Source organism: Camelus bactrianus, chromosome 4 (genome assembly GCF_048773025.1).
Source record: "Camelus bactrianus isolate YW-2024 breed Bactrian camel chromosome 4, ASM4877302v1, whole genome shotgun sequence".
NCBI classification, from domain to species: domain Eukaryota; kingdom Metazoa; phylum Chordata; class Mammalia; order Artiodactyla; family Camelidae; genus Camelus; species Camelus bactrianus.
This window is the reverse complement of record NC_133542.1, coordinates 6,830,589-6,902,677: the sequence shown is the minus strand read 5'-3', so window position 1 is coordinate 6,902,677 and position 72,089 is coordinate 6,830,589. Positions and strand designations below refer to the sequence as shown.

General features: G+C 40.4%; 1 long non-coding RNA gene and 2 pseudogenes across 1 annotated transcript in view; 2 read left to right on the top strand and 1 right to left on the bottom strand.

The window, feature by feature from the left end:
- LOC141577360 (uncharacterized) overlaps positions 1 to 14,512 on the bottom strand; it is a 15,425-nt gene extending 913 nt beyond the window's left edge. The window contains exons 1-2 of the long non-coding RNA XR_012506236.1: positions 14,400 to 14,512; positions 10,502 to 10,637 (exon numbers count right to left, since the gene is read on the bottom strand). This is a non-coding gene — a long non-coding RNA (uncharacterized LOC141577360). The remainder of the gene's footprint in view (positions 1 to 10,501; positions 10,638 to 14,399) is intronic.
- A 19,499-nt stretch (positions 14,513 to 34,011) lies between these two features.
- On the top strand, positions 34,012 to 34,985 carry LOC141577426 (junction-mediating and -regulatory protein-like; annotated as a pseudogene).
- Positions 34,055 to 68,526, top strand: LOC141577427 (large ribosomal subunit protein uL16-like; annotated as a pseudogene).
- The last annotated feature ends 3,563 nt before the right edge of the window (positions 68,527 to 72,089 follow it).

Sequence of the window (72,089 nt, the reverse complement as noted above, 5' to 3'; positions counted from 1 at the left end):
AAGATGTTCCCAGTGTTGGGAACACTGCTGGGAAGACTTCAAAAGCTGCTGGTGGTGGTGGTGTGTAAAGGGTACACCTTGGAAAGCATCCATTGTTAGTATCTATCAAAATTTAATGTGCAAACACTCCAGCCAGCAGATTAAGGTCTTCAGAGAAACTTTTTACTCCATATATTTCAGTATTGCTTATGTTTTCACACAAAATATGTATTACCTTAGGAATTTTAAAATACATTTTATAAAAAGAATCCTGAACTTTAGGCTTCTGTAAACATTTTCTTATGCTTTGTAAATTTACTACTCTGGAAAACAAGAACAAAAAAAAAAATGAAATGTACTTTCTGTTTTTTTCCAGAAGTAATTAGCAGCAAAACTTGAAAATGTAGAGACTCTGAATTTGTCTTTGGGAGAGCTCTGCAAGAGCCCCAAGGACAGACTCAGCGGTTGCAGGGTTAGGGTTAGGGCCTGGGAGGGGCCAAGGAGATGGGTGGGATAAGCCTAATTTTAGATGTCACCTTGAAAACAAGACTGTGTCAAGAAGCCCGGAAGTCCCTACCTTCCATTCTCAATGAATCATGATGAAGGAGGAATAATAAAATGGTCGCACTTAGGTTAACAGACTGCTTATTCTGATGCTTGCCCTTAGAATGGTTAATGAACATGACCGACCAGTTGCTACCCACAGTTCCAGGCCCAGTGTTAAAACTACAGCCATTGATCTTACTGTTTCTATTTTATTCCAGTAATAGAAAGTCATAATCATGCTTGGTCACTGAGTCCTTCTCCAGGGAGAAAGTCAAAGGACTGTAATCTTACAAAATAGCCTGAATTACCAAGAAGGCCACACCTTGCATGCTAAAGAGATAAAGTGATCTAAACACTATCCTCTATAGAATTGGTGGCCTGGAGGCATCATGACGCCATTCTGAGTCTTCTGATGAGAACATGATTCTGTCGGTAGTTATGAATGCTTTGTTGTTTAAGCTATGGCTATATAATTACCCTGCCCCATCGCCAAGGTGGGCACACAGTTTTGAAGGGATTAGCCTGCTGTGAGTTTCCTTTGCCTGGATGAGTAATAAAGCTGCCTCCTTTCTTGTAAGCTCCAAGAACCTGTCTCTGTGTTATTTGGCTCAACAGGGATGGGAGCTAATCTTTCAGCAACAATGAGGCTCATGAGATAAACATACAGGCAATCACCAGGACCTCTGGATCCACCATGCACCAATATTAAAAACTGATGTAAAACCACAGAACACCTACTAAAGAACACTCTACCAGAGGTACGGTGGGGCGTGGGGGTTGCATGAAGGGGCGTGGCATGAAACAGTACACGTTTCACAGGCGCACAGGGCCGCCGTGAAAGAAAATAAAAACTCTACCCAGTAGAAATTAAAGTCCTTCTTCATGGGGATATTGAAGAATGTTAAAAATGTATATATGCACACCTTTTCAAAGCAGGTCAAATAAGCTCGGCCTTCGGGGCTGTGGAGGCTTCAGGAATGGAAACCCTGCGTGTCCATATGGCAATGGCTGGGGCAGGTACTGCTAACACAGGATGAGCCTGTACCCCAGGGACCAGAGGTACTGTCAAAATAAACCCACTGCAAGCACAAACATTGATGAGTCAAAAACCATGAAGTTGAGGTTACAAAATAAAGCCAGGGTCCAAACACAGCCCCCTCAATGTCACTACAAACAAAACGTGGGAAACCAACTCAGAACACTTCAACAAATAATATGGATCCCTTGATTCTCCCAAACACAGCACAGGGGGCCTGTGCCCAGACCACTGGCTTCCTTTAGGTCTGCATATCCACATTCCTGTGCTTTGAACATCTCCTATAAGTTAAACTGTAACTCCTTGTATATCCAGGCCATCTTATCTGGATAAAAGCTAAATTCCAGAATATTTAAACAACATTTTGCATTATTTCTAGAACACAGCAGGGAAGGCCACCCACCCAAAGCACAGTGCCTGAGGCAATGGGTGGGGGCAGATGACTGTCCCAGAGCTTCAGGCATTCGGGACTTCCCAGCAATTTTCAGGAGTTCTAGGAATGTGATCTTAGTCATTCACTCATTTATGAGTTTTATACAATTAACTCATGCTGTTGTTGAAGTCCATAAGAGGTGCACCTTTCACAACACAGTGTCACAGAATTACAACCTTTACACCTAAGAGCCCATCTCTGCATCTAGAAGCACATGGTTAAAGAAACTTCCGTGTATTGAGCCCTCTTTGGAGGAAGCTAGTAACATTAGCCTGAATGGCCTTTATTGGCTGAGAGTCCTGACAATTTGCTGGTGTAAGTCCTTTGTTAACAAAGATCAAGTGAGCTGTCCCTTTCTGAAGGCTCAAATTAGTGAGCTTTACTCTGGACAAGTTAAATTTAAAGGGCACCACATGGAACTTTCTAGCAATCAGAGCTGTCTGAGCTGCCTCAGGAGACAGTTCTTCTTCATGGGGGACTGGCACAGAGGCTGATCTGAACAGGGAGGGCATCTGGGCTTGATATCATGTTATTCTGGAGACATGGGCCATGACACCAGGAGTATCTGTGTGATGCTGGTTACACCCGCTACAGCAAAGACTCACGCAGAACTGACACATTCCTGCAATCTGTCTTTATAGAAATCGAAGGAAGTACTTTGGTAACATGTGGAGAACAGAGGCAATCTGTAAACTTTAAGATCAATGTGACCTTCAAAATCTGTTTTATAACCTGATATAACAGAATTTGGAGCACATTAACCTGGATTACAATTTTAGTTCTGTTTAAAAAAAAAAAAAAAAAAAACAAAAGGATTTGTACCATACATCAATTCTGGTTACCTGCAGGGTATAAGCCTGAGGAACAGGGTGAGAAAACTCCCCTTTGATTTATGCAGTTATATATATGAATGTTAACACACATAGATGTCCTATTATGTATAAGTCATACATATCTTATATCTAGTGTGTATGTAGGTGTTCAAAAAGTATTTGTTCTTTTGAAATTTTAAGAAATTTGCTACTCTATAAAATATAAACAATTTACACATTGCAACAGAGAAGGAATTTGCAACAATTTCACAATGTGATTTAATTTACATTTAAATCAAATGATTGATTTCTTCTAATTTATTTACCTCATTTTTCATGTTAAAACACTACAATGACCTCAGTGACTATATCAAAATGTAAACATAATGATGGCAAATATACAAAAGCTCATTTTCCGCCAGTGTTTGTCACTCTATCCATCTCTTCATTAGAAGCACCCAAGTTGTGATCTTCTTGGTAACTCAGGCTATTTTATAAGGTTAAGTCCTGTGACCTTCTCCCTGGAGACCAAGTGTTATTATAGCTTTTGATTACCGAAATAAAGTAGAAAGTGTAAAATCAATAGCTTCAGTTTTAACAATAGGCCTGGAACCGTGAGTAGCAACCAGTTAATCAGGTCAGTTGACCGTTTTAAGTGTGTGTATGAGAAGAAGCAATCTGTTAGCCTAAGTGTGGCCATTTTATTAATTGTACTTCAAAATCCCCACTGTAAGTTTCTCATTCCATTTCTATGGAAATAGGGAGATGGACATCGTGTTCATCTGGCTGCTTCCTGCTGAATGGGGGTGTTTTTTGGGGGGGTCCTTGAAATGGAACAAGCCAGCCTGATCTTGCCATATGGCTGGGGATTCAGAAAGAGCCTTAGCTGTTTGTTTCCTGCACATTAGACATCAGAAAACTGTTAGTCTAAATATATATGTACTATATATATGTGTATATATAAACTTTCATTAACAGAAGTGAAAACAGAAACTGTAAAATTCCCGAAAGAATGCATTTGAGACCTTGAAGTCCATGAAAAGAGGCCAGAAAATCAGGTGTTAACTTGAGATGTAACTTCTCCCACATATGCATCTGAATCCCCTACATTATGTATTTGTTGCTTCACGTCCTCTAGGGCAGTTGTGATGCTCCTGGACTCATCTGGTGTGAAAGCATAACAGGCAGTATGGATCTAGGAACTCAATAATTACAAGAGGAGAAGTTAAGCCCATTAGGTTGTAGCTACAATTTGCCAGCAGACACTGCTTTGAGAATGGCTGTGGCATCCCAATTTTAACATCGCTCAGAAAACTCAAGTTCTCAGCAATACAGAAACATGTCTGAAATCACATCTACAATGTTTACCTAGTTTTATGTTGAATGTCTGAACTATAGTTATTTCATTTTGATTTTCAAATGCATTTCTCTTCTTAGTGGACAAAGCAGATGTCACCATTGATTTTAGCGCTTTTCTGGATATGACGAGATACAAGAATTTGGGCTCATAAGATCTTTTCCTGAAAAAAATCTAGCTATTTGAAGGTCTGTTCAGCCAGTTTTCCCAGAGCACAGAGCGCCCCATTCCTGACCTCCACCCTGAACACCTTTCAGGGTGTGTTGGAGGTCAGCAGCTGCAGTGGTTCATGATTTAATCCAAGCAGAGTTAGAAGGCAAGTGCCAAAGTGACCCAATCCTTGTAGAGGCTGATGGCAAGTGCCCGCATGATCATACATTTGACCATGGCTTGGCACAACCATTTCATCCCACGGAGCTTGGACTGCTTATTCCTATGCCATGCAAGGATTATGTTGATAGGCCACTCAATGTGCTATTACATGACTAGGCCTTATTAACAGTAGCAAAAATTATCCGGACCACCTGTCTTACTAGTCTGTTATGGTCCAGGAGAATATTCCCTCTTGTTGCTTTTTCCTATATCTAGGGTCGCACCATTACAATCATTGGTCTCATGCAGAAACATATATCTGGTCTACTGTTTCAAGCTGCCTTATTGTTTTATCAGAGGCTCAGTCACACTTTTGACACATTTGGTAATGCAAGAAACAACAATATTGTAAAACAGGCAAAATACAAATAATATAGTTAGCAATATTAGTAAGGTCATAAGTAAGAATTTAAAACAAGAACTTTCATTAGGTGCAGCTCAGTGTATCTCCAGGTCAACTGACTTAATCTGTTCTGTACCAATACATATCTTTAGGGAAGATGTTATACAGGCATTGTTCATAAGACTCCTAGACAAATTTCCTAGTGTTATTAGGTTGCTTATCCATACTATAGTTCAATTTTTAAAATTTTTTCCAAACATAAGAGAACCTTTAAGCTTACATGTCCATATCCTGATATTAACCATACAAGTCTTTTCCATAATTGAGGAAAGTTATATTCTTTGGCTGAAATTTTGTTTGTTGCCTTGATTGAGCTTCAGTGATATTATAAGACAATTCATATGTATGGCCAGGCTCAGATCAGGTATTATTAAGTAGCCAGGAGAGGGCTCCAACTTTGTAATGTCAATAGTGGCCTACATAGAACTATAATTTCTTCTTTTATTTTTCCTAGATTAAATTTTCTAAGGACTATCTAGTTAGAGCCTTGGAGTAGGGAAACCAACCAAGATAACACAGAAGCACTAGATATAGGTAATTGACCATAAACCTAACAATTGGATTAGTTCATAATCAAAGGTAAGAGCAATTATCAAAATAATTGGTATATAGGCCTGGTCCAGTGTCTTGGGTCAGCTGTCTACCTCAGATGACATCTTCTTCTCTTTCTGGTCTGCTAGCTTCTCCATTTGAGCATTGACTTAAGGTTAGCACTACTCTATAGGCCACTCCAGTGCAAGGGCTCTTTTGGACTGGAAATTAATCCAAAAGTCAATTTCCTTTAGCTTTTGCTGTGTTAGTTAAGAGTACCTGATAAAGGGTCCTTCCATTCAGGCTGAAGATAGTTCTTTAAATCATGTCTGTTCCAGTGTGTATAATCCCCTGTTTGCAGGTCATGAGGCATTGGATCTTCATCCAAGGATAAATTACTGAGCCTCACAAACCTAGAGTGTTCTTTTAATAATTCAATTAAACTCTGCAGCAATGTAACATAACAGCAAGGAATGGTCTGGGAAGTGAGTATTAGTAAATATAGACCTCAATCAGCAAACTAGAGTTTAATACCCACTAAAATATAATCTTTTTCCCTCTAAAGTTCCCTCATTTTATAAAATATAGCCAAATCAAGATTAATTTGTTTATAAGTTGTCTGATTATTTAATCATGTAAGCTCTTTTAATTTGGCTGTGTTGGAAATTTTAATAAGGACTTTCAGGCTAGAATTTTAATAAGGTTTTCTAAGGCCAGGAAAGCCACATCAAGGTCTTGTCATATATTTTTGCCTTACAGATTTAGGTGAATTCTCTTCTCTTTAAGGTCCTCAAAATGCCTTGAGATTCCTATACCTATTAGGAGGTGATTTTCCTGATTTATCTGATAGAGCCACTGGGGACCTAAGAGTTTCTAGTCTCTGGAGGGATCAGATAGAGTAAAGATAACTGGTCCAAGTCTGCTTACATAGGTATAATTTACCGAATTGCTGAGTCATAATTAGCTTAAGGACAAGGGTTTGTTTATATCTGGGGAACACAGATTAAAAGCCAGTAATATTTTAGACAAAACCAAAAATTATAACCGTACTCAACAGTTTACTTAGTCCCATGTAACTAATCCTTTTTTTTTGTTGTTAACATTTTTATGAAATCAGAGTTTTCATCAGATCTTTAAAATTTCTTACCCAGTTTAGATCAGTGCTATAGTTTGAAATTAATTTATTAGAAACCAGTAAATCTCCTTGAAGAGAAAGCATTTTGCAAAAACATCAGAATAAAACCATAACTATCTATAAATAACAAAATACTTAATAGCATGGTTAAACACCTAGTTACTCTGCAATCAATAAAGAGATCGGGTCACAATGACCAGAACTATGACTAATAACATTTCAGACATACCAGATTTTTAGGGATTCCATATAACTTCTAGATTATCTATATTAATCATGTTTGCTCATACAGTATAACCTAGGAAGATTTATTATTAATTGGGCAATATTTCCCATGTTATTTAACATACCATATGAAACTTACTAGTTTAAAATCTCTCTTTGGGATGTTTCAGGGGCCCTCTGAATCATTCCAGATTTAGTTGGAAATCAAAAGAATTCTGATTAAAATTTGATATTTGGGAAGCTTGTTAAATTTCAAAACACTTGGTCAGATAAAATTATGTCAGTATGAAAATCTCTCTTTGGGATGTTTTGGGGCCCTATGAAGCATCCCAGATTTAGCTGGAGGTCAAAAGAATTCTGCACCAACAATTTATTAATATATCTAAACACATTTATTTTCTCTGTAAGAGGAAGTGAGTGTAAAGTAATTAATGTTTCAATCTTATTTTATATCAAAATGGCATAACATTTAATAAACTCCCATTATTTAACTTAATTTAGCACAACTCTAGAATTTTAAGATAGCAAATATTTATAGAGATTATCTTAAGCATACATGTCTAAAAATATATTTAAAAGTATTTACCCGAAAGTGCTTATCTCATTTGCATTTAATTTACTTAGAATTTTATCACACCAAATTACATTTATTTTTTATTTTTTTTGACAAATCTGCAACAGATATAACAAGATCGTATTTGAGTTTCATTAAACCTAGGTACAGTAAAGATATTATACTTAATATTGATGACTCTAAAGACATCTATACTAAGTAGAACAAACTTAAACTGAACTTAATACCAGGTTTTAACTTAATATTGAATATTTTCCAGTTCATGTAAACCTGAAAGTCAGTTTGTTCAGTTTTTATTTTAGAAACATTTAATTTTTAAGCACATTATGTTACACTGCTGGAATTAAACAGAGCTCTTTTATAAATTTAATTTTGGAAATTTTTTAGCAGTAGAGATATCTCATATCTATAGTGTGTACACAGACTTATGAACAGACAAATCTAGATATCTCATAGCTTCACTTTAAAACTTAGTTATGAGTTGGGTATTTATAAATTTATTGCTTATAAATAACAGTTGGAATAAGCTGAATTTGTTCAAATCAGTAAGGCTTACTATTTATGAAAAAGACTTTAAAGATTCCTATTTGTCCTTGACAGTCTGAAGGACCCATCAGAGTTCTGGGTTCTAAAATGCCAAAAATTTCTTTCACCTTAAATTTTACCTCATTGAGCTAATTAGGCTCAGTCTCAGGTCATTGTCTGCTATATTTACATTTCTGATCTGCAAGACAAAGACAGTTGCTTCCAGTTCCCCAAAGAACTGGTCTGTCACCTAGGTCCAATTGTATCTCCTTAATTTGCTCCAAACAAATTGTTCCATGTTAAAGCAAATGCTTAAGGCACTTAGTAATATCTCTTTTCCTTGAGTTATAAGTTAAACCCCGGGGTTAATCATTCATTCATTCACTTATTCATTTATTCATTCATTCATTCATTCATTCATTCATTCATTCATTTATTTATTTATTTATTTATTTATTTATTTATTTATTTATTTATTTATTTATTTATTTATTTATTTATATTATCCCCTGAATATCAGTTTTTAGTTTTACTTTATATTGGATGGCTCAGGTTAACTATTGGTTTCCTTTAGTTTGTTTAATTAATATTTTCTGAGGGACAGATATGTGCCAAGCCTTATAATACCAAGAGGCGAAGCATTTTTCCATTGAAACATATCTATTCCACAACATAATTAAGCAAAAGAGGTTTATATAAAGCCCATTTAAATATACCAATTTTACAAATTTTATCTTAATTTTATTAACTCTTATAACTTGAATTTTAATATTCATTAGGCTTAATCAATAATTTTAATTTTAGAAGGAGTGCCAGAAGCCTTTTTCTTTAATTTCTTGTCCACTTTATCTAATTTTATATAAAAGTCTCTGGGAACCCCAAGTTTGAGCCAAAGGACTTAGGCCCTTATGAATTTTTAATTTGATTAATTGGTGTGTTGCCCCAATCATTAATCTAATATCTCAGTCTATATATAATTTTTTCCACCCCTATAAGTATATATATTTTACACTGGGGTAAATAAAGCGGACTTGTTTGCACTTTAATGTTGGGGACCAGTAGGTCATCCCCTTGGCCTTTAATTAACTTTACATAGCATAATATCAAAACCTTGTATCTAAATCCAAAAATGTCCATTTTATTTATCCCATTCAAAATAACCATTTAAAAACATTTATTCATTTGGGATAAGTCCCTTATTTTTTTTTTCTTGTTAAGAAAAAATTTTTTGACATTTTTGCATTCCTTTTTTCAGTTACTCAACCTAATTAACATGAATTATTCTAATGTTTTTATTAGCATCCCTAAAACCCATTGAAGGGAAAGGGAAAACACAAATGTAGCTTTATAAACTGTTTTTTTTTTTTAACTAAATTCTTAGGTTAACCATTAGATATATTTTCCCATCTTTAAACTTGATTGATTTTAATAGGTACCAATAAAACAGATGTTTATAATGAGAACTCTCTTAACTTTCACCAAGTTAGAAGTTTTTCTAAATTAAAGGATCCGTCATATGGCCATCAATTAATATATATATTAATATATATTATATATATATTAATATATATATTATATATATATATATAGTGATTTTAAACCAATAAGATGAAGAGGCTTTTCGACATAAGAGGGGGTGTTGCCTAAATAAAATTCAAAATTTTACTCCCCAAAAAGTAAAGGCCTTTGTGGTCCAGGTTGATGCAACAAAGGTTAAGTTGGCAAAATGCCTGAGAATTGGTACAATCAAAGGATTGTTAAGAATCCCAATTTATTTGCTTGGCCGCCATGTTTACATAATACTTGTAACTTTGCATGGCAGAGTCCAAGTTTTCCTTAAAAAAAAAAAGGAAACACATATATATACATACATACACATAAAACACCCAGAGAAAGATGAAACATTTACATTTCAAGGACACAGTAAGAGAAATCCAAGTTCCCTCTAAAGGGGCTTTTATTTTTATAAGGTCAGAATTTAAAAAAAAAAAATGTTTTTATCAGGCCTGGCTAGTTATTTTCAGAGTGAGATTTTTTTTTTAATTCTCAATTAAAGTTGTAAGTTTTGTACGTACATAAACCTGGCTGGGGTATTAGTTGGAGGCTGACAATCTGTCATTTCTTTTTCTTTTGTTTTGAAAGTTTTATTTCCCTTTCTAAGGTCTGATTGTCAGAATAAAATCGCTAGTAGGTTTTCCCGCAGGGCAACTGCACGGCATGAGGTCTTTGCCTCTACCACTCCTGCAAGTTTCTCAGTCACCTGAGAAAGCTGTTGCCAGCAAGGAGGAGGGTCCCATTTTTGGAGTTGAAAGTTTCCTCATAAGATTTTACTTTTATCCTGACAAATTCAACGGAGGTAGCCAAATTGAGGAAAGCATTAGACCAGCCTCTTACCTAACCACTCAGTCCAGACCCCAGTATCTTTCAACCGGACCCCACCCGGGACATCTCCACTGGGTAGGTATTTCCCCCCAGTATCTTTCAACTGGAGGGCCAGGAACCTGGATACACCACCAAATAAAACTCAGGATCATGAACCAATATGGGAGATCTGAGAACCAGGAGAGACTCACCCAAATTCATCTAGACTCCCCGAGGAGACGGGTGGGCACAAAGGGCCACTGCTTTTACCAAGGCTCCAGCTCCTTGTAGAGCTCAGGGGAAGGAGAAGTCTGCTCTGGGTCCCTTTGTGGTCACCAAAACTGTCGACTGAAATAAATGCACAGCCTAAAAGTTAAGAGTTATGTTTTATTTGGCGGGAGGACTCGAGCCGGGATGACAGCCTGTCAGATCGCTCTGAGGGACTGCTCCGAAGAGGTTGGGGAGGAGCTAGGATATATAGGAGCTTTACAAGAAAGACCAGGTAGTAGGAACAATAAAAGATTACTTGTTATCTAAAGAAAGCCAGGCATCTCAAGTTAAAGAATTTAGTGCTTTTCTATGTATGGGAGGAAGCAAACATTTGGGCTCACTGAATTCATTCCTTTGACAAGCACCTAGCTATCCAGGGCCAGTGTCCCATCCTTTGTTATTCTGAGTCCACTCAGAAGGTACCATTGTGAGTGGCTGCAGAGGCTGGGCTGCAGGCCCGTCCCCATTGGGGGTTGGCGGCAGCCACTGATAACCTGGTTTCAGCATTCTTTGTTTACTGATATGGTTGCAGTATTTTCACTCACATTGCAGTAATTTCGTTCACACCCTATTAACCCAGTGATGCCCTTAGTACAGGGCACTGTAGCCCGTTCCCTTCGATACTGTGCTGCAGTTCTTTGAAAACTTGAAAAAGAAGAGCATCGTGTCTGGGGGGTGACCCTTGCACAGGGGTGGCAGGGACAGCATGTGGTTCTCCAAGGGCTAAGCCTTCTCTAAGACACTGCTGTAGGACAGAGGGCTTTTCTGGGCCCACACACTTCTGAGAGTTCTCAGGCGGCGGCGGAAAGGCAGGCTCACCGTCTGTAAAAGGCAGGCCGAGGGGGCAGACGCGGCAGGGGGCATCGTCTTGTTCCCTCAAGGCACAATGCGGCTCGTACTGAGCTCCAGGTGACAAGAACAAATGCGGGCACACTTTCTCCTTGTTCATATTTTCTTTTTAAGTTTTTCCCTACTTGCTCCCATAATTTTAAATCGATTGTTCCCTGGGCAGGAAACAAGGACAGAAATCCCATACGACTTGCAGTAGTTTAACTAGTTGTTCCTCAGGAACAGAACACTGGGCCGCTTTTAAGAGTTGCTGTAATATCCTGAGGTAAAGAAGTTGTTCTTTAGTCACTTGCTGGTCCATCTTAAAAGAGGAAGTGAGAAAAGAGAAAGACAGCTCGCACTGAATACTGGCCACGGTGGCAGCTGCTCCAGGCGGGGGCTGCTGTCCCTTACCGGGAGGCAGTTTTCAGCCCAAAATGCTTTCTCCTCCCTCAGCGTGTTGGTTCTGCTGCTCAAGACTGTCACGTCGGGGTCACCGCTTGTGGGCTTTGTCCGGGAAAGGCCCACCGCAGAAGAATGAATTACTCAACACTTCAGCAAGTCAAGAGAGTAAGAGGGAGCCAGAGATCAACTCCAACTCCCAGGGCCCCTCTGCAGCTCTCGTATTTATTGAGAATAGTCAAACAAAGGATTAAGACAAAGCACGGCACAGGGATGTGCAAGGGGCAGGGCGTGTGCAGGAATGCAGGTCAGCAGTTTTGTGAAAAATAGAAACACTCGTCTTAATCTACATTTTCAGGGAGAAGTTTACAAGGTTCAGGGAGTGTACAACTGATAACGGAAACCAGGCAGGCACAAAGACCCCATAAAGTTCAAGATCTAACTAGAGAAGAGAAGAATGCCCTGCTGTTTTCAGCAAGGGAATGATGCGATGGTTTCCCAAGAAGCAGAAGCAGCCCTATAGATAACAAGCTACACCGAAGATAAGCAAGGTTTGTCTCACTGTTTTCAGCAAGACACAGAGCAGCAGTTTTTTGCATCGCAGCCTTACAACCTATTAACCCCTGAGTGTGCCCCCACATATTATTATAATACTCTGCCACGAGGAGCTGAAAGCCTTTTTGCTAAAATCTGGAACACGACAAGGATGCCCACTCTCGTCACTTCTATTCAATATAGTATTAGCATTCCTAGCCATAGCAATCAGACAACAAAAAGAAATAAATAGGATGCAAATTAGAAGAGAAGAGGTAAAATTGTCATTATATGTAGATGAAATGATACTACATATAGAGAACCCTAAAGACGCCACACAAAAACTACTAGAGCTAATAAAAGTATTCAGCAAGGTAGCAGGGTACATCAACATACAGAAAACAGTGGCATTTCTTTACATGAAACTAATAATACCTTTTAAAATTGCATCCAATAAATAAAATAATTAGGAATAAATCTGACCAAGAAAGCAAAAGATTTATATGTAGAGAACTACAAAACACTGACTAAGGAAATTAGAGAGGACTTAAAGAAATGGAAAGATATCCCAAGTTCTTGGACTGGAAGAATTAATATTGTTAAAATGGCCATACTACCCAAAGCAATCAACAGATTTAATGCAAAACCTCTCAAATCACCCAGGATTTTTTTTTTCACAAAACTACAACAAATAATCCTAAAATTTATATGGAATCCAAAAAGACCCAGAATTACCAAAGGATTACTGGAGAAAAAGAACGAAGCTGGAGGAATAACCCTCCCAGATTTCACACAATACTACAGAGCTACAGTCATCCAAGGTATTGGTACAAAAACAGGCATATGGATCAATGGAACAGAATAGGGAGCTCAGAAATAAACTCACAAATTTTTGGTCAGTTAATCTTTGACAAAGGAGGCAAGAACATACAATGGAGAAAAGACAGTCTCTTCAGCAAATGATGTAGCAAAAACTGGACAGCTGCATGTAAATCAATGAAGTTAGACTTTTTCCTCACATCATACACAAAAATAAATTCAAAATGACTTAAAGACTTAAATATAAGACAAAACACTATAAACCTCTTAGAAGAAAGCATAGACAAAATGTTATTTGACATATACCTCATAAATATTCTCCTAGGGCAGTCTACCCAAGCAATAGAAATAAAAGCAAAAATAAACAAATGGGACCCAAATGAACTTATAAGCTTTTGCACAGCAAAGGAAACCATAAGCAAAACAAAAAGACAACGTATGAAATGAGAAAAAATATTTGCAAAAGATGAAACTGAAAAGGGCTTAATTTCCAGAATATATAAACAGCTCATACAACTGAATAACAAAAAATCAATCCAATCCAAAAGTGGGTAGAACTAAACAAGCAATTCTCTAATGAATTCATGCAAATGCCCAATAGGCATATGAAAAAATGCTCAATAGCATTAATTATCAAAGAAATGCAAATCAAAACTACAATGAGTTCTCACCTCACACCAGTCAGAATGGCCATCATGCAAAAGTCCACAAATGACAAATGCTGGAGTGGCTGTGGAGAAAAGGAACCCTCCTACACTGCCGGTGGGAAAGTGGTTTGGTGCAGCCATTGTGGAAAACAGTATGGAGATTCCTCAAAAGACTAAAAGTAGACTTGTCAAAGGCTTTTGATCTCAGGCAGGCTGACAAGCTCCCAAAGACCTGGGCCTCGCTCATTATTCCGCCCCAGGTCGCCTGCACATTGAAGGGTCGGGGGCAGCCACCACTCATCAGGCAGGACCACCTGCGCCAGGGGACCCTGGCCTGAGGGTCAGTCGGAGGTGCTCCGGGCACGGCCGGCGCCCTCCCACCTCTTGGGGCTGCGACCGCTTTCCCAAACCCGCTTATGAGTGGCGGTGAAGGTGCGGGGTTCAGTGGCTACTAATTTGGGGGGGCACAACGAACCATGGCGGTGGCCCCAGACCGGCCTCGGGGTCCTAACGAGCCACGCGGCCCCAGCCTCACCTCTGCATTCCCACCTGTGCGCCTCCCCCGCCGGCTCCCCAACCTGCGTGCCCCCACCAGCATCCCTTCACCTACCCAGAGGCGCCAGCGAAGGGGACGGCAGGCGGCTGCCCAGATCCAAGGCCGTGTTCCTCCTCGGGGGGCGGGCTTGTCCAGGAGAGCCCGGCTCCCGCACAACTTCCGCGAGCTCTGGGCGGGCAGTGGCGTCCGCGCGGCCTGCGCGCGCCCCCTCCGCCCGCCCGCAGCGCCGGTGCTCGGGCAGCGGCTCCTGCAGCACAGCGCGTGGCAAGCTGGGCTGGGCGAGGCCCATTCCAAAAGCCCCACCCCGCCACAGACCGGGTCCTGGCGCCCAAGCAGAACCACCAAAACCAGCCCTGGGCCAGGCCACACCCCCAACCACACTCCTGCTTTTCAAAACCCCTGTCACTGACCCCCCACCCCAGGCCAGGCCAGTCCCTGACAGGACCCCCAAGATGAAACACCTTCTTATACTGAGGTCCCCGCCGCCACATTCTGCCCCACTATGTCCTAATCTAAGGCCCCTGCACCCCAAGCTGACCCGTCATACCTCACCCCAGGCCCCCCATTCCAAGGTTGTCCCCTCATCCCGGGATTGCAGACTTAACCCTCAGTCAGGTCACTTCCACTCTGAGGGGCCCAACCCTCAGCATGTTTCCCCCACTGCAGGATGTCCCCTCACTCTGAATGCACCCCTGATGCAGGAAAACAGATGTGGGGCGTGAGGAGGGCAATGTCCCTGGTCTCAGTTGAGCCCCTGGAATGTGCCTCGCCAAGTGTGGGTCCTTGGCTACATGCAGAAAAGCATTCAAGAGAAAGCCACAGTTGAGTGAAGGTAGTTTATTCAGAAAGATACATTTAAAGGCAAGAGAAAGGCCAGAGAAAGGTCACGAGGTGTGGGGGTTGGGTGCTCAGATTAAAAGTAGGGACACATTCCATAGACAGAATGTGGGCTGTCTCCAAAGAGAGAGAGAGAGGCGGTCGTGAGATGCCCTGTTGCTGTTTTTTATGGGCTTGGTGGTTTCATATGCTGATAAGTGGAAGGACCGGTCTAAGTAGCCAGGGGACGGGGCTGGGATTCCTGGGAATTTGGCCATTTCCCACTCTTTGACCTTTTGTGGCTGGCCTTTGGACTTCCATGGTGCCTGTGGGCGTGTTATTTACCATGTTAGTTTATTACACTGAGAGTATAATGAAGGTCAAGATCTACTTGAAGTTTAATCCCTCATTATCCTGAGCCTCAAAGCCTACTGGGGGTTGACTCACCATCTTAATGTTAATTGCTGTAGCATTCCTTGAATGGCTGCGCCTGCCCCTTTCCATCCTGTCTGTCCCCTACCCCAAGCTGACCCCCTCACCCTTCACCCCATGTGTGCTGGGGTGGTCCACTCTCCAGTCACCATGGTGACAGCCACCAGTCAGAGATCTGGTGCAGTGTGTGGACAAACAGCCCTGTGTCCAGGCTCTGGGGCTCGGCAGGCAAGGTTGGAGGCAGGTCAAATTCCTGCCCAGGGGCCCTTCCCCCTGTGCCCTGTACCTCCTCTGAGCCAGAGGCTCAGGGTGTCCCTGGCTGTGCGCCAGGGTGGTCCCAGGCTGATGGTGTGGATGGTGAACCAGACCCCAAGGGCAGAGGTGATGGGTACATGGACCTGTCAAGGGGAGGATGCGGCCAAGCCTGGGGATGGACAGCAGGCGGTTGGCTGTGTGCATGGCCTGGGCTCAGCCCAGGTGGGTTCAGGGACTGTGTTCATTCATCTGGGGGCAGAGGGAAGGGGGACGGGAGCTTTGAACATGTCCTTCTTAGGAGCCCAAGGCTCAAGAGCAAAGTTCCTGCATCCTTCACACAGTTGTCGGCGATTTTTTCTTTCATGCTACACAATAAAAGTGAGAGCATTTGAGAGGCTCAATTGAGTTGGTCCCTGATTCCTTCTCACTCTCTTGACTTTCCACAGAGTCCTGAGTAATACATTCCATCTCATTGGGACTACTGCTGGATAGAACCCACACTTTCTAGTATAAAAGGAGCCTGAATTCTGACTGGGGAATATGGTTTTCCAGGATATTAGTCTGCTATCTTGTCAATTGGCCGGCTTTCCAAATAAAGTCGCTATTCCTTGCTCCAACACCTCGTCTCCCCATTTATTGGTCAGTCATATAGTGAGCAGAACATGTTTAGACTCAGTAACAGCACCTCACACCTTCCCAGTACTTTTATTTCCTGTCTCAGAAAAGAGCCAAACAATTACATAGTAAAAGATACTCAACTCTATTATAATCAGAGAAATACAATCAAACGTGAAATGCTGTTTTCCAACCTATCAAACTGGTAAACACTTGCAAAGACTTTCCCAGTGTTGGGAAACCTGCTGGGAAGCCTTCAAAGGCTGCCGGTGGTGGTGGGCTTTAAATGGTATGACACCTTTGGAAAGCATCCATTTGTTATTATCTATCAAATTTTTAATGTGCAAACCCTCCAACCAGCAAACTAAGGTCTACAGAGAAACTTTTACTCCATATATTTCAGTATTGCTTATGTTTTCACACAAAATATGTATTACCTGAGGAATTTAAAAATACATTTTATAAAAAGAATTCTGAAATTTAGGCTTCTGTAAATATTTTCTTGAGCTTTATAACTTTACTACCCTGGAAAAAAATTAAATGTACTTTCTTTTTTTTTTTTTTTCAGAAGTGATTAGCAGCAAAACTTGAAAATGTAGAGACTCTGAGTTTGTCTTTGGGAGAGGCCTGCAAAGGCCCCAAGGACAGACTCAGTGGCTGCAGGGTTAGGGTTAGGGCCTGGGAGGAGCCAAGGAGATGGGTGGGATAAGCTAAATTTTAAATGTCGGGTGGAAAGCAAGAGTGTGGCAAGATGCCCAGAAGTCCCCACTTTCCATTCTCAATGAGTCATGATGAAAGAGGAATAATCAAATGGTCGCACTTAGGTAAAAAGACTGCTTATTCTGATGCTTGCGCTTAGAATGGTTAATGAACATGACCGACCAGTTGCTACCCACAGTTCCAGGCCCAGTGTTAAAACTACAGCCATTGATCTTACTGTTTCTATTTTATTCCAGTAATCTAAAGTCATAATCATGCTTGGTCTCCGAGTCCTTCTCCAGGGAGAAAGTCACGGGACTGTAACCTTACAAAGTAGCCCAAATAACCAAGAACACATCTTAAGTGTTTACAAGATAAAGAGATGTAACCACTAGCTTCTATAGAATTGGTCACCTGAAGGCATTATGATGCCATTCTGTCTTCTGATGAAAAAATGATCCTATTGGTTGTTATAAATGCTTCATTGTTTAAGCTATGGCTAATCACCCTGCTCCATCCCCAAGATGGCTTCTTAGTTTTGAAGGCACTAGCCTGCTGTGGGTCTGCTTTGCCTGGCAAAGTAATAAAGCTTCCTCTTTTCTTCTAAACTCTAAGACCTTGTCTCTGTGTTATTTGGCTTGTCAGGGACAGGGGCCATTCTTTCTGCAACAATAAGGTCATGAGATAAACACAGACAATCACCAGGACCTCTGGATCAACCTGACATCAATATTAAAAACAGATGTAAAATCACAGAGCACGAACTAAGGAGCACTCTACCGGTGGTACAGTGGGGCGTGGGGTTGCGTGAAGCAGCGTGGCAGGACACACTCACGTTGTGCAGGCACGCAGGACCACTGCAAAAGAAAAAATTATGAAGAAAAAAGAACATTCTACCTAGTAGAAATTAAAGTCCTCCTTCTTAATCGGGATACTGAAGAATGTTAAAAATGTATATATGCACACCTTTTCAAAGCAGGTCAAATATGCTTGGGCTGGGGAGAGTTCAGGAATGGAAACCCTGAGTGTACACATGGCAATGGCTGGGGCAGGTACTGCCAACACAGGATGAGCCTGTACCCCGGGCACAGAGCTACTGTCAAAATAAACCCACTGCAAGCACAAACATTGATGAGTCAAAAACCATAAAGTTGAGGTTACAAAACAAAGCCAGGATCCAAACACAGCCCCCTCAATGTCACTACAAACAAAACATGGGAAACCAACTCAGAACACTTCAACAAATAATGTGGATCCCTTGATTCTCCCAAACACAGCACAGGGGGCCTGTGCCCAGATCACTGGCATCTTTTAGGTCTGCATGTCCACATTCCTGTGCTTTGAACATCTCCTTTGTAAATTAAACTGTAACCCCTTGCATATCCAGGCCATCTTATCTGGAACAAGGCCAGGCTGTCTAAATCAAAAAGCTAAATTCCAGAATACTTAAACAACATTTTGCATTATTTCCAGAACACAGCAGGGAAGGCCACCCACACAAAGCACAGTTCCTGATGCAAGGGGTGGGGGCAGGTGACTGTCCCAGAGCTTCAGGCATTCTGAAATTCTGAGCAGTTTTCAGAAGTTCTAGGAATGTGACCTTAGTCATTCACTCATTTATGAGTTTTATTAATTAAATTAACTCATGCTTTTATTAAAGTTCATAAGAAGTGCACCTTTCACAACACAGTGTCACAGAATTACATCCCTTACACCTAAGAGCCCATCTCTGCATCTAGAAGCACATGATTAAAGAAACTTCCGTGTACTGAGCCCTCTGTGGAGGAAGCTAGTAACATTAACCTGAATGGCCTTTATTGGATGAGAATCCTGAAAATTTGCTGGCGTCAGGTCTGTGTAAACAAAGATCAAGTGTGCCATCTCTGTCTGAAGGCTCAAATTAGTGAGATTTTACTCGGGCCAAATTAAATTTAAAGGCCACCACATGGAACTTTCTAGCAATCAGAGCTATCTGAGCCACCTCAGGAGACAGTTCCTCATCCCAAGTGGGCTGGTATAGAGGTTGATCTGAACAGGAGAGCAGCCAGATTTGAAATCATATATTTCTGGAAAGGTGGGCCACAAAGCCAGGTGTATCTGTGTGCTGCTGGTTACACACACTGCAGCAAAGTCCCACACAGAAATTGCCACACTCCTACAACCTGTCTTTATCAATATCAAGGGAGGGGCAATGGTAATATTTGGAGAATGAAGGCAATCTGTAAACTTTAAGATCAATGTGGCCTTTGGGATCTACTTTATAACCTGATATATTACAATGGCCTCTATGCTATGCTTAACTGTAGGCATATATTAAAATGAAAATGACATTGCATAGCCTTTGTCACTGAAACCCTCTCAGATACCTTCTGTACTTACTGTGGTGCTGAGAACAACGTGTGCACCAAGTATTCACTGACTAAGCAGCTAATTCCATTTAACAATATTGATAGAAATGAAACAGGATGACAGCTAATGCTGAGTCTTGCTACATACCAGGCATTCCTTCTATTTTATGTGCATTATCTCATTTCATAGAAAGAACACGGAATTTGGAGCACATTGACCAGGATTATAATTTCAGCTCTACTTAAAAACAACAACAACAACAACAAAACAAACCGAATAGGATTTGCACCAAACTTCAACACTAGTTACATGTAGGAAGTAAGCCCAAGGAACAGTGTGAGAAATCTACACTTAGGTCTATGCAGTTATATACATGAATATTGACACATAGACATTCTATTATGTATAAATCATACATAGCATATACCTAGTGTGTATGCAGGTGTTCAAAAAGTATTTGCTGTTTTGAATTTTTAAGAAATTTGCTACTCTATAAAATATAAACAATTTACACATTGCAACAGAGAGGGAATTTGCAACAATTTCACAATGTGATGTAATTTACATTTAAATTAAATGATTGATTTCTTCTAATTTATTTATCTTATTTTTCATGTTAAAACCCTACAATGACCTCAGTGAGCATATCATAATGTACGCATAATGATGGCGAATATATACAAGCTCACGTTCCGGCAGTTAAACATAAGGAACAACACAAATATTACTAATAGTGACATGCCTATTTATGGGAAACTTGTTTTCCGTTTTTGTAGTTTTCTGTATTGTTCAAATTAACAAGGTCCTTGGCAAACATAAAGAGTTCTGCTCTTTGACCTGCTGACCGTGGGGAGTCCTTTGAGTGTGTTGGGCTAGGACTTTCGGGGCAGCAGTAGTGGGAACGCCTCACAGGGGAGATGAGGATGGGAGACTTGTCTTCAGTATAAAAAAGCAATACACATTCACTGTGAAGCCTTGGAAGAGTTACTTGCCCTCTCTGAGCCTTGAATTTCCAGGCCTCTAAACTTAGTTTGATTTCTTATCCACTTACAAAGCCCCCACCAGTGCAGACTCTAACTCACAGCCTCAGGACATCTCTGGATACATGCAGTGTGTGAAGCACCTGCTTCCAGGGTCTGAGTCTGAGAGCACTTCCCCCTGGACAAACAAATCCTCCACGAGGCACACGACCCTTCCCTGACCAAACCGTGGCTCCTCCAGACTCGACCTCCATCATCTGACCTTCAGAATCATCCTGCTGGGCCCATGTCACCCAGGAAAGTCCCCTGCTGAGTCAGCTTAGCCAGGGCTGGGATATGACCACCCAAAGAAATCTGACCATCTGGCCTGCCTGCAGCAGGAACCCCTTAAGGGCCAGCCAGAGCCCAGACCATGGATGTTTCCTCTCAGTGAGTCTTCATCCATGACCCTACCCTGTTCCTGGTCTGTAACCCCCACTGGCCTAGGCCGAAGTTGGACTTGGGCCTGGTTCCCCCAGCCATGTCACCCCTTGGAGAGTTCCTCCTGAATACAGTGTTCCATCTTTAGCACCTGTCGAATAACTTTCCCTAGGGGCACTGTGGCTGTCCATGGATCAGGGCACTGTCTTCATTGCCCCCACGTTCTGAAATGATGGACACAGAAAAATGGAAACCATCCCATTTGCCACCCAGCCTCCCCTTCCAGGAGGGCCCCCCTCAGACATCTCCACCCAACGTGCTCACTTTCCTAGGGCTGGAGGTTACCTCAGTCTCCAGTCACCAGCCACCCTCTGTGTCACCAGACCAAAGACCTGTGGCTTTTCACTAATCCCATTTCCTCCAATGAAAGAATCATGTAAATACAATAAAATACTAAGAGGAGCAATGAATACAGCCCCCACCTCTCCACTGCCACAGCACCTTTGTTTTAAAGCACTTTAGCTTCTGCTGTCCCATTTGAAACATTCCTAATATCTTAATTAACAAGGTGATATGTATTCTTTGTATTCTATTTTTATTGAAGTATAGCTATTTACAATATTGTGTTAGTTTCAGGTGTACAGCATAATGAATTGGTGTTTTTGCAGATTATACTCCGTTATACATTATTACAAGATATCGGGTTTAATTCCCCATGATGCACAGTAAATCCTGGTTGCTTATCTATTTTATATACAATAATTTGTATATCCCCTTTTAAAATTATAATCATGTTGGGTTTATACTGTATTTAATAATTATTTTAGGTGTAAAAATGTGGAAACTGAAACTCACAAACACATGGACAGGTAAATACTAGACTCTGTGATCACAGAGGAAATAGAAGAGTTAAAACCCTGATGTTGGGAATGCAGCCTCCACCAGCTGCCAGCTCTGTGACTCTGGGTAAATAGGGTCACCTCTCCCAGTGGTCTCCCGACTGCAGGGCGGGAGTGAGGAGCCGCCTCCCTCCTGGGGCACGGCCTGGTGCTGGGCGGGCGCTCTGCGAGCTGGAGCCCACGGGGTTGGGACTAGAGGCTGGCCAGGATGCCCAGGAAAGGGGGGGTGATGCACTGAGGGGCAGGACTGATGGGGCAGAGCAGATGAAGCTGCAGGGGGCGGCCCTATGCCCTCCTTTCCCTCCAGCCCAACCCAGGCAGACCCCCTTTACCCCGATCCACATGAACTGGGCTGGAATCTTTGGCTCAGCCTCTCTGAGGATCCTCATGACTGTCCCACAGGCCTTCACTTGGGGGTGGCCCCTTCTTCCCAGGAGCCTGGAAATGATGGGAGCTCCCTCATAGGGAGGTGTCCTGGGTACCAAAGCTGGGATCCAAACATCAGGTGCCACCTCGGGTCTGTCTGTGCCCAATCCTCAAGTAACACAGGCCAAAGGCCACCTGACCCATGGGGGTCCAAGGCGCTGTCCCTGGGGTCTCCACATGTGGGGGCATGTGTTTGGCCTGTGCTCCTCCACAGGAAGCAGGGACTTGGCCCTTCACTTCTGCAAGGGTCACCCTGCAGACTCAGGCTCCTGGGTGCTACGCAAACACACACACAGCACACACCACATACACACCCTACATAAACACACACACCACATACACCCCACACACAAACATGAACATGCAGACACACATCACACACACATAGGGCACATGCCCGAGTCTCCCCCTTCCCTGGGGCCATGCGGGGAGCCTAGCAGACTGATCAGTGGCAGCCACAAGGCTTCAGTGACTCACAGTAAATTCCATCTCATCATTAAATTTATCATTTATTTTAAGGTGTCAACTGGGAAAAACTTTTAAGAAGAAACTCAGCAGGACAATGACTGCACGGCCTCACAGAAGAGCCTGAGGCGGAGACCCGGACCGGGGAGATGTGGGTGAGCCAGCAGCGGGGCTTCTGCTCAGGTCAGGAAGCAGCCCTCGTCCCTCCCTCCTTCCCCTCCTCCTTTCCTTCTTCCTTTCTAATAACTGTATTTGGAAAGGCTTCTTCTGCTACAGTTTGCCTGTTCCTTTTGGTTCCATTTAATAGCAACAGATTTCTTATACTGGTGTGAACACCGTCAGTATCTTTTGAAGTGCACCGTGCTTTTCCCGCTTAGGAGGGTCGGGCACATTCACACAAAGGAACCAGAGATTATCCAATCTGCAGCAACTTTGTAATCAAGCCCAGCCACTAGGCCCTCACCGAAGGCAGGGGAACATCAGCCCTCCTCAGGGCTCTGCGGGGAAGACAGTTTTGTGGCTCTGGGCTGCCCCTCCAGTGACACAATCACCACCGGATGGGGCAGCCGAGGCCTGAGCTGACAAAACCTGCCTCGGTCTTCAGGAACTTTCTCACTTACCAAACATCAGCCTCTCCCCCTCCTTTCTTGTCCTTCCATGGACCAGAGAGGACCGGTGGCAGGGCTGGGCCATCAAAAGACCACAAAGGGCGCCCATTCTTTCTCCCAGAAATGACCTCCTGGGACCTGCCCAGCTCTTATCCAGCTACTCCCTAGTGTTTCTGGTCCACCTGACCCCAGTAAAGTCCATGTGGACGCCCTCCAGGCCTTGAGAAACCCCCAACCCCCTCCTGTGTCCACCGCTGACCAAAGGGTGCACCTGAGACCGCAGACTGTTTTTTGGGGATTATATGTATATATATATATAAAACCCAGAGATTTCAATCTTTAAAGACTAGAGAGCTTTTCAAAATAGAAAAGAAACCAAAAATAAAATAGCCTTTTGTTCTTGAAGAGTTGCCAGAACTCAAAATGTAAACTCCAGTTTTGCATTTTGCATCATATATTCTGGTTATATGATCCAGACCTTAGAAGACTGTTGGGACAGCTCGCAGAGCCGCCGTCCAGTAGGCAGCCCGTGCCCCGAGCTATCCGCCTCCCCCAGCCTGCCAGCCCGAGGCCTCCCGAGCCCCGCCTGCGGCCCCAGCAGCAGCGCCAGGGAACAACTACATCCACAACCTGCTCGTGGATGGGACCTGTCAGGATGCGGCCATGGTGGGCTCTAAGGACTCGCCCCACATCTGGGCCGCCACCCCAGGAAAACCTTTGCTAGCATCACACCAGCTGAGGTTGGTGTCCTGATTGGCAAAGACTGGTCAAGATTTTTCATGAGTGGGCTAAGGCTTGGGGGCCAGAAATGTTCTGTGATCCGGGACTCACTGCTGCAGGATGGGGAATTTCCCATGGATCTTTGTACCAAGATCACAGGTGGCGCACTCACCTTCAACATCATGGTCACCGTGACTGCCAAGACGCTAGTCCTGCTGATGGGCAAAGAAGGTGCCCACGGTGGTATGATCAACGAGAAATGTTATAAAATGGCTCCCTCCTGTGGTGTTCCCAGTACTGACCTCATCTGTCCCTTCCCCCTACTGCTCCCCACTGATTTTGCACGCTCTCCTTCCCCCCCACATACACCATTTTTATTTTTGGGACCATTACCCCACATCCATTTTTGCTGCCCAAACCACATGGTCAGAGGCCAGGGCTGGATGGACACCTCCCTCTTCTCATACCCTTCCTGTGTGTGGTTGAATAACTTTTTTGTTTTTTTGTGTATTTTTCCTGAATAAAAAAAGATTCTACCAAAAAAAAAAAAAAAAAAAAGACTGCTGATCTGAGACAAAAATATATAATTCTCTTTTAATGTCAGATTCTACATTTTCAGTAGCCTTCCCCCAAGTTGCTTTCCATTCAATTGCCTGCTGACCCTGCCAGCCTTGCCTCCCCACTCTTGTGATTCACTTACCTGTGGCTCTGCTGCACAGGACTGGGAGTTCTCAGACCATCCAGATTTCTCCTCCAGGATGACAGACATCTCTGGCCATTCAACTTCCATATTCCTTGATGTTTGGGTTCAAAGTATATTTGTGATGGTGGCGTTTCCAAGCTCTATATAGGGTCTACCTCCACGCTTAAAGTCATAGCTGGGTCTGCCATGAAAGTCCCCCTAATAAGCCTAAGGTTTCTTCTTAGATTTACACAAAATGTACATTTTTGTTAATATATGACTTTACTTCTTTATTTCTTGCAGTCTCCATGTTACATATTTTTAGATAAAATACTCAATTTCAATTAAAATTAACTCAAATGTATCTCTTTTATAATAGTATCAAGAAATCGGAAACAACCTTGAAATATGGCGGTCATAATCTCATGGGTTTTATTCTCTTTTTTTAAGCAAAATAAATCATTATCTCCTCTCTTCCCAGTGGGGACACGGGGAGGGGAGCATTAATCCTGAATGTTTACTTATGTTTAAAAAATAGCTTTTCAGAGTGGGTGAACAGCCTAAATGCATTTATTTTTTATAAGAGGTAGGAAATTAAACTCCTGAAGGCAGTTTCTTTACCTTGTTAATTTAATTTATGAAAAAAAATGTGGTGAAAATTGCAAATCTTCTTCAGACTTCTCAAAGATATTGGGACAGGTACCTTATCACATAGGTCATCACCAATGGTCTTTCTGATTCTAGAGAAGGAACCCTATTGTGAAATAGTAAGCAATTAGTCAATATTATTAATTTATTCTGAACCTTTGAGAATTAAGACATAAAATGAGAACCATTTCCCTTTCGTGCGATATTTATCCATAATGAGAAGCAACTCATCCATCCATTTACTAGACCCTGGGATGGCGGAGAAATGTGGGTTGACTCTGAGCAGCTGCTGAGCTGATGGAAATGATGCTACAGTTCCCACGTGTCTCACTGTGCTCCCCCTAGACATTTGGTTTTCATGGCTCTCTCTGAAGTTAGAGAAAGTCATAATGGATCATCACCGCATTTAAATTGTGATTGTGATTCCTCCCACCTAGAAATAATGTGGCTTCCCAGGCTCAGGCCAAAGGACTCTCTCTCTCCCCAATACATAGTGGTAGGTTAGTGGGGGAGTGGGACACCATTACCCCATGCATAGAACAATCATTTTAGAAATGTTTTAACTTATAACTTAAACCATGAGATAATAAAGTGTAACTGAAACATTAAAGCCAATGGTTTCAACAACTAGCTATGTAACACTGACTAGTGCAAAACATGGGTCTTACACAGAAAACTGAAAACACAACACCCACCCTAAAAGAATTTATGATCTAGTAGGAGAAAGAGAAAGAGCAGGTATTCAACAAGTAAGTAAGCATGTAAGTAAATACATAAATACTGAAAAAATGAATTCTCTACTAGAAATAGAAGCAAAGAAGAGCTGGCATTTCCAACTTACAGCATAAGAAGGCACTGAAGGCTTGGGGATATGAGCATGAAATAAAGTTGAATTGGATGTTCTTTTGTCCCTTTTGTAGTTTTCCCAAATGTAAATGGATTCCTTCCATAAGGCAGTGGTGTTACAGAACTAACGCTACTCTTAATGTCCCTAATTATCGAATGTGGAACAATGCAGATGGCAGGCTATTTAGGATTTTTCTTCCTTTGTCTTTCACCATGAGAACCAGCTCACTGCTCATTAAAACATCCTGCAGAGGGCAAACAAGGGAGGGGAGGGAGCTGAAATTCCTTTTGGAAGTTTTTGGGAAGCATTGGTGAAAGTTTTGGTGGAATTGTAGAAACAGTCTCTTTATACTGTCTTCTTCTTTCAAAGAAATCTTGTTTCCCATCAGTGAGATTTATGTGGAGACTAGAAAATGCCATGTGTGCTTTGACTTTCTGGATAAAGGAGTCTTCAAGGAAGGACTTCAAGAAAATAAAGTTTTCTCCCATTTCATATCAAATATTAATTTATATTTTTCCTCTTGAAATTGATTTTATAACCTAAAACAAACCAAGATAAAATATTTCTCAACTAACAGAACACATCAGTATTCACAGAAGTAGCAGAATCTGTTTTTATGTTAAAATTGATGGACCTTAAATTTACTAAAGAAATAAACAAGTGAGAGCAACAAAAAAATCTAAAAGTAAAATTAAAACAACAACAACAACAACAACAACAACAAAGAATGACTTTAGAATAGTGACTCTTATCAAGAAAGGATCATGAATTAAAGTGAAATCTGTGGTGAAAATTTCTGAAGCCCCAGATGCTAATCAGCCTCCTCATCCACTGCACCCCCACGGTCGTTGCCTGTAACACGGAGAACAACTTCAGACAGAAGCAGGCTGCACAGGTAAGCAGTATGGGTGCTGCCAGAACTTTATTTAAACCCAATAAGATAGAACTGATTCAATAAAAGAGGACAAGCAAGGGGAGGGACACCTGTACGGACATTAGTGAAGACTAAGTTTTAGCTGTTTAAACAAATAGTCCACAAAAATGAATTCTTCTTTGAGATAAAGACTTCTGTTTTTATTACTTTTAAGGCTTTTTGATGGTTGTGACGTCCCTGGGCTTCCAAGATACATACGAAAAGTGTCTTTTTATACACTAGATTGGAAAATAGAACAACTAATAATGATGATAATAATAGGTATTAAATCTGGGTACTAGGCGCAGCATACGAGGACGTGTTTCACAACAACACGAGAGCTAACGGGCATTGAGCATTGTGATGTACAGTCACCGATGAGCAGTTTTAAATGTTTTAATTCATTTATTCCTCATGACAATATGGTGTGGATTCTTTTGTTACACTTGTTGGATCAATGAGGAATCATGGGTGGATGGTGTAACATTTTAATCTAAATTTCTTGTGTAAGTCAAATACAATTTCCCCCTACCAGGATTTTGATTGTCTGATGTCAATTTATATGCACAGTATTTTTTATCTCCCATTTAAAAAAATAGTGGTAAAATACTCATAACATAAAATTCACTATCTTAACCATTTTATTTGTACAGATTAGCAATGTTAAGAACAAGTACATTGTTGTAGAATCTTCAGAACTCTTTTCAAATCTTGCAAAATTGAAATCCCATACCCAGTAAATAATGCACAGACCCACCATTTTCCTTTCTGTCTCTATGAATCTGTCTACTCCAGATACCTCATACAAGTAAATTCACACAGCAGTTGTCTTCTTGTGACTTCCTTATTTAATGTGTCACAGAATTTTTGAAAACATATGAAACTATGATAATGCAAACATATTATTTTCATTTTATAAGAAACATATCTTCATTTTATAAGAAGGTTTTTAAAATTATTACTATTTCCCCAAAAGTGTCATGACAAGTGATGACTTCTGTGCTTTTTTTAAACTCAAATAATGATTTTAACTCACTGTTATTTTTTAATTTCTAATCATTTACTTAGAGCAAGAAAGGTTTTAAATCAACACATGCTACCTATAACAAAATATATATCAATACTAGACACTTATATTAAAATTTATTATCAATAAGATATTTGATACATTTTGCATTGTCAGTTTCTCAAATGAAAACTTTGAGACACACTTTATTATGCTTTATGAAGTGGATATTATTTTCACAAAGAAGTGTATTCCTAAATATTTCTAAGTATTAATTGTATTTATTTCCTTTCTTTTTTAATATGTGGGATAATTTCCATCAATTACAGACCCACAAACCCAGCTGAAATAAATATTATATATTCCCAAGATAAGCAGTCAGCATTTTGCATTTACAATTTTATTCTTAAACTAAAATTTGAAAGAACCAAAGTCAAATAAGAACCTCATGTTTTTGTAATCTATCAGTTAAGTTTATTATTAAAAATTATTTTTCTTCCTTTACATATAAAATTATGTAGACTGTGGCTCTTCCTTTGTAAAAAAAAAAACAAAAAAAAAAACCCCCAAAAAACTAAGAATGTTACAGTTCAGATTTCAAACTTCAGTTTTTCAACAAAGCTCAAATTTTCTTTTCACCATTTTTCTTTCATGACCTCTGATGGTGGAAATGTAAATTGACATTACAAATATCAACAGAAATAATGCCACAAATTCCATTTACCTTGTTACTGAAGATCATTTCCCTTCTTTTCATATTTATTTACCTTGAGAATGTAATGGTATTAATTATTCAACAATATAGAAAGAGTGTTGGACAATTTCATACTACTTCGAAGCATAAGAATTCCCTCTTATTCACAGTGTATAAATCTCAAAGTGTATGTGTGCACATTACATACAGTAAAATGAACATTTTATTGATATAACAACTTACTCCTGCAACTACTAGCTTTCAAATGGAAATTGAATAAAGTTTGGCTAAGTTGAAACAATTATTTTAATTTACAAAACCATCATTTTTCCTAAATCCTGTACATATGAATAAGGCAGCAAAATTATATATTAAGATCTGAATTATTTGAATTCATTACTTCAACTTAGTTAATAAGACTACTGTCTTGACATGAATTCCTCCCAAAAAGGCCTCCTCACAGGGAATTTATCTGGGAATGTGACCCATAGAGTAGGAATAATGAACAAGGCGGTGAAAACAGGGAAGAAGGAAATGCTGAAGTATGGATATGTTATCACAATGACCATGGCCGACCTGTGCTGGAGTCCCCAGGCTTTCTGGGAGGCCTCATGAAAGCCAGGAAATGAAGAGAAGGCTTTTCCCACAGGCTTCCACCTGCCATGGATTTAGTGGCCCTTGGACTTTGACTATCACATAAGCACTTGTAGGCTGCACATTCCGCATCCTGCATTTCTTGTCAGAAAGCTTCCAGGAAAGGAAAGGAGAGGCTCACGCCTTAGCCAGAGTAAGAGACTCCCCAGTTTCACCTGCAGGAAGCTGGTCAAAGTCTCCAAGAACTGGTAGTAGGACAGGTGCCTGCAGTAGGACACGGGGCCAGGAGGGTGCTAAGTGATGCTCAGAGTGGGTGCTGGTGCACTAGAGCCTTAGGACTCCTCAGACCCACCTTTTCTCTCCCTTAACTCTAATCTGCCCCTGAGTCTCCTTCCAGGTGCTGGCCAGCTGCAATCTCTATAAGAGGGTTTGTGGAATATCCTGGTGGCTACAGCTGCTCCCAAAGCCTTGCTGAGAGTCAGCATCTCTCCTCCCCACCACTAATTCTAAATTTCTCTCATCTTTGACCAGTGTCTCAGCTGATCTAAGGTTGCCTGCCTGGTAGAGTGAGCCAGACCTTCTTCATCTAGGTTTGATTTGCTTTACCTCCATGAGGACATAGTTGCTGTAAATGCCAAGATACCATTATCACTTGTCACAAAACACCAGGTGATGCATCAGTGAAGTTTGTGACTATTCCTTCCTGCCTCCACTATACAGCAGTGACCCAGGTTCTTCACGTTACTAAGGGCAAGTTAATCTTGAAAATATATTAACATATTAATTCTCTTTTGTTTGATGATCCAGGAATGAGAAGGCCAATCACTGGAATCAGGAGCCCAAAGTGGCTAGATGATAGTCAGTTCCTGTGGAATGCTTATGTTGTCCTCTGGTGGAAGTGTTTTCCTTCTTGGGAACCAAGATCTCCAATCCAGTAGAGCCTAAAGCTTCAGACACAGGAAGCATAAACTTTGAAAGTGAGTCAATAGGAGTAATGGTAAATGGGGCCATTTGTACTCTCACGTCTTGGTTCCTGACAGGACAGCACCATATGTCAGCCATCGATACAGCACACATAGCACACACTTTCCCCAACCTGAAACTTGAGCTGAGCCATCAACAGCTCATCCAACCACTATATCAGATCAACTCCTTCTAGGTGATGAGACAGATGGTAATCCCAGTGGAATCTGTGCTCATGCACCCCTGGTTTCACAACTTTTGTCATAAATTAATCCCTCAAACACAGTGTTGTAGAGGATGTTGTGCCAATAAATAAGGCATTTTGTAAGCCCCAAATTCATGGTGCTGGTGGAGGCTTTGCTGGCAGAGAATTAAAATGCATTACCATTGTAGGTTTAAATTCCAGCAAGGATGAACTGTTGCCATCTCTAGAGTGGAAGGGATCCAATAAAGTTAATCTGACAGCAAATGGCTGGCTGGTCTCCTTGAGGGATAATATATCACAGACTCAGGAACAGGCTCTACTGTTGACAAGCTGGGCACTCAGAAAGGAGCAGGGTCTAGATCTGCATTAGGGAGAGGGATCCCAGTCTGCTGTACCCACGGCTCTTCCCAGCCATGGTGTCATATCTGTTCATGCACCAATCGTCCAAACAGGGGACCGCTAAAGGTTAAGGATGGAGTATAGTTCACACTCACAGAGCAAACTAAGCTGTCCAGTTGATTGCTGAGAGTCTTCTATTCAGAGAGTGCTCTTTGGTGGGCACTAACACGAGACAATGGTCTGCATGCTATATATTTGCCCCCAGAGATCCATCCACTTGCCTCTTTCCCCAGATTTCCTTGTTTCCTTCTCTGTTTTCTTTTTTTTTTTCTTGCTTTACCAAAGCCCCTGACAAAAAGTCATTTGCTACTTCCCAGTAGTCTATGCATATCCATAGCTCAGGCCACTTCTGCCTCCATATAATGTAATGTATGAATTGTTCTGTTTGGAGCTCTTCCCACTGGGAGGATGTCCCTTTAGGGATGCGTTCCTTTAGGGCGAGCTCTGAGTGCAGCTGTAGTGTGACAACTGTTCACTTATGGCTGCCATCAGTTTGCCACCCTAACCCACATGTGAACCAGGCCAATATTTTTTTTTCTCTTTAATCAGCACAGCTATTTCTAGCTACCATCAGATCTGCTGGTTCACATGGCCTGAGATTCCAGGAAACTTGCACAACAGCCTGGGCCTCCTGAAGACCTTTTTATTTATCTGGGCATCATTTAAGTCCAATAAGTGTTTGGTACACTTTTCTCATAAGGCCCTTTGTAGAAGGGTAGGTAGAATGTTTATAATTATTCTTATGTCATTAAAGAGTCCTTTCTCACGGGCACTCACCCTCCATTTTAGCCAATGGTATCTGGGTCTGTTCAAATTAAATACATCCAGAAATTGGGTGCAGGCCCTGGGTTTTGCATTGTGACAGTTGATGTTAGGAATCTGCTCACCATGTATTTACTGGGGAAAAATCTGTGTATATATAGACCTTCACAGTTCAACCCCTGTTGTTCAAGAGTTCAGAGTATTGACAAAAGACCACTGGGAGGATGAGAGAATGGAAGTTGGATAAGCAAGGAAGTGAAAACAAACTTTGAATTCTGGTTCAGCCACCATGTCTTTGAGCAAGTTACTTAATTTCTGTGCTTCACTTTATCTGTCTGTAATATGGGGGGATAACAGAGACATTGTGCAACTTTGGGTTTTTCTCACTGAAAGTGGCCGGTTTCTCTTCATCAACCTTTGCTGCCTCATCCTTTAGGTGCTTTAGGTCAAATTTAGCCTTTGTTTCCTCTAGGAAGCTTTCTCCGTCCTCCCAGGGGTTGAGGTGGCCTCCAATGTCTTTCAGCCACATGTACCTCTCCTACAGTAGCTGTTGTCATACAGAATTGCAATTGTCAGATCACTTATCTATCTGCTCCACTAAGACCAAACACTTTACTGGGGCAGGGATTATGACTGTCCTAGCCCATTTAGCACATATTGGAAAAAGTTTATAAATTTCATTGAACTCTCTTGTAGATTGTAAGGGTTAAGTGAAGTAATGTGTGTACAGCTCCTCGCAACTTAAGTGTTCAGTAAATAGTAGGTTTAAAAAAGCTCCATTATTTTTCACATCTTTATCATACGGCACAGTTCCTGGCATGTACACATTTGTATCTCAATAAACACTTGCTGAATGAAAAGTTCAGGACAGACATGATAAGGTCCTTAACTACGTCTGCCAACACTGATTTCAACTGCTGTCAATTTTCCTTTCAGTATCCTAAATGCTGTCCTCTGAAACTCCAGTGTGTATTAAGTTCTTATTTTATTAGAGGAAGCAATGGCAAAAATAAAACAAAAATCCAAGAAAATAATTGTAAGATGCCACTGTAGAATGGAGGAAAAGGAGAAGTAGTGGGAAACCATAGAGGTGCTGTGAGGTAGTAGGGCATGGGGTGTCTGTATTTTCTTTCTTCCTTTCTTCCTTCCTCCCTTCCTTCCTCTATTTGTTTGTTTCTTTTTTTTTTAACTTTCACTTAATTTTATTTTGTTTCGGAGATCTACTGAGTTGTCTTCAGACACCTTCCTTTCATATCTTAAAAATTGTATCATAAGGATGTTAGGAGAGAATTCAACAGCCTAGGGGGTCTCAATAAAATAAAGCACATAGTTCATATGATACGGAGTACTTTCTGAATTTAGAAGTTATCCCCCCGGGTGAATGGAGGAAAACTTACACTTGATGGTCCCTTTGAATAAATGGAGTTCAAAACTTCTCAGTCCCTCCGTCTTTGTTCCTCTTTTCCTGGGTTCGGAGGCCACCTCTACCGCAGGGCGCACCTGCCACTCTCACCGCCGGCCAACCGGCGGCTCCAGCCCGCAGGCGGCTCCGCGGAAGGAAGAAGGGAGGGGCTAGCAGCAGCCAGTGGGCGGGGCGGGGCGGGGGTGCTGGGGGCGGGGCCAACGGACGCGGGCGGCTGTGCGCTCTGCCGCCGCTACCGCGGCACCGGAGTGCGGCACGTGTCCGTGTTTACGTCCTAGTGGAGCCTATGTCAGCAGCCGACTGGCGACATTGTGACAATACTGAGGCACAAAGTTTAGGAGACGCGACCCTCCGTCAAGCCAGCTCCTGGCGGCCGGGAAGAGGAGGAGGGGGGGCAGGGAGATCGGCCTTGGTAATAGCGGTGGAGACACACACACGGTTCCCGACCACCTGCCTGGCCCCACGGAACCGCGCCTCGCCTCCGGAGCCCCGCAGGTGCAGCACCGCGGCCTCGCCCCAGGGGGTGGCTAGGGCTGGCGCCAGGCGCTGCGGCAGCTCGGGGCTTGTAAACAGATACCCCTTGCACGTGACCGTGTGAACTACATGCTCCTGGGGGCGTGTTCTCTTTCCCGCGAGCTGCGCCACAAAGAAGCGGGGCGGTCGGAAGGCAGAGAGGCGGGCGAGCAAGCAGGGAGAGCCCCTCAGCGTTTTAGGATGGCTGAAGGTGCCTGGCGAGGGTAAGCGGTGCGGGGCGGGGATGCTGTTGGGCACGGCACAGCCAGCGGCTGAGTCCGTTGGCGGGCAGGGCTGGTGACCCTTTCCCCGGGGCCTGGCCCTGGAGCCACCATGTTTTTGGCGCTCAAGGAGAGACTCCAGTTGGACTGGGTGGCCTGGCGGCTGCATGTGTTCTACAAGCGGAAGAAGCACAAGTTCATCTTCATCATCTCCTGGAATGAGATTGAGGGCAAGTTTGCCATAACCTGCTAAAACCGGATGGCCCAGAGGCAGAGGAGCGGCACCAGCGGTCAGGTGGGTGCGGGATGGGGCGCCAAGCCTGGCATACCCATGTCCAACAGGACCTGCAGGCTGTGCAGCCCAGCAGGCAGGGGTTGGCCTGGGGCCACTGCGTCAGTGACCCAGGGCAGAAGCCCTGGGCCCCAGAAGCTCCCGTCCTGGACCGAGGGTGGCTTTCCATGGAGCATGTGCAGCCTTCGAGGGGACCTGCTGCCCTGAAGTTTGTCTGGAAAAGAGGTGGGAAGCCCTCTCTGGATCCCAGTGTGGGCCAAGTCCAGCCCGATCCTGAGCACATCTGCAGGTAGAGATGTGCCTCTTTGGCAGCCCCCTTGGCGCCTATGGAGGCCCAGGTGTCCTCAGTGTGGATAGTGAGCGCCTGCAGAATGGTCACCTAGATTGAGGTGCTAGAAATGGTGAGGGAGGATGAGGCGGATCCGGCATACCCGGGACTCTCAGTCACGGAGCAGCGGACGCCCGCTGTGGAGCTGGAGTCCCCGCCAGGGCGTGAAGCTGGTCCGGGCGCTTCTTCCAGGATCTGCGCTCAGTGCACCAGCAGCCAAGCCCTGTGAACTCGCAGCTGGAGCCGTGCTTGCTGATATTCCCCGAGGAGATCTTGGGCATGTGGACAGTGCTGTTTGGGGGCGTCCCGGAGGTGACTGAGCAGGAGATCGCCACTGTTACTGTTACTGGGAAAAGGGAAATAAGAATTACCTCGTTTCTTAGTCATCCCTCAAAGAAAGAATTTTTAACGAGAGAAAGAAAGTGTGATATAAGTCAGATTTTTATTAGTAAAATAAAAAGGTAGTAAAAAATAGTACTTTCCCGAGAATTGGGAGCTGGCCAATCCAAGAGAGGAAAAATGGCGCTGCTCCTTTTTTTTTCTGTCTTATATCCTGTCTTAGGGGCATTTGTGCGTGTGTGTGTGTGTGTGTGTGTGTGTGTGTGTGTGTGTGTGATTGATTGATTGATTAATGGCTCAGGTTCTTTGAGTTAACAAGCTGATTGACGACTCAAGTTCCTTTTGCTCTGGTTGATTGACAGCTCAGGTTCCTTGTGCTCTGGCATGCCCATCCCCTTTTGGGCAGGTTTTTACCCATGAAGCACATAGACAAACCAATGGGAGGGGGCTCAGACTGTAATGTTAATTATGTTACAATGAGCATTGATTCAAGTTACACCGGGTCCTTCTCTTATATGCAGCTGCAGCATTTTGATTTTAAGTGGCTTCTTTTGCTGGCCCTCATTTAGAGAAAGCAAAAATTTCTGGAGTCCCTTATCCTGAATGCATACATACTGTTATTTCCTGGATTGTTCCTTCCCCCTTCCTCTCCCCCTGCCCAGTGCTCATTTCTATCTAACTACCTAACATCGTCAACTTCAGGTCTACTTGGGCCACGACCTGGACACCTGTGGCTGGAAGATCCTCTCCCAAGAATTCTTCACGGAAACCCACGACTGGGAGTATTATGAACCCTTAGCGAGCTGCAGCAGAAGGACCAGGAAGCGCATCCAGGAGGTAAATACCTAGTCTGGGCTCCAGTCATAGCTTTGGTTACTCACTGCCGAAGGCTTAAGCAAAGGCCTAGGCTGTGCGCTTCTGGGACACTTGTTTTTCTAGACAAGGGAAAAGGAAAACCTGCTTGTGTATTTTCAATTTCTTGTCCACTAGATGGTGGATCACAGTCCCTTATCCTAACAACAGAGTTCTTTCTCACAGGTTTGCGTTTCTCTCACAAAGCCCACACTGGGCTTTACACGTGGAAAGTGCAAATTGGAAATCATCCAATAAGTTACTTTTTTCCCCCAGGCTTCCCCTTGTAAAGCAGAAAGCTGAAAGTACATTAGAGGAGAAGGTTAGGGAGAGATGAGAAGTGAGGAAATACAAGGTTTAGGGGAGCTAACCTGCACTTCCCAGGAAGCCATGGGTGGGCCCACCACACCTGTCACTCCTGCTTTGGCTCTGGTGACCTTGTTGTCACTGCACTACTCCCAGGAGCACAGAGGAGAAGGCCACGGAGCCTCCACCAGGGCAGCGGCGACTGCTCCTACCCGCCAGGTTGTCCTGGGAAACCACGGCCACTCCAACCTGTGCTCAGAGAGGTGAAAAGACACTAACCACTGTCCCCGGTGTCCGTGAATCACGTGACCATAGTGGGTCATCTGACAGCCTGGGGGCTGAAGTCCACCCCTTAGACCTTCTGGGAAAGCACGAAATTCAGAGGCAAATGTAGGTGAGGCCTGGATGCTCGCTTCGTGCTCGGGACAGCAGGGCCAAGACTGTCCTCAGACCCGCTCCTCAGGGCTTTAAATTTGGGATCACTCCCCTCTGCTGTCCCTGCTCTGCTGCGGGTGTGCCTTTTTCCTCCCACCGACTTGAGAAACTGCACTTTCTGGGGCAGGGGACAGTTTGCATGAGTTCTGCCTTTGGCCCAGAATTTGGGACCAAGACCTTAACTGCCCCCACCCAGAACAACAGAAATGCAAATGATGGGGGTTGTGGGGTGGGGGAGGAGTTATTGTGCAGATCGGGCCAGGTAAAGTCCACGTCTCCACACCTCCCACCTCTGAGAAAGGGAGCTAGGGTTGGAGCTGCCTCAGGGAACTACAGTCAGGTTGGTAACTCAATCCCAAATGGGCGTTCAAGATTAAAACAAAAAGTTCTTTATATTCTAGTTGCAGTTTTCTGTAAGTTTCAGATTGTTTTAAACTAAATAAAAATAATTTGTGGTTGTAAAAGGGAAATTAATCATCATTCTTACATATGGGTCTAAAAAAAGAGCTTAAAATGTCACTAATATGATGTGTTTTGCAATGATAATGTAAGAAATTAAAATCCAGTCATCTAGAGATCACAAATTCATTTATTAAAAATGATCCTGGAATTACATAGCTAGAAGTTTTAAACTTTAAGAAGCCAAAAAGAAAACTCTACATGTTACCAATATTTGCATACCAAATTTGTTTTAAATTGCTATTTAAAACAAAAACTATGGTAGAAATGTCTATGGTCTATAACAGTGGCATTTCATCTCTGGGGTAGATGAGCTTCTTAAGAAAAACATCTTTAAGGGCGTTATGGACTGAATGTTCACACGTTGAAATTCTATGCTGCCCCTCCACCCCACTTCCTTTTCCTCCCTATGAGATGCTCAGATGTACTAAGAGGTGAGGCCTTCGGAAGGTGATTAGGATTAGACGAGGTCGTGAAGGTGGAGCCCTCCAGAATGGGATTAGTGTCCTTATAAGTGTCATCAGTCTGCACCGCTTTCCTTCCTCCCCTCTCTCTGAAGTGAGGCCAGACCCAGGCACTGAGTGAACAAGACTGCGAGCTGAGATTCTGGAGCTGCTGCCACCACCACCAGCATGAGAGCGAGGGAGCACCCGAGGGACCCAGCCCCTGTGCGCTGGCCCAGCTGAGACCTGCGCCCAACCTGGGGCCAGCGGGAGCCACGGCCCCCCGTCTCCCCACTCCCCTCCCCGCCGGCAGCGGCAGCTGCACACGCCGGAGCCCGAGCCGGCGGCCGGGGGGCCGGGAGGCGGCTACCTCGGGCGGGGCTCGTCAGCGGCTCCGCGGTGAGAGGGCGCTGAGACGCGGCTGGAGCTTCTGTCTCATCCTGGGGCGTGGGGCAAGGGACTCCCAAGGTGGAGGGAAGGGGTCCCAGCCTCAGCGACACCTGTGGGAGCCGGAAGCCGGGGTGGCGCCTAGCGGAGCTGGCTGGATCCCCCACCTCAGTGCCATCTCCGCCACCCTTCTGCGTCTATAGCATCTCCACCCTGAGTATATGAGCCGGGACCCCAAGTTCGGCCACCACCCCCCAGCCAGGGGTGTGGGCGGGGACCCCAATATGAAGTAGTGGCCCGGGCAGCGGGATCAGCAGGACCGGCACCGCCATCCTTTCCTTCTCTCGCCCTCCCTTCTGCCCCCTTGGGGGTCTTCTCCCTTAACCAGTCACTGGACCCTGGCTCCTCGGCAGGACTCCGGGAGGACGTCTTAGGGCCCCATCCCCCACCCCAGCCCCGAGGGCGGCGGGTTTGGGGGGACCTGGAGGGCCGACTGCAGCCTTCGCCCAGAGGGAACTTTATTAAAATCAAAATACAGAGCACCCCAAATCTGACTGTCCAGGGACAAGTGGACCAGGACCGGCAGAATACCCAGCCTGAAGAGGGCCAGAAAGAGAAGAGGAGGGAAGTGGGGCCGCTGCCTCTTCTGCTCTGTCGCTGTTGAAAAGACCTGGGTGGCTGCCCCGCTTAGCAGCACCAGCCCCGCTTCTTCCTTAGTAAGGCGCGGGCCCTGCCGCAGCTGCCGCCTCCATCCCGAGGAGGAAGGGAACCAGCCCACCTACAGAGCTCTGGCTCTTCTGTAATGTGTGAGTGGCTCTGGGAAGGGGAGTTGAGGGATGGGGAGGGCGAGGGTGCCTGTGCATCCTGCGGTGTTTTGCCGATGTTTTCCTGGAGTGTTGGGAGCATATAAATGAGCGGGGTACCTGAGTCCTCACTGTGGGCAGAAGGTATCAGGCAGTCCCGTGTTTTGTAACATTTTAGTTCTCTCTGTGTGTGATACGCAAGCCTGCAGGTTTCTTTTTGTGGAGTTCTGTCTTTCTGCAGAGTGAATACTTGCATGTTTTTGGCCATTAATTGGTAAAAGGAAACTGAGGAAGCCAGAGCATATGTGCGCACAGAGGACATCTCTGTGTATGTAGCTTTTCCTGGTACATCGGGTGGGAAACAGCACTGTAGGTTTTGTTTCTGGGCAACTATTATTTGAGTTCCCAAATGGAAGCCTCTGACTCTGTGAGGCCCGGAAAGTAAAATTTATTTTCTTTTCTGCATTCTTCCTTGAGAGTTTTCATTTTGGCACAGGCGCTTTTTACCTTCTCATTTCCTGGGTGCAATTCCTGCGTATCAGCAGGACGTGGTAACAGAGATCAGTTACTCAGGAAACTTGGGGTTCTTAGGAATCATAACTGATTTGGGGGAGAGCATTTAGTACTTTAACCAGTTTATTAAAAAGCTATTTCATTTTTCCTTAGCCAATTTTTTTTTCCCCTGGGTAACATACGTCCTAATTGACAGCATTTTTTAATTGGTGGAATGACTTGTGACTTATTTCAGTTGTCTTCTCTATCAAATGAGGATGATTTTTTATCCCCCTTTGTTACTTTAAAGGAGAAGTCTATAGAATCTTTGATTTGTATTTTAAGTATCCTCTCAGAGTGCCAAATTAAGGTGCAGGAAGATAATGAATATTTTGTATATTTACGCAGACTTTAAGGGTTAGGCATAGGTGGAATTTTACATAACAACGCAGACAGTACCCTACTGAGGATCACAGGCCCCCGGACAGCTGTGTGGGCTTAGTCTTGAAGCCACTGCTGAGAGAGGCTCTGTGGAGTGAATGTAAGCCTGGGTCATCTGTGTTAAATTTTCCATTCAGGACCTTGATCAAACTTATTTAAAACTTTCTCAAACACTTTTTAGCCTGTACATTTTTCTTCTGAAGTGACAAATTCTACAAGTTTATTAGCCCTCATTTTTATTAGCAATTCATTTATTTATCCCAAACCTGTCTATTTAAAGTTCCAGGACAGATCCTGAGCGTGTGTTTTGAGAAATGCTAGAACGAGCTGGAGTTCATCTTTTCTTGGTTTTATAGATTTTCACTGTTCCTCTTTACCATCATCTTTCCTGACTCTTTTTGTCTGTTTTACAATCACTTTGCCCTCCTCTGGAACTTCTGCAGCTGTTTTATCCTTATTTATATGCCTTGTTCTTGTTATGCCTTTGTTATGAACCTTAAATTCTGTCTATTTTAAATAGACACTGACATTAAATTATTGTGTAATGGTTGTAATATTAGATGTGAGATCAAAGACAACTGTTGCTTTATCAGTTATTTTGTGACCATGAGGAAGTCATGCATCCCATGTTTCACAAAGATAGGAAGAGAAATCTAGTCCTGCATAGGCTGCTTTTGGGAGGGAGGAAGGGAGGACAAACCAACAAAATAGTTTGAGTGTAAATTCTACTCCATCAGAGTTGCTTACTAAATTTAAGACTTTTATTGCTTTTACTATAGATTGGCTAAAATTCATGTCAGTGTTTTATTGCGTATTTATTTAGGAGCAAAGAAACAACAAAGTAATTGGGGATCCCTGCCTTTGAGAAGCTTTTACTTATGAATGGCAGAGACAATGATACACAGATTGCACAAAACTGTAGGGAAAGGGAAATGGGCCAGTTTTTAATCTGTGACCACTATATGCCAGAAAGTGACTGGTACATTATAGATGTAAGTGTGTTTGTACATTTTTCATTGGGGAAATGTTGATATTGGACTACACAGAACATATTGGAGTGTCTGAGCCAGTGGAAGAAAAGAGCAGGTGGAGATGAAGTGTTAAGACTTTTGGAACTGGAGGATGTGGGGAACAAAGGTAATTAGGAAGTTGGTTGATGGGAAATCACAGGGAAGTTGTTGAGTAGCTTATGGTCTGTTTGTGCTTGTGTGGGTATGTGTTTACAGCTCAAAGAATCAGTTGAGAACAATATTTCTGAGATGGTAGTTTTAAACCATAGAGGAGAAATTGTATTTTAAACCAAGGCATTATACCTGGATTAGGATTTTGTTTTTATAGGGAGCCAACATTTTTATACCATGGTCACTGAAAAGCGATACAGATGGAGGAGTGAAAAAGGTGCTCCCAATATATTAGCATGGTGCTAGTGGTTTCTGATACAAAGTAATTCAGAAATGGGGCAGTGGACTTTGTTTTGGACATTAAATTTTCGAGTTGAAGTTGGATACCGATGAAATCTCAAGACAGTAAAATTATGAGCAATATGCTGAAAATGTAGAATTGGGAGTCATTATCAAAGTATTAAAGTTTCTCAAGAGTGCTGATGGAGAGCAAAGAGCTGACAAATGGGTATTTTTACTTGGGAGAGGAGAATCTGTTGAAGTTAGCAAAGGTACAGTAAGAACAGAGATGGATGAGACTCTCCTTAAAATAGATGTTTTTAAAGTGAGTAAAACTTGAAGTGGAAAAGGGAGGAACAGCCAGTCTCAGGACACATGCTTATTTTTGAAACTACTGGCAAGCTTTTTGTAGGGTATGTCTCTTGAGGTTAAGTTCAGAAGAATATGTAGGATTTCACTGTTAAGGAACTTATACATAAAGGACAGATCTGTTTTACCAAATTCATGTTTTTAAAATGTGCCTTTCATTATCATACTGAGTTTTGTCCCCAACATGATGAAGCGGGGCTAAAATAGCTGGCAAAGAAGGCTGCTTCTCCTGCTGGTAGGTGGTGTGTGTCTTTGTGTCCCACACAGTGGACGGGACAGCCCTTTGCTGGCACAGCATTGCTGAAAATGCCTTTAAAAAATCTTTTTATTAAAAAACTAACAAATAAAACCAACTTGACACTTAAAAAACCCTGACATTTTTGAAGCATAAGATGCTGGAAGACTGATTTTTTAAAAATTTAAAACAATTTAAAAATTTTCATTGTGAAGTGTGGAATTTACTGTTGATGCCAACAGGGATTGAGGATTGTGATGTAGGGACTCTATATAGCCACACTCTTGTGTTCCTTAGTTTGAATTCACCAATTCCTTTGTAGCTTCTTTAGCCTCTTCTTAGGAGTGACTGTTCCAATGGGAAAACATCCAGGGTAGATCAATTTAGATGGGGAGTTAGATCTAAGGTGGTTCTGGAGCAGATGCCATATGGGCAAATTCCTTCCTCATCCGCTATCTTCCACAACATTTTTATGCAAGTGAAATCATGGTTTGATGAACTTTAAAGGGCAGTCTTTTTGGGTTAACATAATTTACTAGTAAAGGCAGTGGGAAGGGTGGGACTCTGGTAGTTGGAAATGGTAACGTCATGTGCTTTGCCCAGGCAACTTTGGGATTGATATGAGATGATTAAAAAGACTTAAGAGTGTGCATTTGTGTTTGTGTGTTTGACACCAGATGAGCTAGCAGCCCATGCCTAGGCTAGCAGCAGCCCAATGCTTGTACATTGGAGATGGTACTTGGAGAAGTCTTGTGCTGCCTCTGACATCTCGTTGTGTAGAGGAGGGGTTGGCAAACTGTTTTTTTTTTGTTTTTGTTTTTGTTTTTTGTTTCTTTTTGGTGAAGGACCAGTTAGTAAATATTTTAGATTTTGTGGACCACATGGTCCTGTCACAATGATTCATTTCTGCTCTTGTAGTGCAAATGCAGCCACAGACAATCTGTAGGTGAATGAAGGTGACTGTGTTCTAATAAAACCTTATGCATAAAAACTGGAGGTAGTATGGGTTTGGCTCGTAGTTTATGGACCCCTGATGTAGACAACTGCCAAGTCTACCTGCATGCAGTCTGAGCATCCCTCTACTGCAAAGCTGAGATTGGCTATTTCAGGCGGCCTGTTTTCTAAGTGAGATGTGTTCCTAGGGGGCTGTCTTAAAATGATTCTGCACAGAGTCTACTGTTCAAGTTAATTTTGCCTCCATAGTAATGAAAACCATGGACTGAGGAGCAGGGGCAATGCCATCTATGAAGGGATGCAGCCAAAATGTAGGGACACTTGCATTTCTTGTTCAAAGATACCATAATATAAAAGGTACCACATAGTGATATAATGGCTGTGCATCATGCCCAGAAGAGTTTTTGGAGTATCTGAATAAAATTCTGGGTATAATTTTGAAAGATTCTGAAAATAAGTTGTAAAGCACTTACTTTAGATGTGAAATTAGAAGTGCTTATGGTCTGTTTGAACCAGATGGAAGTATTCGTCAAACTGTAAGAACACTGAGGTTTGATACTTATGCGTCATAGAGCCTTGACCTTCTGCAGCGCCCGGCGCGGCGTGCGGAGTCCCGCTCCGCCGTCCGGTCCTGCTACCGGCGGCTGCTGTTTCCTAGGCGACCCTACACAGCGTGTGCGCGTGCGCGTTAGAGCGCTGCCGCAGCCTGGGGTGACGGCAGCGCGGGGCCAATTATTTCCTAAGTGACTCTATCTCACAAGTGTTGTTTAGAAAGGATAATTCACTTTGGTCAATTTTACATCATAGCTAGCACCACAGCACTTGTTTCATATGTCAACGAATAGCTGCATTAGATATGGTATATTTTTGCCTGGTTTCATAAATCTTACTTATCTTTGGGTTCCCCAGTTTCTGTCAGGAGAAAGGATTACTCTTCCAATAGTGACACTTTTTAGTTAGGGTTAAGCCTGCTTTTACTTTAGATAGTATTTCTACACATATAATAGATACTTCAATTTCTCTTCCTTTAAGAAAGGTACCAGTTTTATATAAACTGACATTTTTAGTATACCTTTTAGAAGAAGATCACTGTAAAGTTACTTTCCTATTCATTAGGAGGTGATTCTTTCCTTGCTCTTTTTGAAAATGTCTTTTTGTTTTTTTGCCTTTTTAGGTAATTTGTCATTCTCAGGCTTAAGGATGGGTGGCAATTTAAAAGACACAAGGTGTTCCTCTCATATCTGCAAATATCCCAAATAGAAATGTTCCATATTGTTGACACTTTAAGTGGACCAAGGAAAAGAGTGGAGCTTGGTTTATTTTTTTCTTTTTAGTGTAGTTGAATTTTCATTACAAACAGATGAGTAAAGTTGTTTTCAAATAATGAACTCTTGCTTCTAAACCTTTCTCCTTTGAGACTTTTTCCCACTAAGTAGAAACCCAGCAAGTTGTATGCTTTCATGTAGTTGTAGGTTTTCCCTGCTTTCTCCTGACCCCTCCTGGGCACTTTCTCATGCTCCCTTTCACATGTGTTTAGAGTGTATTTCCTAAATCAACATGACATTTCCTGAACACTATGGGATATATATTTTCTAATAATTATACTTTTACCCACAAATATATTTAAAATGTCCTCCTACTCTACCTTCAGAATTTATGAATTATTTGAGGGAACATCTGTCCTTGATCTGGATCCTGAGAGAAAAACCAATGTATAACAGTTTTTCTAAAATATTCTCTTAAAAAGTTTTGAGTAACAATTGATTTCTCTAAAATTGTAAGTTGATATAAGTAAATACAAGATCCTATGTTTGTGTTGTGCTATCCTGCAATGCAGGCTTTTGAAAAATAATACAAATGCACAAGAGTCCTTACTGCTTGAGTATCTTATATTTTGCTTTTCCCCCATCACCTAAAGGACAGCTGGCAGATCAGTCTGATAGCATGAAGTGTCTGTTGCTTTGCTGTGTAGCTTCTGTCACCTTTTTTTCCAGCTGAAGTTTGGCTACTGGAGACCTGGGTGCTTCAGGCAGGAGGCAGCACGTGCTGAGCTTGTGTCTGTGGGAGCCTGAGTCATGCTGGATGCTCCTTTCTGCATGACAGCTATGAACTTAGGGAATATTAATGATGCAGAATATTTTTCTGTCACTTAGGCTTTCCTCTGAGCAGATCACCCTAGGAAAATACGTTGAATGCATCAATATTTTGGGCCAAATGTAAAGTATCAAGACACATTGCTGGTTTGTTTTTGGAAGAATGTATGTATCTTATGAGACTAAATGTCATGCTAAAATGTCAGTTAAGGGTCTAGTAATAGACCTTTGCATGACATCCTCTATGTCTGAGAAGGACTTGCCTCACTAGTAGTAGTGGGTAATTTGCAACAATCTCGTGGTTGGAAGCACTATGCATACCTGGAGCCAGCACCGTGCTGCTAGTTCTCTTCTCATTTCCCTCAAAACTTATATTCACACTGTGGAGGCAGAAGATTCATTAGTAAGGCACTGTCATTTTTAGCTATGTTGCCTGGAATGAGTTACTTATCCTTTTTTACTATGGGCCTCATGACATGTGGATGGAAAAACCATGTCCTTCCCAGGGCTGTTAGGACTAAATGAGATAATATAAAGCACCTGCAGAGCTCTCCCAGCGCCTCGCATAGGAGAGCGTGGCCCCACACTATTAATGTGAGTTAAAGGTCTTTTACAGTGTGACGCAGACAGAAGGCTAAAGTCAGGCTTTATGTTGCCCAACACTTAAACTCAGCCCTGGAGTTTGACAAATAAAACTGAAGTAATTCTACAGTGTTTTCAAAAGCATCTGTACTAGTGTGTGATTCATTAACATATTATTTAAAAATCTTAAAAAGTAGAGAAATGACAGAACTACTGTGCTTATTATTTACAGAAAAGAAAGACTGATTTGAACATAACTAGAGTTTCCATTCATCTCCAAAGACCTCAGTATGCTTAGATCAGAAAGGATGCTTTTTGATGAATTCATTGATTAGCTCTGAAAGTGACTTTGGCTTAAATTGTCCATTTGGAAATACCAGGATGTAATTGGGTTATCAAGTTTTTTAACATCCTTTGGTTTAATGCTTGGAAATGAAAAGCTTAAAAAAAAATGAAGAAGTTTAATAAGATTAATTTGTATCATTACATTGCAAACTATGATTGATGGAATTTTATTCAGGTGATTTTTTGTTGTAACTGAATTTTGATTTTCTCCTTTTCCTAAAATGATGTGAAGGTGGGGTGGACATTCCCTTTTCATGCTTAATATTTATTACATACAGGATCCGTTTTCAGAAATAATTTTCCTTTCCTTCATTAGGTTTGGCATAATCAGTGTTCAGCTGACCAATTCAAGAAATAAATGCTTCTTGATTTTTTTTTTTTTTTGTATTTGGGAAGTATTTCTATTTTGAGAGCAATATGAATTTGCTTTCATAGTCTGTTTATTTAATAGAATTCTATGTTTAAGATAAATGTGTGAAAAAAATCCAAAGGCAGAAAGAAATGTTTGAGATATATTTCTTAGTACTTTTTATCTTGCCAAGTCTTGTCTTCATTCTCTGACTGCTTTTTTTTTTAACATTTTTCATTTTTTATTGATTTATAATCATTTTACAATGTTGTGTCAAATTCCAGTGTAGGGCACACTTTTTCAGTTATACATGAACATATATACGTTCATTTTCACACTTTGTGAGCTACCATAAGATCTTGTATATATTTCCCTGTGCTATACAGTATAATCTTGTTTATCTATTCTACAATTTTGAAATCCCATCTATCCCTTCCCACCCCCCACCCCTTTGGCAACCACAATTTTGTATTCTATGTCTATGAGTATATTTCTGTTCTGTATTTATGCTTTGTTTGTTTGGTTTTTTTTAAGATTCCACATATGAGAGATCTCATATGGTATTTTTCTTTCTCTTTCTGGCTTACTCTCTGACTGCTTTTAAGGCACATTTGCTTTAGATTTTGGTGTAAATGCAGAAATTAAATTAGCTTATGTATTAGTGCATCTCTAAGTAGTTAATTTAATGATTATTCTAGTTTTTTAAGCAAATTCAATATTTTAAATATTTTTGTTTGTTGGCAACGATTGCAATCATGCTTCTGGAGTTAAAAATCTTTCCATTTTAGAGATTTTCAGAACTTTGCAGTCATGGATGTGTTACTGGACTAATGGGAGAAGAGCAGAGTCTATCTAGTGGGTTTAATGTCCTCCTGTGTACTTACAATGTGTGTAACACCAGAAGGCTACATAAATAAATATGTGGGATGTCAGTTTTAATTTGTTTGATTGGTGGTCTCTTTAGTGACTACTGTGTGAATTTGATAATGTGCCTTTTGGACTGATGCTGCAACATTCAGAGAACATTTTTCTACTTGTCTACAGGTAGACTTCTTTTCATTAGAGAAATATTACAAATTTAACTTACTAGATGAGAAATTTAGAGCAGGAAACAAAAATTTTCAGAGTGTTTGTGAAGGCCATTTAGTGGGAGAGAGGAGGTGCAGAGGTGGGGAGAGACACGCAGGGCATAGGAGGGAGGGAAGAGGCAGACACTGGGAGCAGGGCTTGGGAAAGTCTGAGGTCAGCCTTAGTCTGAGGTCACAGCCATCGTTTCTTCTTCGGGCTGTGGCCCTGGGGCATTACCACTTGTTATCTACCGCTCTTTGAATTGTTGATTAGATGCTTGACTCTAGTTCCTGCTTTTCAGCATCTGGATTTTTTAAACCACTGAAGTTGTGCTGGGCATGGGGTAGTCAGTGTACTCAGGTGGGGAGATTCCACAGCAGCCGCTATAGGAGAGGGGCAGACCAATGGTTTTTGACTACATTGGAGTTTCTATTTTGTTTTGTTTTGCTGTTTTCTTTCCTCATTGGCCACTTTTCCCTAGCTTTGCCTAAGAAGTATACTTGTAGTTCTGTGTATGTGACGTAGTAATTGAGAGGCAAGCCTTGGAGTTGACAGACCCAGCTTCCTCCAGCTGCGCTGCTTTGTGACCTTGGGCATGTTATTTATTCTTTGTCTGAACTTGTAAACCTGGGATCATAATAATACTACCTACTTCTGTCACAGGGCTGCTAAGAGGATTGAGATAATGGATCACAGTGTCTTCTCAGAGTTAGTGCCCAGTAAATGTTAGTTGTTGTAATAACGATGAATAGGACAATAGTCTTCTTATTTCTGTGTGTGTGCTTGCTGGGTTTTTTGTTGTTGTTGTTTGTTGGTTTTTTTGTTTTTTGAATGCTGAATACATTTGTGGCCTTAGTTTCTGAATAGGTGAACTGTTTTGAAAACTGCCTTTATTCAGCAGCAGACATTTACTGAGCACCTACTGTGACAGGCATTGATCTAACTGAACAGGACATAAAGCCCCCTGCCCTCTGGAAACTTACATTCTGCTTAGGGGAGACAAAATACATAAAGCAAAGTAGATGACCCATCACCCATCTTATGAATTTTGGTGTTTGACTCCATATGTCTAAGCTTCCACTACCAACCATTAGTCTTCACCTTCACCTCTTTTTTGTTCATTCCTGTAGTTATGCCTGAGAGTGTTTGTGGCAGGAGCACCCTAAAAGCACAGAGCTAGTCTCATCTCCAGCTACTGTTCCATCTGAATTTTAAGGCACGTATCACTCCTCATCATTTCCCTGAGTTGCTGCTTGCATTGGCTATCACAAAGCTTACATTTCAGTACCCACGCTTCTGTTTCTTCTTGTTTTCAGATGTGTTTCTCCTCCTCAGTTTCTTACAATTTGCTCATGCATTTCCTTTCCTAAGAGAGGATACTAGAAACCCTTTTTAAGAAGTATTCCCTGACTAATCTAACTGTATGCTTGTTGCCAAAACATTGGCCCCCGCTCCCTGACAAGCCAAAGAATTCAGAGACTGGGTCTTGGAGCTTAGAAGAAAAGAGGCAGCTTTATAGCTTTGTCAGGAAAAGGGGATTCACAGCAGGCTAGTGCCTTCCAAACTGTGTACCCACCTTGGGGATGGAGTGGGTGGGGGTGGTTCTAGAGCCATAGTTCAAACAATAAAGCATTGATAACCATCAACACAATCATTTTCTCATCAGAAAACTCAGAATGGTGTTATGATGCCTTCAGGTGATCCGTTCTATGGAGGGTAGTGGTTAGATCGCTTTATCTCAAGGTGTGGTCTTCTTGGTAATTCAGGGTATTTTATTAGGTGACAGTTCTGTGACCAGACCTTCTTCTTGGAGAAGGACTCAGAGACCCAGCATGATGATGACTTTCAATGGCTGGAATAAAGTAGAAACAGTAAGATCAATAGCTTCAGTTTCAACAGTGGGCCTGTAACCATGAATAGCAACCGGTCAGTCATGTCAGTTGACCTTTTTAAGGGTGAGCATAAGAATAAGCAATCTGTTAGCCTAAGTGTGGCCATTTTATTAATCCTCCTTCATACTTTCCTTCTGCTCATTTGTATTTCTCACCCTCTGTGTGTTGTTAACTGAGATACTTAACTTATTCTGTGTCTTTAAAAAAACATTTTGTGTGTGTGTGTGTCTCTTCAATTGAATTGTAAGACTTCTTAGGTCAGGGGCTACCTTTCTATTCTGAGCCTTTGCTTCTTCATTTGAAAAAAGGTAATGTTAGAGCAGGCAGACAACTAGATATAAGCAGAGAAAGGGGAACACAGACCAAATGGCAGCAATTGGGCAGAAAGCAGGGGCACAGGCCAAATGCAGGAAACCACATATCATGTAAGCACCAGGGGTCCATGGGCAGAGAAAGAAAAGCAGGAATCTTTGAGCTCATAAGTGGTCACACATTTAGGGGTGATCAGTGGCCTGGAGACCAATAAAGAAAGGTGAGAAAAGGCAGGAATTTCCAGTGTCTGAATGAAACTTTTTCTCATTATGCCCTCATTTCATTAATATTAGCCTTGCAGATTAGAAGTATCCATCATGAACTGATGCCATGACACTTCCGATCCAGACTAAATAAGGACAAAAATCCCTTTTCTCTTTGGGAATGTGGATTTGGGATGATAATCAGCGAATCTGACCCCAAACCCTTCCTTCCCCAATGAATAATCCACCCATTCACTTTTACACCCTATGTAACTAACTTGCCAGAGAAACACAGGGCAGCTGCTCATCTGAGCCTGCTAGCTCTCCTCTTGAGAGTGTACAATCCATCCCTTAATAAATTCTCACTTTACCTTTTTAACCACTACATCTTATCTCAGAATTCTTTCTGGGATGGGACAAGAACCTGGTACACTGTCTACATCCACCGACGATATTAATACCTACCTCACAGGGATGTTGTGAGACTTCAGAGAGGTAATGTGTGGAAAAGGTCTTGAGCCAAATCCTTAATAAATGTAGTTTTTTTTCTTTGAATCACTCTAGTTCCTAAAGTTGGTACTGGGCATACATACAGTCAGTGCTTAAAAAATACTTGTTAGTTTATCCTGAATTGAGGTTGGGAGTCTTTTAATTTAAATTCCTCTTGTGTGGATAATTTTATTTTTTTATTTTCAGATAAGATTCAAAATAATACTTTTCAAGTGTCACATGAAAAAGGCTGATGCATTAATAAGAGACAACAGAACGGTGACTAGAGCAGGGACTGAAGCCCCGTTGTGTGGGTTCGGTACGGGCTGCCACACTTGGTTATGTGACTCTTGGCAAGTTGTTTAATTTTCTTGGCCTTAGTTTCTTTATTTGTTGAGCTGGGGAAATAACAACTATTTCATGGACACTATGTTGTTAGGTGAAGTGAGATAACCACCGAGCAGCGTAGCACGCTGCCCGCATGCAGCAGTGGCCTTAGGGGGGAATTTGGCAACATCTGCAGATGTTTCTGATGGTCACAAGTAGGGGAGAGTTGTGTGAGAGGGTGCTGCTGGTGTCTAGTTGGTAGGGGCCAGGTGTAAACCTTGTACAGGACAGCACCCCATGATGAAGGATGATCTGGTCCAAAAGGTCAAAGATACCAAGTTTGGGAAAACTTGCTCCATCATTAAATTCTCTGTTTCTCATTTGATTCCTTCCTTTGTAGTATAAGGTACTTTACCAGTTAGATTGTGTGTAAATACTGATTATTGATAAAGATAAAGCATAGACATGGATAAGCCTCTAACCCACATTTTAAAACATAGACATAAAGGAAAATTAACAGATTTCATGATTTTTTTTTAAGATGATAAGGCAATTACTCAAAAAGTAAAAGTATTTATACTTGTTATTCAGAAGCTAGGAAGGGTTTCCAGGAAGATTTTACTAATTTTTATACAATTTAAAAAATATTTATTCACCCCATCTGCCTGAATTAATTTTTTTAAATGGCAAACTACTCACGTGAATGTATAGCAAGAGTTAGGGGGCTTACAGAATGTGAGCACCATGATATGTAAATATGTGTAAAGTCAAGTACACACTAATGGAAAAAGCAAGTGTCAGTGTTAATAGAATGATCATTGGGAGAAACCTTGCATCATGTCTGATTTCCCTTTCTTCCTTCAAGTTTTATTACTCACTGAGGAATTAATTTTTTTCCTACTGTTTAAAATTGAACCCTGTCCATTTAAGGAGCTTCTAATTTGATCCCCTTGCTATTTTCCTTTATTTTCCTACCCGAATTGATACTTTGCTTAAGGGAGAGCCTTTTCTAGTCCAGATTTAACCTAGCATTCAAACCTCCCTTTATTTCAGGGAGAGATTTAAGTGCTAATGCTCTAAGGCTGGAATTGGAAGGAGCTAACTTTTCCCTTATATATATATTATTAGCTGTGTACCATCTTTGGGAGAATTGGAAAAGTAGTCAATTGCATCATTTTCTGTGTTGTAATTCAAATGACTGTCTGATTCCATCTAAAAACTGACTGTATCTCCATTTGTATGTAACATGTATATATTTAATGCAGTTTATGTGTGTGTGTGTGTGTGTGTATGTGCATGTATATAGTTTCATGTATGTGTCTGCACCTGGCTATTTCCTCTGTCTGGAGTACTGTTTTCCTTTCACCTGTGAATCATTTATCCCTTAAGACTCTATTTAAATACCATCTTCTTTAGAAAGCCTTTCCTGGTTAATGTGAGTAGAGTTAGTTGTTTTTCCTCCTGATTATGCACAGTATCTATGTGGCTTTCATAGCACTTAACATAGGTATTTGTATTTTTCTCTTCTACTAGCCTGTCAGTTCTTTGAGGACAATGGTTCTATCTTATTTATCTTTTTAGTGAATCTCTCCTCCCCTAAATGCCTAACATTTGCTGCCACATAGTGGCATATAGTAAGTCAACCAATGAATGAGAGAGAAAAAAAAGGGAACGATTTTCTAATAGGCTCTGCGAGAGGAGAATATTATTATCTTGTCATCTTTGTATCCAAGTGCTTAGTGTAGTGTCAGTCCAAAGGTGTTCAAAAAATATTTATTAAATGAATTAGAAGACAGTCACAAAAGTTGATAGAGATTTCATGTGAACTTTTCCCTTCATTTCTAGAAAGTATAAAACAGCCTATTCTTTTGGTACATGTGATGCATTAAGGTGACCTTCTTCTTCTTGACTCAGCAATGAGACTTTTGATCCAACAGGTACTTCCTGAAAGATGCTTTTGGTTGATTTCTTTTCCACCTAAGTCCCCATTCTCATGTTGAATGTGTTGGAAAAATGAGTATATGGTATCAGCCTTACACCGTGGGTGCGCTATCATTAAGTACAGGTGTTAAATATGGCCTCTGATCTCCTCTGCCCAGTGTGAGCAGGTCTTTATTCTCAAGTTTGGATAATGACTAAGGCTGTTGAAACATGGGAGAGAACAAGGGTGAGGAAGGTGCCTGCTACGTCTATTTCTTTTGATGATTGATTTTATACCTCAGAGCTGCCCCTATTTATTTATAAAGAATTAACTAGGAGAGGGCTGAGAATCTACCGGATAAAAGTGTAGATTTGATCATTTGATAAATTAATAATTTGATCATTATTTGTTTTGATTATCATTGTTACCACTTATTGAATGTTTGCAATATATCAGACCCTCTGCTAAGGATATTTACATACGTTATTTATTTCTCACAGCAGTCCCTATGAAATAGATACTAAGAAGCCTGTTTTATGGGAGAAGAACTGATTCAGAGAACTTTCCAAGAATGTATAGCTAGGAATTTGAATTCACAGAACTAGGATTCAAATCCAGATCCATCTGACTGTGGTCTATGCTTTTAGTCACCGTGCTGCTGCCTCTTAAGTTTCAGTGGAGGAGGTTTTTTTTTTTTAATTTGTGTTTTTATTTATTTATTTTGGGGGAGATAATTAAATTTATTTATTTATTCATTTATTCATTTATTTAAGGAGGTACTGATGATTGAACCCAGGAACTTGTGCATGCTAAGCACACACTCTATCATTGAGCTATGCCCTCCCCCTTTAGTGAAAAGTTTTATATTGAAAATTGTAGTACTGAAATAGGAGGGGAAAATAATCAGATTTCATCCTATACAGATATTAGAAGATTGACAGACTCTTGAAAAGCAGTTTCCACGTTTATTTTCTTATACAAAATAATTATGAAATTTAAACCTGTAATTTAACCAACTTGCAGTAATTTGCATTTTTTAAATTAAATTCAGTCTTGCCCTTGGTATCACCATCAGGACAGGCATCCCAGATACATCTTTAGCAGTAGAAGAAGCCTGTGTAAGTCAAATCTAAAGGCTTAGGGAGCAAAGTGATGTTTATAAATAATTATTTTCTATCTGTAAAATGTGTTTTGTCATTAGAGTTAAATCTTTTGAAAGAGATTCTTATTTAGGAGACAAGCCTCAGAAATATATTATTTAGATTTGGAAATGTACGGTTTGTCATGCTGGGAATGGGTAGCAGAAAATTTGGGAAGCAGCACTCGTTAGTCTCTAAGATATACAGTAAGTCAGTGGATACAAGCAGAGTGTTTTCCTTATGTGGTTTTTTAAACAATTTTTGTTTGCTGAGATAGTGTTTGTCATTAGAATAAAATTCATTTTTCCTTCCTCCGCATACTTTGTATGGGACTATTCCTTAATTAGTTTATTTATAGTTGTTTTAGATTTAATAAATACAGTGAGAACATAGTTTTGACGTCTGTGCCCTGTTATTTTTATTTGTTCTTTAGGAGATTTAAATAGTTTTGAATTTTATTTTGTTACCTTAAAAAGAGCTAAACCTGAATATTGGTCTTTAAAAATGTCTCATAGAAGATTTTCTCTTTCCTCTTGGTTGTGTTTTAAATACTGTATTTCTAACTGTAGTTATATACATTTGAACTTTGCTCCTTCCAGAATTATAATTCAAAGCCTTTGTAAAATTTTATCAAAAGTTACATGCAGACACTAAAAGCAGTGTGCTGAATGATGGTCTATTAAAGATTAAAAGTGCCTGAATAGCTCACAGTGAAAAAGAATGTGACAATGAATATATGTATGTTCATGTATAACTGAAAAATTGTGCTCTACATTGGAAATTGACACAACATTGTAAACTAACTATAACTCAATTAAAAAAAAAAAGAAAATGCCTGAATGAAATAAATTGTGGTAAATAGGAATTTATGGTTGGTGTACAGGGAGTCAGATAATCCTGTCAAGACCTAAGGATCCTGTCTTAGGCACCTTACTGTTTTTTCACATTATCTATCTTTATCCCCCCCCACCGCCATCAACCAGGCAAACAGGTTTTATTTCTACCTTGTAAGCTTGCATACTTACAGTTTTGTAAAAAGTTTAAGGTTATAGAAAATTTATAAATAATTCTGCAAACATACATAGTAGACAATCAAGTAAATGTGCAGTAACTTTGAATTACATCAGCTTTAAATCACATAATTCTTTATAATTGGTCATAGATGCACTTATTTGCAGGCATACATGTTGGGTTTCCTTATTTTTGTGTCCTACTTCCAACATTCATACATTTTCATACTTGACCAGGCAGAATTGCATTCAAACTAGTGATGAAAAACTCAGCATAATTGTACTGTGCCTGAACCACTATTCCAGTAGTTCCCACAATTTAGCAAGCATCAGGATCATCTGGGGGCTTGTAGGACCATAGATGCTGGTCCCCAATCCTGGTATTTGATTCAGCAGGTCTAGGGAGAGACCCAGGAGTATAAATCTTACGTTTTCACAAGTGATACTGATGATTGGGGGCCCAAAATTTGAGAACCAATGTACTGTACTAATGAGGTGATGCAAACCACTTATTTCAGAAGTTCAAGTACTTGTGTATAAAAATTAAGGCTTTGAACTTGTAACCTTAATTAGCAATACCCAATTTTAGACATCAATTTTTCATGTTGCATTGGTTACCTACTCCTGCTTCTTAGCTTGCACTGTTTTGGGTTATAAAGCAACAACATGAGCTTTAAAGCAACATTTATTTGGATTTGAATATTGCCTCCTAGTATCTGATTTGCATAAAAGTACATTTGTAAAAGGCTTCTATGGCCTAGATAATGTTATTTGATTTTTGAAATATTTTGAAAAATAATATTGCACCTGCTATAAAAAAGACTGAATAGCATCCAGGAGCCTTACAGGCACAGAAAAGGAAGTACTGACTATTAAAAGAAGAGAAAAGCCTGAGACACTATCCCTCCCATGGAAAAGAAACATAAAGTATATTGGCCAAATATACTGTCTTCTGGGATTTTTCATTTTTAACAGGCAGCTGGGGGATGCTGAATTGGTGGTCCTCAAAACTATTTTGCATAGCAAAGCCCTAGAATGTCAGTGTCTAATGTTTCCATGTAAGTTTCAATTACATTTTTAACACAGAAATAGATACAGTACTTGAACTCATAAACATTTCACTAAGGTAAAAAAAAACACAGTAACCAATTTTAACAGTGCCCTGGCAAATTCATACAATAAAAGTAAAAGCCATCCCAGGGGGACAGTCCGTTAGTATCCTCTATAGATGCACAGTTTGTCTTTCTTAGAAGTGAATATTAATATGGCACTATTATGAAAACAATATTGATGTCAGCGTTTGAGTGCTTAATATGTGCCCGGCACTCTTCTGTGTGCTTTGTATGTGTTAACTCATTCAATCCTCACCACAGCCCTCGGAGATAAATATTGTCCATGTCCCTGTCTTACAGCTGAAGGTTTGGCACAGGGGGGCTAGACATGCCGAAGACCTCACCTTCAGTCAGTGGTGGGCCCGGGGCTGCAGCCAGGAGGTCTGGGGCTGTGGCTGGAAACCCTCACCACTATTCTATATGGTAGTCCTTGTCTGTACACTTCATATATCATTTATAGATGAGTGTCTGGCACACAAGGTCTATTGAAGTGCAGGCCATTTGCAATGGCATTTAATTATACACTCTATAAGGTTGGCAGAGCATGTCATTATCCATTTGTGTCTGTATATATGTCTGTATATTTTTCTGCTATGAATTAGGCTCCAGACTTGATTTAAATTTCCACTAGTCCTTCTTTTAATAGCTGAGTTCCCTGAAGTTCTTAGAAACTAGATGATTGCCTCAAATTATATGGCCTTGCTAGATCTCAAAATTAGCTTTTCTTACCACACATTCAACTTTATTTTCATTCCTTTTGAAATGGATAAGGACTAAGATTTTTACTTATTTATTTATTTTTGGAATGATATTGGTTTAGAAAGACAGAGGCAAATATGCTAAATCGTATGCCCAGTTGCTGGAGGAAACAAATTGTTATGTGTTCTAAAGTTTTTTACCTGTAAAATTTTGAGAGTAGTATTACCTAATCCTGCTGCCTTGTGAAATTGAATCACATCACTCATAATAATGTGAAATGTAAGAAATTGTACTGATGATGGAGCATATCAGCAGCCTTTAAGAGAAATAATATAAACCATATTTCCTCAAATCTAAGAAGCCTTCTGTGTTAGTTTTCCATTGCTGCTTTAGCAGCTCACCTCACAGTCACTGTCCATCAGGAGTCTGGGCGTGGTTAGCAGGGTCCTGTCTTCTGAGTCTTACCAGACAGAAATCAAAGTGTCAGCCAGTGCTGCGAACTCATCTGAGGCTCACAGTCCTCTCCCAGTCTCACTTGGTAGTTCACAGAATTCAATTCTTTGCCTTTGTAGGAATGGCATTCCTGTTTGCTTGCTGGCTGGGAGTAACAGACACTCCCCTAGAGGCTCCTGGAGGCCACGCTTAGTTTCCCACATGGCCTTCTGTATGCACAGTTCACAGCATGGCTGTTTGCTATTTAAAGACAGTGTTCTCATAAGAACTGATTTTTTAGGTCAGGCCAACCTACAGTAATCTCAGTAATTTAAAGTCAGCTTATTAGGGATTTTAATTACATTGATAGAATCCTTTCACAGCAGCATTTAGATTACTATTTGGTTGAATAACTTTGAGAAGGTGTGTAAACCAGGGTGTTAAAATCTTGGGAGCCATCTTAGAATTCTGCCCACCACATGATCAATTATAAGACAAATTGTTATTTTATTTGTCAATAAGGAAGAAAAATGCTGGCTTAAAGTATGATAGAGTGCATTATAAGTACTTGGATATTGCTTTGTCCAAAAAAAAACCCCCAAAAATAAAACAAAACAAAAATAGAACTGTGTTCATTCATCTAATCACAAATATTTGCTTCATGAATAACAAACTTAGTCCCCACTGCTGCCTTTCTGTGCTTTTTTGCAAGCATCAATTTTTTTTTTTTAATGCTGAATCATAGTGTAATCTTTTAGAGGATATTAAAAATTGGGTCATAAATGTGACATGTGTGTACCCCAAGTACACATAATTCAGCAAAAGTTACAATGATATAAACTGTCAGTGACCAAATTTGCACATGCCCAGGGAATGACAGCTACATTGTGACCACCACAGGGCAAATGGTGATTGCTTTTGTTTGTTTCCTAATTATTTGCAATCAGCTTTATTGAGATATAATATATACAGTAAACTGCACCCATGTAGGGTTTCATTTGATAAGTTTTGACAATTGTATTCATGGAAACACTACCACAATGAAGACATTTCCATCAGCCTCAAAAGAGTCAGTTCCTTCACCCCAAGCAATTTTGTTGTTGTTGTTGTTGTTGTTGTTGTTATTGTAGATTAGTTAGCATTTTCTGGTATTTAAGTGAGAAAAAATGGTTATGGAGACAGTATTCTTAATTTTGGGGTTTTCTCCAGACCCCCTCATTCTTAGAGAAATAATTTCCTTTTTAGGTCTTAGGCTTATCCCTTCAGTGTGGGGGTAAAATGATTCTCCGTGAAGCTTTCTGGCCACTACTGAGGACTACCCCTGACTTCTACTTTGCCTGGGCATTGTTCACCACCTGTCGGAGTTGGCTGTCCTGCCCCACACGTGTGCGTGTGTGGCTCCCTGGCCCACTGCTCTGTTTGCTGTCTGTGTGAGGCCCAGCAACAGCGGCGGCTTTCAGCTGGGAGTTTCAAGCTCCTAAAAAATTTCACATCATTGCTGTCTGAGGCTGTTCTCCTGTTACTTAAGGCAAGAGAAACAGGTGACATTAATTTTTAATATATTTTATTTAATATATCACAATATTATTATTTCAACATGTAATCAATATGAAACTATGAAAACTTATTAAGGAGATATTTTAGATTCTTTTTCTAGTACTCCGAGATCTGGAGTATATTTTATACTTACACCATGTCTCAGTGTAGACTTAGCCACATGTCAAGTGCTTACTAGCTTTTGGCTGGTATATTGGACAGTGAAGATGTAGGTTATGAACTTTACTTTTCCCATTAAGACAGTAGTGTATGGATTCCACAAGAAATTTGCTTTAACAATGCTTGACTCTCTAATAGGTTAGGGCTTGCGTATTTCAGAATGGTTTCAATGGTTGAGATATAAAATACTTTGTTAATAAAGACAAATACATTTTTATATATTTTCCTCCTTATACAGGTAAGCTTATTGTTGAAAATTTGAAAAAGACTGGGTAAGAGACTACAGATTGCCTTTATTTCTTAATCCAAAGATGGTAAGTATTGAATTCTGTTGAATTTCCTCTTTGTGAATGTTTCATTTTCAATTAAAGAGAAAAGAGATTTATTTTTGTCTTATTTCCTTGCTCCTCATATTCATATATTTATTGTTATTGACAGTCCTTTTGCCCCTTTGCTTACACTTACTCATTCAGAGTCCCAGGCTATATTCCACCATGGGGACCCTGTGAGAGGTCCTCTGTGGAGTCTGGTTATCTGAATGGTGCTCCCTAGATGGGCTTAACAATAGAAGCCCTGATGGCCTTTACGTATTCATTGCTAAACCAATATGGTTGCTTTCTATTTTTCTTACCTGTAGTATTTTACACACACACACACACACACACAAACACACACACACACACACACACACACACACACCTTTTCTGTGTTGTTGAGATATAATTCACATGCCAGAAAATTTACCCTTTCAGAGTATACATTTTAGTGGGGTTTAGTTTATCCATGAAGTTTTGCACCCATCACTACTATTGAATGCTTTATCATTCTCATCACCTCAGGAAGAAACCCCAAGCCCATTAACAGTCCCTTCCCATCTCTCCTCTTCCCAGTTCCCTGGCAACCACAAATCTACTTCCTATTTCTATGAATTTGCCTATTTTGGACGTTTCATATAAGTGGAATCATACAATATATGGCCTTTTATATTTGGCCTTTTTCACTTAGCATAATATTCAAGTTTCTTCTATGTTGTATTGTGTATCAGTACTTCATTCTTTTAGGTCTGAGTAATATTCCATTGTATGCTGATACCACATTTTGTTTATTCATTCTTCAGTTGATGGTCATTTTGATTTTCTCCAATTTTTGGCTATTATGAATAATCTAGTTTTTGTGATTACACTCATTCTTCAAAAACATTACTTTCTTCATATTATGTCCCATTCTTGTCAAAACTTTCAGTGGCTCCCTATTGCTTGTACAACAAAATAGAAGATGCCTAGTTCACATTAAAAGTCTTCGCTACTTTCCTTTCCACCCTTCTTTTCCATTGTGTTGTAGTTTATTATTTCTAAAATATGTGCTACATATGAATATAGATTATGTAAATGATATATATAATTTCATCAATTTAATTTATTTTAAAATGATCTAAATTTTTAAGAATAAAGACTTTATTTACAAACCAAAGAGTAGATTGAAGGTAGATAGGTAATCTGGAGAATTAGAACAGAGTAAAGTGAAATATTATAGAAAAACAAAGAAAAAACTTTTCTGGATTTGACCATAATGTCAAACAGAGACATTCATTTTCATATAATGTGAAAAAGCACCTCATTTGAGTCAGCCTTTGATATGTGGAACTCACTCAAATCATTCATTTTCTGATTAGCATGGTTATTTTTTTCCGGGGCCTCAGTTTTTCTGTTTTTTTTTTTTTTAATCCAGATAGTGTCAATCTTTTTACCTTTTTGACATGTCTGAAATTGTTAAAAAGGAAATATTTTTATATAAACTTAAAAATAATTTTCCCGACTATTTTTTGCATACACACACACAGATATAAATGTATAGTGGCATTTTTCTCCCATTATATGGAAAAATAGAACATAGTATATAGACTTAAAAAAAATCACAGTATATCTTAGAAATCTTTTCAGAATAGTACATTGAGAACATTCTCACTTTTTTTTTTCCTGCAGGATAATTTCTTTAAAATGTGTATCCACTTGAAATGTGATTACCTATACTTAGAAAAAGAGAGAAGGGGATATAAATGGGAAAAAGGAAACAATGTGCAGATGTTTGGACTTTGTTTATAGGTGAAAACAATGAAAGATCAGAAAATTTAAGTAATTGCCCAGGATCATGCAACCAGCGCAGGGTCCTGATGCTAATCTAGGTGTTTCCAAGCTCCTGGCCTCCCTGCTGTATCCATGTTGCATTTGATGAAAAAAAGGAGAGAGAAATCATGCCAACTTCTTTTTCAACAGAAATAATAGAATTCCAGACTTTATTTTCTGGATTAGTCCTTTAAGAAGCTTTGCATTCTGAAGCCTCTAGGTGTGCTTTTCAATCTTAAAAAGGACTATTTCTGATATAAAAAAGTAACATGAAATGATAGTAAATAAAACACTTTAGCTCTTTCCCTTCTGTGCGCCACTGAATATCCTGGTGTCACCATGGGCCGCCACCCCGCCTGGTGTTACCAGTGCTGTAAGAACAAGCCACACCCAAAGCCATGCTTCTGCTGAGGTGTCCCTGATGCTAAGATCCGCATCTTTGACCTGGGGTGGAAGAAGGCAAAAGTGGATGAGTTCCCACTCTGTGGCCAAATGGTGTCAGATGAATATGAACAGCTTTCCTCTGAAGGCTCCAGACAGGTATGCGGGGTGACTTTGGAAAGCCCCAGGGCATGGTGGCCAGGGTCCACATTGGCCAAGTCATCATGTCCATTGGCACCAAGCTGCAGAACAAGGAGCATGTGATTGAGGCCGTGCACAGGGCCAAGTTCAAGTTCCCTGGTCACCAGAAGATCCACATCTCAAAGAAGTAGGGATTTACCAAGTTTAACACAAATGAATTTGAAAACATGGTGGCAGAAAAGTGGCTCATCCCGGATGGCTGCGGGGTCAACTACATCCCAAATCGTGGCCCCCTGGACAAATGGCAGGCCCTGCACTCATGACAGCCTTGGTGCTGTCCCCTCCTTCCACACAACCACCAATAAATCCTACTTTCCTGTCAAAACAACAACAACAACAACAACAACAACACTTTAGGATGAATTGAGTAAAGTACTGAAAAAGAGACCCCAATATACATAGGTATTTATCGCAGGCAGCATTTCAGATTGGTGAGGGAGAAGATGGATGATCTGATGATTTTTTAAAAATTTATTTATTTATTATTGGTTTACATAAGTATTTTTTATTTTGGTGGGAAGAGGTAACTAGGTTTCCTCACTTTTAGAGGCGGTACTGGGGGTTGCACTTTACTACTTGAGCTGTACCCTCCCCCATGATTTGGTGACTTACGTTGCAACAAATTTCTAATTTGTCAAAACAACAACAACACCACCTGTTCATTGCTTCAGTCTTTACATAAAAAATAATTTACAAATTAAACAAAAGATAATATAAAAGGACTATGTGAGGTTAGCTTTCTTACTAGACTGAACTGAGTGAGTACAGCCATGAAAATTTCATTTTTTTCTTGATCACTATATTTTTGTGTGAGTTCTGTTTGTCATGGGTTTTCTCCAGCAAAAGTCCCACTGTAGAAGAGTGAATTTTCTCAAGACTTTATCAAGTAAAGAGAGTGAGAGGGAGCCAGCGACCAACTCCCAAGCTGTTGCAAAGCTCTTATATTTATTGAGAATAGTCAAAAAATAAATCAAAGTGAAATACATCATAGGAATGTGTAAGGGGTATGGTGTATGTGCAGGGATGCCGGTCGGCAGTTTCAGTTCATGAAAAACAAAAACATTATAATCTTAATTTATACTTAGAAGGTTACAATATTGATAATACAAATGGTTATTTTAAGCCTCAAACAATCATGAGCAAGGTTACAGTGTTCTGAATAATTGATAATGAAACCCCAGGCCACCACAGAGTCTTCATACTATAATCAGAAATCACCTAAGCACGCGAAGCAGCCCAGCTGCCCCCAGCTGAGGGCTAGGTCAGTTTTCTGTGAGCAGGAGTGACCTACACTATCCACCTGCGCCTGGTAAGCCAAGCACGTCCTGCCGGTTAGGGCGAGGGATGAGCTATGGTTTTCCATAAGCAGAAGCAGCCCTGAGTCTGTGACCTTGAACTAAACAAAGTGAGCAAAGCATGTCTCTGCTTTTCACGGCGAGGAGACAGTTCATAGCTGGTCCCTGCTCGCACAGCAGCTTCAAGGCAGCTGAGCAAAGTCCCGCAGCTAAGGCGGTGACTGCCACTGAGAGTTCAGTCTTTTGTGCTTTGGACATTTTGCTTTGAAGGAGCAGTATAATGACAAACACAGAAAGCATGGGTTTTGATTATATATTTCTTATGTGTTTACATAAATGTGAGAATATGATTTCGTTAAACAATCATTACAATATCAAAATTTGTTAACCCAAGTTTGTGCTCCCACAGTTTTGTATTTTCTGTAATTGCTCCTTAACACCAACTTGGGGCAGGCTCACAGCTTTCCTGATGTGTTTTAGTTACAAAAGCTGTAGTTGTGCTCTCGTCCCTTATTAAGCGTGACCTGTGACAGGAGGGACCTGTCCTACTCTGTGGTCTTTCACTCCCTTCTCCCCATTGCTGGGAGTTGTACATTTATGCAGCCTTTTTTGGATTATCTGTTGAAATAAGGTGCCGATGCCCTGTGACTCAGGAGCTGTACCTCCAGGAACTGAGCGCTACAGATATGCTCATGCAACCTTATCTGAAAGGTGAGTCCTTTAGAGATGAAAATTCTTTGTTCTGATAGAAATTCAGCACATCTGCAGCCTGTGACTTAGTGTTTACTAACAAGAGAGCTGCTAAACCTACCCCAGCTCTCCTGGCACAGTGGTGAGTTATGTTATAGCTTACCTACTGGATGTTTAACTTGTTCCCAGTGCTTTTTAGTATAAAAAATGCTGCAGTGAGTATCTTGGTGTACATGCTACCCACTCATGAGTGCTGAGAAAGTGTCTTACCTGCTGTAGCTAGGAAAGTCTTCTGCTTTACATTTTCCCTCCTCGTACTTCAAGGAGCACAGGAGAGCTCAGTTTAAAGTCACAGCTGATTGCCTGCAGGGGCGTGTGACTGATGGCAAGCCCTTGGCCCTTCCTGAGCAGGATTTTCTGCAGATCTGGGCCTCTCAGACTGACCTGGGACAGTGGTAACAAACGAGCTCTTCACTGTTGCCCACGATCAACTTCTCCACCTTCCTCTAGGGGTGTGTGTCAGTCAGGGTGCCATTATTTGTTTTGGACAAGACAACCCATTGGTGAGAGAGCCCCGTGCTTTTCTGGTCCCCTACCCCACTGTGATGCCATTGTGCTACAGTCGTGTATAGTTACTGACTCACAAAACATCTTCAACTGTCATTAAGGGGGTAATACTGCAGCCAGTTGAAAACTATCATAAAAATGTTGGCAGAAATTATATAAGATTTTTTCTGATTTTCTTGGCTTCTCTTTTTCTCGTTCCTTTAGCAAGAAGCAATGGTAGTTTAAGTTACTTAACTTGAGTATCTGCCCTAGCACATGTCATTTTTTTTTATTATCCCAATGAAATTCTGGGTCAACAGTAATAGTTTCTTCACAGGTACAGAAGTAACTTGATATGATATAAAAGCAAGATTTTATTCTGATTTATTAGCTTTGTTTTTTTTTTTTGTGTGTGTGTGTGTGGTTTTACTTTTATTTTTTTGTCAAACTCAGGAAAAAACTACCAAAATATTGCAAAGTTTTCCCATGTAGTCTTCATCGAGGTTCCCCAAATGTTAACAGCTTACACAGTGACAGTGTAGTTATCAAAATCAGGAAACTAACACTGATATAGTACTGTTACCTAGTCTCCCGGCTGTATTCAGTTTTCACCGGTTGTCTCAGTAATGTCCTCCCTCTGTCCAGGATCTGATGCAGTTGCATTTTAGTTGTCATGTCCCCTCTTAGTTTTCTTTAATCTGAAACCATTCCAAAATCTTTCTTTGTCTCTCACGACTCTTATACTTTGAAGAGTACTGGTCAGTAATTTTATAGAATGCCCCACAATTTGGATTTGTGTTTTTTCCCCATGATTCAATGAATGTTAAAAATTTTTGGTTAAGAGAACTCTACAAGTGACGTTATTAAGCTTACTAAGAGGCACGTGCTACTGATTTGTACAATTACCAGTGATGCTAACTTGTTCACTTGGTTTAGGTGATACGATTGGGCTTGTCTGCTGTAGTTGTGCTTTTCCTTTGTAATTAATAAGTGTTCTGTAGGAAAACACTTTGTGACCAGGTAATTATCTTATTTTACATCATACTCTCTAATTTTTATTTTCATTGATGATTCTTACCTGAAATGATATTATTACCGTGGTGTTTGCCAAATGGTGATTTTCTGTTTCCGTCATTCCTTCTGCATTTATTGGTTGGATCTCCTATAAAGAAAAGCTTTCACCACCAAGCCCATAAAAACCAGCAACATGGCGCCTTCACAGCCACCCCCTCTCTCCCTCTTTGGAGACAGCCCACAATCTGTCTATGGAGTGTGTGCCTACTTTTAATCTGAGCACCCAAACCCCACACCTCATGGCCTTTCTCTTGCCGTTCAATGTATCTCTCTGAATAAATCTACATTCAATCAAAAAAAAAAAAAAAGAAAAGCTTTCCTTCTTAGGTATGTGTTCAATTTTTAAATCTATATCAGAATAGCCTTGAGGATTTTTATTTTACTTATATCAGATGTACTTACAGATTCTTATTCTATGGATTCAATCTATTACCATCATTATTTTTGTGCTATAATTATTATAGTTTGGCCCTAGGGAACCCCTTCAAGAAGGCTTCTGTCCCATCACTTTTTGAGGATTGACTGGCTTTCTAGTACCACAGGATGTCCCAGGCTCATCTTGTGCATTCTCTGCTCTAGCCCTGGAATTAGCCATTTCACCAAGGAAGATTAGCTGTCTTTATTGAAGATTGGAATTCTTCTATGCTCTTTCCCTCATACTTGTATGTCACCATCTTTTAAAAATCTTTCCAATATAAAACCACTTTGGAGGATGTGGGCATGTAACTCTGTTGAACAGAAGTTAGTTTATATCCAGTAATTCCCTTTGTAGTATATTCTGTTTAGTTCCCAGCAGATTCATCTTGCACTAATTAAAGTGGGAGGATTTCTGCACAGGTTCCACTGTGCCAAATATGTTATTTCATGGAAACATGGTTGAAGATTTTCTTTGGTTTCATTGAGTACTTGATAATAACAGTTTTGAAAACTTTTCCAAGAGCTTTCTTCCAATGCTTATAGTATAGAAATATTTATATTCTCCATATTTTTAGTATAGCTGACTCAATTTTTTTTCCTTAAGAAAAATCTTGACTTTGCTTTAAGTACTCTCTTGGTTCACTTCCAAGGTGGGTTGGCCATCTATCCAGAGTACAATTTTGATTAGGCTTTACAATGTCTACAAAAGATTTCAGCCTTTTCTCCTTATTTATCATGTAAAACACATCTTTGCTCTTAATATACAGTATAAATTAGATCCCTGTCACAAACTGTAACTTCAAATTTGCAGTCTCTAGAATGGTGGAAAAGACAAATTATGAAGCATTATTTACAAGCCATTAGTTCCTAGACACTTGAACTTAAAACTAAGGGAGGCATTAGAACTCCATGTTCTTAGACTGTGTTGTTTTGGCACCACAGATTTCATTCATACTCTTTATTAATTTATCTTGTATTTATCTGTAAATTACCTTTACTAGTGGTTCTCAAAGTGTGGTCCCCTACCACTAGTAGTGCCAGCCTCCTGTGGGAACTAGTTAGAAGGGTAGCCTTCTTGGGTAACACCGAGAGGAGGTATTGTGGGTTATCAAGCCCTCAGGTGATCCTGATGCAGGAGAAACATTGCTGTGTCCATTTCCTGTAAATTGTTTCCAATTCCTGGTGGAGGTACAGAGTGCCAGTTTTCCTTTTGCTGTTTTATATTATCTGTTTTACCTAGCTTGTAGGGGTAGTGAGTTATTTTGAAGATTAACTCTCTGTTCTCTCCTCCCCTTGAATCTGGTAGCCTCAAATTTACTTTCTGTCTCTATGAATTTGTTAATTTTAGATATTTCATACAAGTGGAGACTCATACAACATTTGTCCCTTTTGCCTTGCTTATTTCACTTAACATAATGTTTTCCAGGTCCATCCATGTTGTAGAATGTGTGTCAGAACTTCATTCATTTTCATAGTTGAATAACAGTCTATTGTATGTATATATCATATTTTGTTTATCCATTCATTTGTTAATGAACACGGGTTATTTTCACTTTTTGGCTGTTGTGAATAAGGCTTGCAATGAATGTTGGTGTATAAATATTTTTTAGAGACTTTATTCAAATCTTGTGTATATATCTAGGAATGGAATTTGAGGGTCATATAGTAATTCTGTTTTTATCTTTTTTAGAAAATACCAAACTATTTTCCACAGTGTATGTATTGTTTTTATTACCACCAACAAGCTACAGTTTCTTCATATCCTCGCCAGTGCTTATATTTTGTTTTAAAAAAAGTATTAAAATTTTAAAATAATTATGGCTACCCCAGTAGGCACAAAGTGGTGTCTCAGTGTGATTTTCATTTGCATTTCTCTAATGGCTGATGATGTTAGGCATTTTTTCATGTGCTTTCTGGTCATTTATATATCTCCTTTTAAGAAATGTCTATTCCAGACCTTTGCCCATTTTAAAATTAACTTGTTTGTCTTTTTGTTGTGTTATACAAATTTTTTATATATTTTGGATGTTAAACCCTTATCAGATATATGGCTTACAAATATTTTCACCCATTAGGTAGGTTAACTTTTTACTTTATTGATAATATCTTGATGTACAAAAGTTTTATTTATTTATTTATTTTAAAGTTTTACATTTGATGAAGTCCAATTTATCTATTTTTTCTTTTGTTGCTTGTACTTTGGTGTCATATCTAAGAGCTACTGCCATGATAATGGCAATCCACGATCATGAAGATTTACCCCTGTGTTTTTGCATAACAGTTTTGTGATTTTAGCTTTTATATGTAGATTGTTGATCCATGTTGAGTTAACTTTTGTATATGGTGTGACGCAGGGGTCAACTTCATTCTTTTATGTGTGGAAATCCAGTTGCTCCAGCACAATTGGTTGAGGAGACCTTTCTTTCTCCATTGAATGAACTTGGCACCCTAATCAAAATCACTTGAAAATAGATTTATGGCTTAAAGTCTGGACTTTCAGTACTGTTTCATTGGTGTATATGTCTATTCTTATGTACTATGTTGTTTTGAAGATACATTTCTCATGCTGTTTTATATACTTTTAAAAAACTTCTTTAGGCACTTTAGGTGTTATTTTAACTTTTTATTCTTGATAAGTCTAAAATTATGAATAACTTTAAACATTTAAAATATTGCACTTAGTAAATTATAAAGAAGTAACTTTAGTATTATGTGATATGTACACCCCTGGGCTTCTGAGGGAAGCATGAAAATGCACAAGACTTGTTTCTGTTCTCTAACAACTTGCAACTCCATTCATTTACTTTAAAAGTACTATACTTTTGCTTTGCCGTTCTATTTTTTCATGTGAGTCCACCCTTATGATGTCGTTAGTATAGTATATGAGATGCTTATCCCTGTTGCAGCAAAGATGTAAAATTTAGATATAGTTTTTTTTGCTGTTGTATAGTTTGTATCTTTACTTTAAGTACCTAATTTTATTACTCTTGTTATGTTTTTATAATTCATTTCTGTTATATTCTGCAACTAGTTTCCTAGAGTATGGGTCTTTCATGTTTTAGTTTTTTATGAAAGACACTTTAAGCCAATATACTACTGAAGTTTGCCTCCTTCTGTATGTTTTTACCCATCCATCTGCAAACACGGAATCTTTCTTGGGCAAATTTTTATTCTGGTGCTGAGACTTGTTCACTGTGTGTTGTGCAGATAGTGAGATGGGCTATTGTAATGTGAACTTACAGGGTAAATTTTTAGTAGTTGATAGCGATGTTCTAAAGCATTTGCTCCTCTTGCAAGAACTTAATTATGTTTATCTTTAGTTACTCTTGCGTAGAATAGCACTGTGTGATAGAAATATAATTTGAGACACATATGTTATTTAAATATTTCTAGTACCCTCATTTAAAAGAGTTAAAAAGGGCTAGATATAATTTTAATGTATTTTATTTAATCTGACATATCCAGGATATTATCATTCTAACATTTAAACAATATGACAAGATTGAGATATTTAACTTTTTTTAAAAAACTTTTTCAAGTTTTTGGAACTATGTGTTCACTTTATATTTATTAAATAAATTTTGTAATTTTTTTTTAAATTGAGGTATAGTCAGTTTACAATGTTATGTCGATCTCTGGCATACGGCACAATTCTTCAGTCATACATGAATATATATATATATATATATATATATATATATATTCATTTTCTTATTCTTTTTTACCTTGAGCTACTATAAGTTATTGAGTATATTTCCCTGTGCTATACAGTATAAACTTCTTTATCTATTTTACTTTTTTAAACCAATTCCTTGAAACCTAGTAGGTCTTTTACATCTTGATTGGATCACCAAATTTTCATCAAAAATATTTGATCTTAGTTGAGACTTCAAACAATTTATGGTTGAAAATGTAGATTGACATGACTAAGTTGTTCCAAAGAAACTTATACTTTTCAATGTCTGAATTAAGTGCCAAAATTTTTTCTTTTACTATTTTTATTTATAATGATAAAACTTGTTCATGTTTTTTTTGAATTTGAAGCAAAAGTTTAACAGTTTCAAATCTGTGCTAATTAAGCAAATTCACTAATTCTTGTGTCAACTTAGTGTTATTAACATCATTTCCTAAGGATATTGCATAAGTTGAACAACAAGTTTAAACTCGATCAAAACAACAAAGTGTTCAACTATTTCTGATTATTTTTGCAGCCAATTTTACAACACTCTGTATTGTAAATAAAATATTCTGTACATTGATTCATGTTAGGGAAAAGTGTAAAATCTTTATTATCAAATCATATTATTGTAGATTCATCACCAGTTGTGGGTTCTGGCCAGCAGAAGTCCCACCGAGACGGAATAACTATTAAAGACTCTGTGGAATATTCAAGAGAGCGAGAGGGAGTTGGGAGCCTCGAGCCTCTCCAATCTCCCACATTTATTGAGTACAGTCAAAGGAGGAATGCAGGGATTTAGGGAAGGATAGGATGGGATCACAATGAGTACAAAGGCTTTGTTTATTGTTGGTGTTTGGCTCAAGGTCAGAGGACCCTTTTTGGTGAATCATGTTCGTGGGTGTTGAGCCTTTCAGCTCATCAGGGCGGAACGTATGAGAATCAGCTGCTTAACAACTTGGACTCAGGCGGCTGTGCCTGTCTTAGGTTGCCCCCCTCAGGGGATCTTACCCGTCATTGGCTACCCAGCCTTCTCACCTCAGAGTCTGCAGCTTTTTACCATTCCAGCCCAAGGCTGTTTTGGGGATAGAATACTAACAGCAGGCACGCCCAGCGTTTATAGCCAGGGACCTGGGTCATTGCTAAAACTTCAAGGCAGTTACTAAGCAAGTCTTCTTTAAGGAGATAAGCGGCTGGGATCTGTTACAATTTGTTAACCCAATCATGGGCTCCCACAATTATAAGAACTTTCAATTTCAACATAAATTTCTGTACCTGTGTAACTAGGTCATAGGTAAAACTTCTCTTTCTTTGGTACTTGAGGCCATGGTTGTTTACCTGTACTGAGATACCATTGAGAAAACATGAGCACTGCCATTTTTATCTTTGATTATTGAATATTGAAAAAAACACTTTCTTAATCAGCGTCAATAATACAGTAAATCTTTGTGAAATTCTTCCTCTACTCAACCATTGAGCAAGGAACACAAGATTCTTAAATGTATTGTTTTCTATTTTTTCAGAAGTTTTGCAAGCTGTCTAGGATTTTTATTATTTTCAAGCACATACTTATCAGTTTTAACAATTTAATACATGCTACGTTTCATAGCTTTAGAATGCTGAGCACAAACATTTTTTCATTCTATTTTTTGAGAGGGAGGTAATTAGGTTTAGTTGTATGTTTGTTTGTTTTTGATGATGGCACTGGGGATTGAAACCAGGACCTTGTGCATGCTAGGCACACACTCTATCACTGAGATATACTCGCCCCCTCACAAATCTACTCTATGTATGTCATATAATGGAGCAGAGCAATAAGAGGAATATCAGTTTCTTCTTTTAAAAATCCAATAAGTGTAGCTTTTTAACCTAACATGGCTGGAGCTGTCTATTGAGACAGAGACTAATATTTTAATATATAGCTGAAATTCTTTGGCTGTGTAAAAGATGAAAAATAATCCATGCTAAAATTTTGATTTTTTTAAGGTACATATTGACATTTCTTCTTAAGTTTGGAAGTTCTTTCAAACAAAATGTGTCTAAAGTTGTACTTTGGTAGTGTCTCTTGTATCATATGGCTTATCTAAAGCTAAACGAAAAGTAATTTCTCATATTTTGAATCTACTGATTTTTGATACAGGTCTTCCATATGATGGACAGTTGTTTGGTGGCTTAATTGAAGGCCTTCTACTTTTTCTATAATATCTGTTTTAGTATTCCTCATAATTTTCTAATAAAATATCTATAATTGAAATAATTTATTTACCATCTCTCTACTTAAATGTGGTTTCTTCCCTCTTTCCTTCCTTCTGTCCTTCCTTCCTTCCATCCTTCCTTTCTTTCTTACATCTCTCTCTCCCTCCCTCCCTTTCTTTTTGCAAGAATCCATGTCATTTTATAGCTTACTAAAGTAATAAGCCCAGATCCTTTAAAAATCTTTTTAAAATGTTCTTTGGACATTTACTTCTGATCTCAGGTGAATAAGTTTTTTGCTTCTCTTTTAACTTAGAAAACTTCTTATGAAGATTTACTATGTATTTCCTGAAAATGTCTCTTAATATTGTCTACTTTTTTGTTTAAAATATTTTTATATAAGTAATAGTTTTTAAATTTTGCTTTACCAGAGCTAATTGTGATTACTATTCATGTTAAAATTGGTGCATTGTTTTCTTCTAGTCTCAATTCACTGTGCCGGTGGCAGCGCTATCACAGCATCTGCTCACTTCATGTCTTTGTGTTACATTTTAGTAATTCTTGCAATATTTCATAATTTTTCATTATTATTGTACTTGGTGTGGTAATCTGTGATCAGTAATCCTTGATGTTACTATGGCAATTGTTTCGGGGTGCCAAAAACCACACCCATTTAAGATGGCAAACACAATCGGTAAAGGCTGTGTGTTCTGGCTGCTCCACCAACTGGTCATTCCCCCATCTCTCTCCCTCTCTTCAGGCCTCCCTATTCCTTAATACAGAACAATATTGTAATCAGGATGATTAATAAACCTACAGTGGTCCCAGTGTTCAAGTGAAAGTAGGAGTTGCATGTCTCTCACTTTAAATCAAAAACTAGAAACAAGTGCAGTGAGGAAGACATACTAAAGCTGAGATAGGCTGAAAACTAGGCCTCTTGTGCAAATGAGCCAAATTGTGAGCAAAGGAAAGCTCTTGAAGGAAATTAACAGTGCTACTCCAGTGAATACACAAATAATAAGAAAGTGAAACAGGCTAATTGCTGATACGGAGAATGCTTTTTTGTTCTAGATAAAAATCTAATCAGCCACAGCATTCCCTTAATCCAAACCTAATCTAGAGCAAGGCCCTAATTCTCTTTAATTCCCTGAAGGCTGAGAGAGGTGAGGAAGCTGCAGAAGAGAAGGCTGAAGCTAGCAGAGGTTGGCTGATGAGGTTTAAGGAAAGACACAATCTCCATAACAAAAGAGTACAAGGGGAAACAATAAAGGCTGATGGAGAAAGTGCAGCAAGTCAGCCTCAATATCACAATAAGAGAATTCATTTTGGTGTCTACACTAAACGACATATTTTCAGTGTTGATGGGACAG